Source organism: Protopterus annectens, chromosome 1.part2 (genome assembly GCF_019279795.1).
Source record: "Protopterus annectens isolate FY-2018-M chromosome 1.part2, PAN1.0, whole genome shotgun sequence".
NCBI classification, from domain to species: Eukaryota; Metazoa; Chordata; order Ceratodontiformes; family Protopteridae; genus Protopterus; species Protopterus annectens.
Window position 1 is genome coordinate 7,659,107 of NC_056727.1, and position 72,089 is coordinate 7,731,195.

Genomic DNA, 72,089 nt, shown 5'->3' on the forward strand with positions numbered 1-72,089 from the left:
GTTAAAGTTATGTTTATTATATTTGTATAAAATTGTGCCTGGAGGTATCCATATAATGTGCTGAGTGCTTATATTACATATACTTGATTGACATATGAAAGACAGAAATGTAACAATATGATTTGTTTCTATGGGGAAAAGCATAAGCTTCTCTTGATTGAAACTGTTTACTTATATGAATTTGTGACTTGGTGTACTCTAAATTATTTAGTAATTGTATATATTCTATAATACCTGGTTGTTTATCATAATTAAATGAAGAAAGTGGTAGAAAGTAAAACGGAGCATTTGCCAAGTGTGATGACATCATTGCGCATGCGCAAAGGTGCTGCAATGATGACGAGCACACTTCTCTCACTTTTAACATTTCTAATTTTTGGAAATGGAATATAACATAACGAGGGTGCAGTATAAGTATATCTTAAGTGGATTACACTCGTTGGACAAGTTTAACAGTCGAAAATGTGATGGGAAAAAGTCGAGTTTTAAAATGGAATTTGAACACGTGGCATGGGTAATTTGTTTGCATTTTAAACTGCAGCTTTCGCAGCTTTATTTGCACTGTTAGAAGCCATAGGAATATATAAAAAGTTAGACCTAGATTTGTTATCGTAATAATTTTTAAATCAGTAATAATTTTTAAGTAACAGCATTTATCTGAGCAAAGCAGACAACATAGTGCAATATGACTTTAGCAAAGAATATATAATGAACAGAGAATTTAATATCATTGTTGTTTAAATAATGATGTTTAGCATAATATATAGCATTTGACATGCTGCAGATGGAAGCAATGTTCTGAAATGTTCTTAAATATGAAATGCTTGTAGATGCCTATGAATGTTTTGATTGCTGAATAAGATTTTTAAATGTGTTATAAAAATTGTATTTTAAAAGTAATACTATGCAATATAGATGAAGGGACTAATGTTTTTAAAAGTGGGTATGTCTAAAGCAACTTGATTGACTGGGAGTGGTCTTTCATGTTAATGAGGTATACAGGGACAGCTTTAAAAACCTCTCTGTGTGTTTTTAAATTTGTGTATAGTCAGAAGAAGCCACGGACAGTGGTGAAAGCGCATACCAGTTCTTGGTTTATTTTATGTGGTCTGGAGCTATACTTCATACAACTGCTACCATATTCTTCTTTGCTGCTATCTTTGCATGTTTGGTGGAACAGTTTACGTTTACGAGCTGGTTGTTTGCCTGTTTCTCATTTTAAATTATAGCTTTCTGCTTCTGTTATGTATATGAGCCTTAACTCTATATCTTCAAAATATCCTTTCAAATATGGAATCCTAAACAACTTTGTTCTGTTGGAAGGATCAACTTATCCCACTTGACCATTACCTCATTCCCCTCCCAAATAAATTCTTTCATCTCTTTATTAACAACTTCTCTGATTGATAAAAATATGACTCACCTGTATATAAAACTAAAGGGACTACAAAAATTTTCAATGCTTGTATCTTGCTATCCATATCCATAAACAAGAGCTTCCAATTCCTCAGTTTTTGTATTATCTTTTGTTTAGTCTCTTCCCACATATCTTTTACTGTCATAACTAGCCTTTTTAATCCATACTCCTAAATACATCATTTTATCGTACACTGATAAATATGGGTATTGCTAAGCCAATTAATGTGTGGATACATAATTTAGATTTGTAGCCTTTGTTTTATCTTCACTAATTTTATATCCTAAAAAGACTTGGAAACTGTTTCAAAATATTCCATAGCACTGTGATATCCTTTTCTGGTTTTATCAGGTTCAAAATAATATCATCTGCAAATAAAGCCATCTTTCTTGATTACCATACCAATTATATCCTTGAATTTCTGAATGTAATATAATGTAATGTAATATTATTTAATATAATATAATATAATATAATATAATATAATATAATATAATATAAAACAAATAACAAAGGGGAAAGAGGACACCCCTGCCTGGTTCCCCTGTTTAGATACAACTTATCAGAGAGGAACCCTCCCACTTTAATTCTTGCCTCTGACCCTCACATGTCATCCTAATTAATCTTACTATTGTATCAAGGAATGCAAATGCTTCCATTGCCCTACTCATCTCAGCTTACTCTGTTGAATGGTTTCTGTGCATCAATATCTACCAACAACAGCAGTATTTTCTTACATTCTACTTCTCTCTGGATCATCATTACTCTATTAATGTCAAATGTCTGCCTCCCCTCCACAAAACCACACTGATCCATATCTATCAATTTTGGCAACACCTTTGCCATTGTTTTAGCTATTAGAGACTTAAACATTATTTAATTATGATTTAAAATTGAAATGGGTGTATATGAACCTGCATCTGATGGATCTGTATTTTGTTATTACACCTATCACAGCTTTCTTCCACTCCTTTTAAAAGGGTTCCTATTACCTGATCGAACATTTAAGTTAGTGAATACCTAAACATCGATCTGGTGATAGCGAAAGCAAAAAAACGCGAATGGCTGATTTAATGCAGAGAAAGAATTCCCTTGGCCGTTATACAGATTTTGTCCCTTTCTTCCACTGTAGAGCAATCTCAGAATTGGTATATTTAGTTAGGGGTAGTGTGGGGGGCACAGCTCCCCACATCAAGGAGTGGGGGAGGTGAAGCTCCCACTTCATTTTAGTTTAATTTTTTATTTTTTTTTTTGCGGCAGAGGGAATTCATTCCCTACATTATATCGGCCGTTCACTGTTTTAATTTTTTGATATTACCAGATCAACATTTAGGTATTCGCTAACCTAAACATTCGATCGGGTAATATAGACGCTTTTAAAATACTGTTAAAATCTTTCAGATCTTTGTCACAGTGTTCCTTCCTAGCTTCCAAACTTTCATAGGAACACCATCTGTTCATAGAGACTTTCCACAGATTGATTATACGCCACAGTTTTAGCTCATCTTTTCCTATTTTAATTAATTGTTGAGCCTTATCTCCCTACCCTTTTTCATACTTGTCTTCCATAAATATTTCCATTTGTACTCATTTTTTATTTCCACATTTCTCTTCTGTATACACGTTCATAAAATTTCCAAAGTATCTGTAATACCTCTACAGGATTTGTGGTTATTTTCTTGTTATAGGTATACTGCGGTGGTGGTGCTGCGGTAGCATTGTCGCCTCACAGTTAGACGTTGCCTGTTCGATTCTCAGTTAGAGCATCTTCTGTGTGGCGACATGGGCGTTCCTTCATTGAAGGTTGTGCGTTAGGCCCGGCAAGCCAGCATGTAAAACTCAACTGCCAATCATAAGCAGACTGGAGTTCCGCTGCGGCGACCCCTATCCGAGAAAAGCCGAAAGATACAAACAAGGTTCCCTAAATTTAGCAATAACCCTTTTTGTTTTCTGTTGCCTAAGTCATTGTGCTACAAGTTTTCATGCTCTGGAGTTACTATCTAAACAGCTCCTTAACACCATTTTTTCTAAATTCATGCATATTATTCAGATACTCCCTTATTTTTTCTTTAGCACTCTGCAGTTGCACCTCTACTTATTCTGTGAGATTCTCCTTATTAAGCAATACTTTAACCTTTGGCACCCCTTTAAATAATTTCTGTTACTTCTTAATCACTTCTTAATCATATCTTAATTTTTATTTATTTATTTTATTTATTTAACATTTGTTGACCGGGCTAGTCTAGCTGGATATATGTCCATTTTCAGTAGAGGCCCAGGGAGAAAAGCTCCACAAAGAACAGACAAAATTAAAAACAAATTACAGTTATAAAGCATTTAACATCAGTGACAGATCCATTAAAGTTTAGATAAAATAAAATACAGATAAAATACCAAATCCCTTATTTTCGAGTATGAATCATTTTTTTTTCCATAGAAGGAGAATAACAAGAAGGAAGAAGGAAATTATTAAAATAGAGTTTTAGTAAGGAGTTGGGAAAGAGGCAAGTAATAGAGGAGAATATAAAGAGGAATAGGAGAGAGAAGTAAAGTGAAGTTCATAGGTTCATAGGTTCATACTAGGCTATCTGCCCGAGGGCATTTACAAGCCTAGCCCATCGTTTTGTGGCTTACGCCACCCCTTTAGTATGGGGAACTATACCCATTATTTTGCTGTGCCTCTGTCGAGCAGTGACACTGAGGTAATCCCTGGGGTATATCTGCAATCTCCCATCCATTGGTCAAGATTTCTCTTGAACAAGGCCAGCGAGGTGCTCTGCCTCACATGTACCGGGATTTTGTTCCACAGCATAGGGAGTCTTTGGGTGATGAATCTATCCCTCCAGCACGTCCTATTAATAGCCGTGTCAAGGTTTAAGTCTCCCGCCCTTGTGGCTCTGATGGATCTAGATTTTTTGAGGTGAAGCATATTCATCAAATCTGGGTTTGACATGGCCTTGTATGTTAGGCACAGGTCACCTCTGAGCAAGCGGTAAGCGACTGAATAGAGCTGGAGTTCTTTCAGTCGGGCAGCATAGGACAGATTTTTGAGACCCTTTATCCTTTTGGTGAGGAACTTTTGTGGCCTCTCCAGCTGCTGCAAGTGTCGGGTCAGATACATTCCGAATGGGGCATTGTACTCAATCATTGGTCTGATGAGTGATGAGTAAAGGGAGACTATGACCTCCCTTGATCTAGATGAGAATCCCTTCATGATAAGGTGGGCAATGTAGAAGGTCTTCCTAACTACTTTAGCTACATGGGTGTCGAATGACAGACTACTATCAACCTGGGTCCCCAGGTCCCTGATAACTTCTTCTGTGCTCAGTGGATTGCCACCTATTTGGTAGCTAGGGGTAACCTTGTTTTTCCCGAAGGGTATGACTATGCATTTTTGGCATTTAACTTTAGGCCGTGGCTCTGGCACCAGTTATCCGTTTCTGTGAGACCCTTCTGAAGGATATCTGTGTCAGATGTGTTTTCTACTATGGCGCCCAGTTTGCAGTCATCTGCAAACTTTGTCAGCCATAACCCTCCTGTGTTTGCTTGTACTTCGGAAAAGTAGATGCCAAACAAGAGTGGGCCCAGGACTGAGCCCTGTGGGACACCACTTGTGACAGGCTTTGAGTCTGACATGGCGCCAGCAGCTCTGACCCTGTGGGTTCTGTCACTCAGCCAGTTTGCAACCCATCTTGTGATGTATGGGTTGACATTTAAGCTGATGAGTTTTTCAATGATACCCGAATGGGGTATTGTATCGAAGGCCTTAGCCAGACCGAGGTAGGCTGTATGGACTGCCTTTCCCTCATCAATGGCTTTGGTGACTGTTTCGAAAAAGTCAACCAAGTTTAAAAGGCATGATCTGCCTTTGACAAAGCCAAGTTGAGCTTCAAGTAGAGCAGGAAGCAGGAGGTGTATCTATTAAGTCTAGCTGGATAAACTAAGTCAACTTTCAGGTAAAGTGACCTTTAAAATATGAAGAATATAAGGTGGAATAGCTAAGGAAAAGTTATGTGGTGATGTAACAGGAGGAGAGAGTTTTAGTCAGGGTTGCTGCAGGAACAGAGCCAGCGGCTAGTAAGATGAAGTTTAAGTTTCTTTTTGAAAAGTGAAGTAGAGGAGATATTAGTGAGGTCACCAGGAAGTAGGTTCCAGCTTTTCCCAACTGTGTAAGAGAAAAGGGAGTCAGCTGCTTTATTGTTGGATTTATGCATAGATACTAATAGTTTATTAGATGAACGATAATCATATATCTCTTTCTTTTATTTCTACCCTAGCTTTTAAACTGCACTTTCATTTTATCCCACTCACTTGCTATAACTTCTGAAGACATTTCTAGCTTCACTAGTTACAATTGAATAATTTCCACTACCCATTCCTTTATTTTTTTTAACAGGTAGGTGGGAAAATGCTAGTGTCTCATTTTTACTTCATTATTCTGAATTTTAACTTACTTTTTAGTGGTTTAAGATTTGAAATAGTTATTGGATATGTGTATCAAAGCTTTCAATTAAATGCACATGTTCCTGTGAAATACAATTTCTGTCTAGTCTAGTCCATTTATTGTACCTTGGGAAATAATATGTAAATATTTTCTGTGTTTCTACTACTGAAATCATATCGTCCATACCAATCATGAATTTCTTCAGAAATCTACCCAATTTTATATATTTTCCCTTCTAGGTTCACAAGATAAATCGACCCACTTTTTATTTTTTCCCTTCTAGGTTCACAATATATATCTTTACTGTTGTAAATCAAGTTCCAGTCCCCACCAATAAGAAATATTCCCTGCTGAAAACTGACTATTTCTCCTAGAATTGTCTTAAGCTCCATAATAGCAGTTATAGGTGGAATGTAAATACATGCCATCATAATGCTACTCCCTTGCTAGTAACCCCCTACTGCCACAAATCTACCATTATTATATTTTTTCCTCTTGTACCACTATTGGAGCTTCTGTAGCAATTAGTATAATTACCTCCCTTTTCCTTTGTCCTTGACATTAAGCTGAATATTCATCATGAAATAGTTTCTTTACCAAATCCACATGCTCATCTCTTACCAGATGTCTCCTGCAGTGTTGCTATTTACACTCTACATTTCTTAATATAATTCAATACTCTTAACTTTTTGCCTGTACCTGTGAGGCCATTTACATTCCAAAATAGTATGGAAAGTGTAGCCATTATGATAAGAAGTTATTATTCCCACCTACTATACATGGCAGCTTTTTAAATGTCTATTTCTAACTTTTGTGTTACATGTACACACTAATGTTTGGTAAGTTGATCTTTTATACAGTTGTTTCTTAGGTTTATGGATTCATAGGTAGGTACTAGGCTATCGACTCAAGGGCCTAAGTAAGCCCAGCCAACAAGGTTCCCTGGCTTACGCCACCCAAGAAAGTTATTTTCCTGTGTCCCTGTTGAGCAGAGCCACAGAAGTGATTCCCGGGGTGTATTTCCTATGTCCCATCCACTCATCAAGATTTTTCTTGAAGAGTGCTAATGAGGAACTTTGCTTGACATAGATGGGTAGCTTGTTCCAGAGTATGGGAAGTCTCCTGGACAGGAATCTATCCCTCCAGCATGTCCTATTTATTGTGGTGACAAGGTTTATGTCCTTAGAGTGTGTAGCTTGGAGGGACTGGGATTTCTTTAGTTGTAGCATGTCCAACAGCTCTGAGTTTTACATAGCTTTATATGTAAGGCAGAGATCACCTCAGAGTAGGCGATATGCTATGGAGTAAAGCAGGAGTTTTTTGAGATAGTCAGTGTAGGGCATCTGTTTGAGGCCAGTAATCCTCTTTGTGAGGTGCTTTTGTGGCCTTTCCAGCTGCTGGAGATGTCTTGTGAGGTACATTCCAAAAGGGGCATTGTACTCTATAATGGATCTAATGAGTGTTGAGTAGAGGGGAACAAGGACCTCTTTTTTCCTGGTGAGGTGTGCCATGTAGAAAGATTTCCTGGCTACTTTCCACCTGGGTCCCAAGGTCTCTTATCACACATTCGGTGTTAAGTAGACTGCCGCCTATGTGGCAGTTCATGGGTACAGAATTTTTACCAAAGAGGATGACAATGTACTTTTTGGCATTGAGCTTGAGGCCATGGCTCTGACACCAGGCATCTGTCTCAGTGAGGCCCTTCTTTAGGATGTCTCGACTATGGCTCCTAGTTTGCAGTCATCTGCAAACTTCGTTAACCAAAGGCCTTCTGTGTTAGCCTGTACTTCAGAGAAGTAGATACCAAACAGGAGAGGTCCCAGGATGGAACCCTGTGGTACTCTACTTGTCACTGGTTTGAAGTCAAATTTGGAGTCTGCAACTTTTACAGTGTGGGTTCTGTCAGTGAGCCAGTTGGTAACTCATCTTGTGACATAGGAATCTGTACCTAGTTTAGTGAGTTTAGCTATAATTCCAAAATGGGGGATGGTGTCGAAAGCCTTGGCGAGGTCAAGATAGGCTGTGTGAACCACCTTACCCTCATCTATGGCTTTGGTGACTGCCTCAAAGAAGTCAATCAGGTTCAGGAGGAATGACCTGCCTTTCACAAACCCGAACTGGGTGGGGCCCAAAGTTTGGAGGTTACCAATGTCTTTATTTATGAGTTCCATGGTGATACATTCCATGGCCTTACAGACCAGGCTCATCAGGCTAATAGGGTGATAGTTCCCAGGATTAGTGGTGGCTCCCCCTTTGTGGATTGGGATAACTGTTGCTGTGCGCCATTCAGTGGGCACAAAGCCTGACATGAGGCTATGATTGAACATGATGCTTAGGTGGGGAGCCAGTTCATTATGAAGTTCATGTAAAATGCACCCGGGGATGTTGTCCGGTCCCATGGATGCTGTGTTTTTGGCTTTAGAGAGTGCAACTTTTACCTGCATAGCTGTGATAACAGGGACTCTGCATTCTTCCTGTATAGATATTGGCCCATTAGGGGGTGAGAGGGGGGTAAAGTTAACACTGAACCTATCTGCCATGATGTTGGCAATATCAGTTGGTTCTGTAATTTTTGTGCCGTTGTGCTGTAACTCAGAGCAGATCTGGGTGTTGCCGTTGAGATTTTTGACATAGCTATAGAATGCTTTGTGGTTGTCCCAAGAATCAGTGACGATTTTGTTTTCGTAGCTAGATTTGGAGGATCTTATAATGGATCTCAGCTTTTTACTGAGGCTGACCAGGGAGCTCCACCACTCATGGGATTTCACTCTCTTTTGCAACAGTTTCTTCCTTCTGTTGTACTGTTTGTTTATGGCAGGGGACCTCCAGATTGGCTTCCTTTTTTTGGAGGATAGCATCTTGGTTCTGTTTGGGAAAGCATGATCCATGCACTCGTGTAAGTGCTTATAGAGTGCATTTGTGTAGGATTCAGCAGTCATAACTGTTTTGTCCATCTGCATGGGTGTCATGAAGTTTGCCACTTCTGTCTTAAGAGGCATGAAGTTGGCTTTGGAGAATTGTTTTACCGTGGTTTCCTTAATTGGAGGTGGGGGCAGGTTGTGGATATCTATGGTGATTGGCTTATGGTCTGATCTGACCAACGAGGAGTTAACTTCAGGTGTGGAACACCGGTCACTCATGTTGGTAATGACTAGGTATAGGATATTGTTTCCCCTGGTGGGGGTGTGGATAAGTTGATCCAGGGCATTGGAATTTATGATTTCCAGAAAGCATTGAGCGAAGGTGTTGGTACATGAGTAGTTTTCCCGGTTAATGGTGGGGTAGTTGAAATCACCCATTATTAGGGTGTTTGGTTAAACCCTAATATTTTCCAGTATATCAAGAAATGAGGAGTGGGAATCCTGGGCCATGGTGGGGGATCTGTAGCAAGCTACAATTTGGATTGCAGTTTTGCCCAGAGTTAGTTGCACTTGGATAACCTCGGATGCATTATGCTGAGTAACTAGCCTGGAAGTATGGATATCCTTAATGAATATAGACACACCTCTGCCTTTGGTGTTCTGGTCCAGGTTAGATGGCCGAAAAGTGTGGTTTGAGTTATAGCCTGGTAATGCAGGGGTGATCTCTGGAGCCTTGAACCAGGTCTCAGTCACTGCACAGATATCAATTTTCTCCATTTTAAGGAGTGACTCGAGGGAGTGCATTTTGAGATTTAGACTTCTAGCATTGAGTAGCATTACCCTCAGTTTTTGCTTGCCTGTTCCTGTTATAGTAGTGACTTTGTTATTTGAACCTTGCCTAAAAAGGCACTATAGAGGTGGCAAGAGGCTTAGCCAGTATCTGGAATCCCAGGGGTGACAGGTGCACGCCATCTCTGCAAAGCATTGTGGTCTGTCGACCATGTCATCCCAGGCAGACATATACTGGATCCCCTTAGAATGACAACAGAAGCTTAGCCAATTGTTGAAGTCAATAATTTTGTCCTTGTACTGCAGTATCATTCTGGGCGATGGCAGGATGCTACTCAGGGCTAGGGTCATACCAGCCTGGGCTACAAGATCAGGGAACTCTTCCATGTCTCTTTTCATGTAGTCCAGGGAGGTACATCTCAGGTCATTCACACCAACATGGACAATGACAGAGTCATATTTGTACTTGTTGTGGAGTGACCCAAGTGCGTTGGTTATGTGGCGGATCCTGGCCCCCGACAGGCAACTGACAATAACCTTCTCCTTGTTTAGCCTGGTGAGTGGAACATCAGTGTGCCTGACTATAGAGTCACCTATGACTGGTGTGTTGGGTATGTTGTTTTGCTTTATGGGCTGTGGTAGAGTGGCACACTGAGTCTGTGAGCTATGTGTCATTTGGGTTGTGTTTGGGGGTGGACGTTGCTTGCGTTTCTGCTTTGGAGGTCTCTGTTGCTTGAGCAGATTATTATTGAGAGCCTCTGTGAATGTTTTTGTGTTTCTATGTGTGGATTTTGGTGGTGAAGGTTTAGTGGGACTATGTGATGAGTGTGGTGTGGAGCAAGTGTTTACCTTCTCCTCTTGACTGTCAAGTTCAGTCTTGGTTGGAGAGAGCTTTACCTCCAGTTTGGCTAGATAAGTGCATCTCACACAGGTTGTAGTGTTGGGTGGTAGGAGGAGAGGGTTGTCTGTGTACATGAGCCAATTGCTACATTGCCCCAAGATGCCCAGATTCATCAGATAGACATGAGAGAACACTGTGTGCTTACCCTTGGACATGCCTGAATAAAAACTATTTTCCTCTAGGCAAGTGAGGAAAGTGAGTACAAGAGTTGTTTTTCTCTAAGCAAGTGAGGAAAGTAGGTACAAAACTGTTTTCCTCTAGGTAATGAGGAAGGTTGAGTGCTGTAGTAATTTGTAGCTTATTTAGAGCTTACAACAAGTTCTGAACAAGTGCTGAGCATGAATAAGCAAATTCAAGTGCTAAAACTAAGAATCTGTATCTGAACTAGACAAGTTACAGGAAAGAAACAAGTGAAAATGTGGGCTTTTAAATCAGAAAGTTGAGAGAGATGGAAAAATTGCCTAAACTGCCAATACCTACAATTTGTGGGCCAGAAACCACTCCTTATGTGGTAGATAGGTTACCTAGTTCTTACCACTCCCACTGATAAGCTAGAAGACTTCCCTCCAACACAGAAAGGCTTGGGGGGCTCAGGAGCTTACAAACAGTCCTGGATACAGCAAATCTGTATCTGGCCTAGACTAGTTACAGGAAGGGGGGAAACAAGTATAAATGTGGACTTTTAAATCAGGAAGTTGAGAGAGATGGAAAAACTGCCGAGACGGCCAATAACTACAATGCTCATTTGAACCCATGTCACATTTTTAAAGATTTTTTGTTAATGAAAACCCTCAAATGAAAAACCAAACACAACCCCAGAATACCCCATAACTTATTAACTTAAAACAAACACACAAACCTATGTGCATCTTCAAATAATGAAGTTTAACTCTCCTGATAGGAACAATTGCTGCAAATACATGGCTGCACCCGTAGGCATTACCTAACCTAGTGTTAAGTTCATCCAAGCTAAAGCCCCATTCCCCTCTTTTTATATTTAGCCAAGGATTTTTTTTTAATTTATTCTTTGTTGACTGGTTAGTCCCACTAGAGTAGTAGCTTCTTTTCAGGGGAGAAGTGGCAATGTTATCAGACATGGAGCTATTAGTAAAAGCAAGAGCACTGCTATAATTAAAATGTCTCCATTACACCAAGGCCTGGTGATGATTTCTGCGTGAAAGTGTTAAACAACCTCACCTCACACTTTACCTTCACTTCCATAAAACAGTCTGGTGTCACCACTGGGAAAAATTTGTCTGTTTCTGAAAATGAGAAAATATGCTGATTGAGTAACAGAACCTTCATTTTAATCAATTCTTATGGGTGAGGGAGTAATAGCTTTGCAAAGACTGCACAGCTGACAGAATTGCCACCAATACCAAAAGCACTTTTCCCATCTGTTTCTACTCACTTACACAGGCAATAAAGTGCCTTCAGATAACATTGCTAAATTACAACAGCAGAAATGTTCTCACTTTATCCATTCCATCCTTAGTAAAGACTTATTGATAGTATCATAGTAGAATACTAGGCTATTGATCCAAAGGGCCTTTTTAAACCTAGCCATGCTCCTCAATAAATTTTGATAAGTAGTGGCTCCCAAGGGTTTTGAGGTGGTATATATAATTTGCCAACGATGGTGAAGTGTTTGCAAGTTTCCTCTCTTTAACAGAGGCATAGGTGCCAGACCATTGGTATATTTATGGCACCCCATTCACTGATCCAAGTTTCTCTTGAACAAGTACAGGGATGAACTCTGCTTTCCATGTTCTGTAGGCTAGGCACAGGTAGGAGTCTAAATATAAGGACAAGGCTTTTTAGGCAGTCTGCATTTAACTTGTTTCCTCACCATGTATTCCTTTTTGTGAGGATTCTCTGAGGGCACCTCTATTGTTGCATATGCCTTACTAAGTACATTGTGAAGAGGGCATTGCATTCAATGACTGGTCTTTTGAGATCAGAGTACAACGGAATCATATGTTTAAAATTAGATGTCACAGTCCAGCTGGTAAGTTGTGCAAAATAGAATAATTTCCTCACTACAGTAGACACATAATGTTCAAATGTCAAATGACTGCCTACCCCTAAAAGTTGATTAACTAGTCAGGGATCTGGGAACTCATGTAGATAGTAACCTAGCCTTTGACCAACATGTGTTCAAGGTAGTATGAAAATCATTCTATGTTACTCAACTTATAAGTAAGCGTAAGGCATCTAGGTCCAGAAAGGTCATTGTAACACTGTACTTGACCCTCATCAGACCCATCATAGAGTATACTGCCCCTTTGGCATGTACTTAACCAGTCACATACAGCAACTGGAAAATCTTCAAAGGTTCCTTATAAAAAGAATACAATGAGTAAACAAAATGTCTTACACTGATCACCATAAAACCCTGTCAATTACTCTGGATCATACAGACTACTGATGGGTGATATTTGCCTGGCATACAAGGCATCCCTGGATCCTGCTTCAATGAACATTTTTGCACATCTGCAAAACAAACTGCATCAGAACTACTAGATCAAAAGACCTAAACTTTACTTGCAACATAAATAGGACATGTTGCGGAGACAGATATGTTTCTCTGAGAATTCGCATTCTCTGGAGCAGGCTTCCTATCCATGTGAAACTGAGTTCCTCCCTAACCTTATTTAATCAGAAATTCATCCCTGGATTAGTGGCTATGTCTATGGTGGATAGAGGCAGTCAGTAAATTACCCCTATATAAATGGAATATGTGGGTCACTTTTGGGTTGCACGGCTAAGTTTATAAGGACCCTAGTGGCCATTAGCCTAGTATACACCTATAAACCTATGAAAATGCATTCCCAAATCACTGACTTCAGTGTTTCCTCTTTGGGGTGTATTGCCAATGTAGTAAGTTTCTGGGATGGCCATCTTTCTGAAAGATACAATGATGCACTTTTTGGCATTGAGTTTTAGACCATGAATCTGGCACCATTTATTTGTCTGTGTCAGGTCTTTTGAGGGGTTATTTTTGTCAGAGGAAATTCAGTGGCTGCACCCAATTTGCAATCATCTGCAAAACTGGTCAGCCAGAGGCCTTTGATGTTAGCCGTGACCTCAGAACAGTAGAAGACAAACAGGAGTGGCCTCAGCAGAGAACCCTGATAACTGGATAACTGTTGCAGTCCTCCATTTGTTTGGCATGAAGGCTATTAGGTGGCTGTTGTTCAATAATGGTTCTAGTGGGTCCAATAGTTCATGTTTCATGCTATTAAAGAGGAATTCTGAGATGTTTTTGGAACCCTTTGATGCAGTGTTCTTGGCCTTGATGAGTCCTTGAGTACCTGCTCTCTAGTAATAGTTGGGGGAGTTATGGATATAGGTACTTCCTGGGGGGCATATGGCAGGGAGACAAGGAAAAACTGGAGTGAAATTTATCAGCCAGGAGGTTTTGCTATATCTTCTAGCTCCAAATAGGTGGCATCATTTACAATTAATTCAGTACATTGCTGTGTATTGCCTTTGAGGTTATTGACATAGCTGAAGAAAGCTATGTGGTCGTTCTTGTCCTGGGAGGCTAATTTTACCTCAAATGTGGCTTTGGTAGACTTGATTATCTTCCTTGCTCACTCGTTTAGGTTGATGAGGAATTTTTTATGTTGCTGGGCATTGCACTGCATAATTTGCTATGGACTTCTTCCTTTTGTTATACAATCTATTGATCTTGGAATTTCATCACAGTGGCTTGTTTTTTTAAGTTGATTCTATGCTTAATCTTGGTAGGTGCAGCTATTATTATGCTTGCACAAGGTTTCTGTAAATGATTCCGCATAAACAGATGTATTCTGAGGGTGTGGTGGGGCTTGACATTTTGCCAGGGTCTCACTTAGTAGTTAGAGGTTTGAAATAATTCCTAAAAGTTCCTGGGTTAGCCAGTGTCCCTGGTTTTATCATTACTTCAGAAGAGAAAGTTTTATGGTCAGACCTGACCATGAAGGAGGATGCAATATTCTGCCATATTTGCACCTCTAGAAGGCATACAGACTGGCTGATCCAAGGTGTTTGGATTTTCAAGGCCCAGGAATGTCTGAGTTTTCGTGTATGATTTCCAGTTTATAGTGGGGCTGTTTAAGTTGCCCATGGTTATGATGTTAGTTTGAATGGGGAATATCTTCAAAACATTTAAGTATGCATCATGGTTTTCCTGGCTCATAGAGGGGGCACCTATAGCTTGCAGTGATATGGCATGGGACTTTGCCTAATGTAACGAGGATATGGCACGGGACTTTGCCTAACGTAATATGGAAGTAGAGAAGCTCAAGCTCATCACACTGATGGATCAGCTTTGAGGTGTGTTTCTTTTTAATGTAAATACAGACACCTCCACCTTTTGTCCCTTCCTGTGATGTACTTGGTCTTAATGTGTGGAAGGCATTGAGGCCCTGCACTGCAAGGGCACTCTTCATGGCCTTAAAACATGTCATAGTAACTGTACAGATGTTTACATTCTCCAGGGCAAGGAGAGTTTGCAGGAAGAAGAGTTTTTTGTTTACATTCTTGGAACAGAAGAGTAACACCTTTAGATTTTCCTGGGCTGGTTTAGCTATGCTGATAGGTTTTTCAGGTTGGCAGTGCCTAAAAAGGGAAGTATGAGGGTGGACAAGATTTTAGCTAATATTTAAAATCCAAGAGGGGACAGATGCTGATCGTCCCTGGCAAAGCAGTGTGGTCAGTCAACCGTATTATTCTAGGCTGACAAATATTGTACTCCATTGAATGACACCATTCTCTAACCAGTTGTTAAAGTCAATCATTTTCTGTTCATATTGTGTCATCTTCCTTGGAGAAGGTAGAATGCTGCTCAACACTAGGCTCATACTGACCTGGGACACATAGTGGGAACTCTGTCATGTTCCTCTTCATATAGTCCAGGGAGGTATGCCTCATGTCATTTATGCCCACATGGACTATGACTCAGTCATACCAGTAGTTGTGGTTCAACAATCTAAGCATGTGGATGATCTGATGGAGCCTGGAATTTGTCAAACAACTGACCGTGACCCTCTATTTATTTAGCCCGGTGAGGGGGGCATCCATGTGTCTCACAATACAGTCTCCTATGATCAAAATATTGGTTTATGTGGTGGTGTGCCTTATGGGCTTAGAGGCTGACATGGATGTGGCTGTATGTTTTGTGTTGGGTGTTGATTTTGTGGAATGCTTTTGAGTAAGCTGAGTATACTTTTTGTTTATGCAGTGTGTGGGAAGTCGTTATGGTTTCGTGAGATGACATTTAAAAGCCTCAGCATATGATGGGCTATGTTTCTGGTCTCTACTGTGCAAGCTGGGTGTAGTGTGTGTTTTTGTGTGTGTGTGTGTGTGTGTGTGTGTGTGTGTGTGTGTGTGTGTGTGTGTGTGTGTGTGTGTGTGTGTGTGTGTGTGTGTGTTGGGGGTTATCATCAGTGCTCAAACTAGTTGCCCTTTGCACAAGTAAGTACCATGGAATTTTCAGAGGTAGTTTTATATGGAAAATGTCAGTTATATGTACTGGCATATATACAGGGCATTGCTAACAGCCAGTGTATAATAAGCAGCATTATCCAAATGCACAGAATTATATAGGATAAGAAAACTGAGTAAACAAATAGCTCTCTTCCAATTCAAACAGTCTCACTTAAATCCTCCCTGTATGATTCCCAGCTCAGACAGACTAGGCCACCTCTTATTGCCACTAGAAAAGCTGTCCTAGACATTCGTAATGTAAAACCACACTAGAGGTATCCCAAAGTGACCGCAAACAAAACAATCAATCAAAATAGCTGGAAATACATACTATCAATACATAAAGAAACCATTAGCAAGTTTAATGAAAAGCAATAGCACTGTTCAGTGATTAAGAATGAAAACTACAATTAATAATTTGAAAATACAGCAGCAGTACTCCTAAATACCTTACAAATGTTCAAAAAATCAATTTAAAATACTTATGGCACTGAATACACACCAGTTGTTTTGTGAGCTCTGTGGAAATGACATATTGTACACTGCAAATTTCCCATTACACTTGATCTGATCTTGTCTTCTCACCAGGACAGACAGCAGAATTGCACTGTGTCACTTTGGTCAGTCTACTGTATAACCTACCCAGATCCCATGTAGTTTAGGTGCTGAGATGTGAAGCCTGAGGAAAAGTGGCTGATTATCAGTGTTGTCTATTGAAGCCGAGATCAGTTGAAGTGAAGATGTAGCATGTAAAAATGAATTTAGAGCTGTCACATCAATGCAGGACATATAAAACTGGTGAGTCATAAGCTTCCTTGAGCTACTAGAAGTAATACTTTGCACCTTGACACCCAAAGTGCATGAGACTCCCATAAAAAGTCCAGTACTAACTTCTGTAGTGATTGTGTAACCTTGTGCTAACCAATAATGTGTTTTGTGAACAGAAATATACATATAGACGAAAGTTTAGCTAGGAAGTGAAGCTTGTACTACTCCCTAGACTTGATGTCTGTTTTAAAAGAAGTGTTTAAGGTTTGTAAATTTACAATCACAATGTCATTGTACTGTTTGCAAACTGCTATTCCCAAATGTTTCTGTCATTCCACCACTGAAACTCAAGGTCAGAAACACTTGTGGATAGCTTCCAATGCAGCTGTCTGAAAGGAAGGACAGCCAACTTGCTTCCATTAACATTGATACATTACACCCTACTAAAGTAGCCCTATATATCTAATATTTCAGAGAGATTATGAATAGTTTTCTCCACCCATGATATACTGTTATCAGTAAACCAATCTCACTGCAACATTTGGCCATTTGCTAAAAGAATGGACCAATGCCTACATTGCTGCTTCAGATATAAATTCAGGATTCACACAAATAAGACAAATAAAAAGATTATTGCGATAGAGAGAGAGTGAGAGAGTAAGAGAGAGAGAGAGAGAGAGAGAGAGCATCCCTGTTCCATCTACCTGGTAAGGAGAACTGGAGAGGAAATGTCATTTTTTGTGATTACTTGAGCCTGGGGTAGGTTTCAAATGAACTTACACCACTATAAGAAATTGCTCCTAATACCATATTTCTCCAGGGGCTTCTATATGTACCTTATTGTAGGGAGTTAAAGTTTGAAATAGGGCTGCACTATCTTTCTTCATTTCCCTAAATAATTTCTGCATAATAAGTAACAGATGGAGAAGGTATAGACTGCCTAGATAACTTCATATGAATTCTTTTTGATTAGGCATAATTAACTGTGGAAAGTCTTTCTCTATCTAACTTGCCAGAATCTTTGTAAACATCATATTCTCTGCAGGCAGCAGTAAATGTGGTGATAACTTTCAAGGGTGCTCAGTCTTTACCTATTTTCAATAAAGGTATCACCTCTTCAACAAATATACAACTTGTTTTCAACAAAGATACCACATTTAGGGGTCCATAAAGATAGAGGAAATATGCCATCCTAGCAGACATCACTATATAAAGTCAATAGGGATTCTTCCAAAGTTGTCTTAAAGGCTTTATAAAAATCAGTGAGTACCCCATTATGACCAGGAGGTTTGAAAAGCTGTAATGTGACTATGGCTTAGTAAACATCTCCCTAATTAGCTTACAATGTGCTACCACTTCTTACAGAGCTCCACTCTTCTTCACTCAAAGGCTACAGACATCTAGTGGTATCTAGAAACTCAGCTATAGCCTCTTGATGAGGAGCTGTTTATACAAAATCTCTGAAAAGCTGGTGTATCCCCTCCAGCATCTGATGCAAACATCCCAGTATATTTTTCATTGCTGTAATGGCCTGGTCCATTTATCTCTTTCTGTGATGGTATGCCAGTTGCTTAAGTGACTGAAGATGTCTCACTAAAAATACTTTTTTAACCTTACGCATCTTTACTGAACACATAATCCATACAAGCCTTAATCTGACTCTTTTGTGTTTTAATTTGTGAACATAGGATTGAATCACTGCAGCCTACCCTGACAGACCACCTCTTCATTTCTGCCACTCAGTAGCATAACTAGGGTGGGGCAAAGGGGCAAAGTGTTAGAAGGAGTGATCAGGAGAGACTAATTGATCATTACTGCATCGCTAGCATTCATTTCTGTATAGGCATTTCTGAATGCTGGAGAGATGCTGGTATAGAAATGAATTTTGATACTGCTTTTCAGCAGTACTGAAGCACTTTACCAAGTGGCTTGCTACAGCTCGAACAGCTTGCAATGAAGGAAAAGGGAACAATGGGAGGCTGACTGGCTCCTCTGAAGAGTTAATTTCATTCTTAATTCAATATATCAGTTCTGATATGCTTGTCTTATCCTGTTATTTCTTCCTGCAGTATCAAAGTATTTAGGTACCACATCAGACAGGGTAGTAATTCTTATCAGAAATGAAACCTGATAATGATATGAGAGATTACTGTAAATATGCACACTATTCGTAACAGACGGAAGCAAACCAGAACTCAGTAATAAATATTCAATATGGCTGGCAACATCCATAGAGCAAGGGTGATAAGTAAAGTCCTGTATGTCTGGATATATAGAATGTCATGTATCTGCCAGCTAAAATTCTTTAATAAGGCTCACCATTTTGTTCCTTTTTGGGGAGGCACATGTTGCCCTGTGTTAGCATCAGTAGCTGTTAAAATATTACCATGCTAACGCCTTCCAGTGACAGTAGGGTAGAGATGACAACTTTATTACAGAGTAACTGCAAACCAATCAAAATGTCCCTTAAAAAGAACACATGCACTGAAGCCACACAGAAGGATACTCCACACCTCCTTTGGAAATCCAAAGCAAACAGCTTGTATGGGAGCAAAGCATCATTAAGAATCCAGTCCTTCCCATACCGTAGTGACCAATATAACCCATAAAGCACTGTACCACACAAGTTAATTTCAGTCCCATGATCCTTCAAATTATGGCCCATTCATTGATTAATCTCTGACATATTAATAGATATTGGCAGGACATCAATGAGAAGGAAACTATGAAACATGCTTGATACTTTTAAATGACATAGCCAACATTTGCTGTTTATGAGATTGTTGTCATGTTATTCTAAATAACTGTTAGAACAGGAGACAAGCTGCCAGAATCGCAACAAAAAGCAAGACTGCACTGCAGTATAATATATGCATTTTTAGGTAACGCAACATAGCATTCAGCTGAAAACCACACCTAAGACTGCAATTTTAACCACAGAGCTTCAAGTGCAGCACACTACTGAGTCTGACCCCACAGCTTTGGATGCTTAAAAGCATGTCATTGCAGCTGAAAACAATATTTTGTAATTGTGAAATTAATAGGACTTGTAATGCAATAAAACTTAGTATGCACATTTTTGACATTAGTTTTCCCTGTCTTTTTTACAGAGTTCAAATGGCCACAAGTAGAAACCAAGCACAGTGCCAGACTGTGACAACAAAAGCCCTTTAAAATGCTGGAATTACTAACTGTATAAATGAGGCCATATGTTAGTTCCCCGAAGGCAGTTCTCACAAAAATAATCAAGGACATTCAATATTATACTTGTGGACATCCAGTAAGATACTTGGGCGAAATATGCCCCCTCTGAGAAAGCACATTTCCTTTTACTGAGAAGGAATCACATAAGCATAATGACCATGCTAACCCTGACACATATTGCCCTCCAAGAACTATATCAATAATCATTCAGAATTGATCATGTAATTGTCAGTTGGTTTCCTACATATCCTGCCCATTATCTACAGTATAAAAACCAGCATCCACTTCTGACAATTACCTCTCTTCTGTGACTGCAAAAAGTGGTGCAATAATAATCACAGTAATACATTTTCAGTTGTTACCATAGGTCACCCAATTCTAATTCCCATATCATGTGTCATACAAAATACATTAAAATAGTGCAAAATTTGTAGACAGTGTTTACTTTTATCACTACCCAATATGCATTTAGGTTCATAGGTTCATAGGTTCATAGGTTCATACTAGGCTATCTGCCCTAGGGCATTTATAAGCCTAGCCAGAGTGTGTTTGGCTTTCGCCACTCATTTTAAATTAATTTTGCTATGCCCTTTTTCGAGGTTAGTATACTGTGCCTCTGTCTAACAGTGACACAGAAGTGATACCTGGGGTAAACCTACGATCCCCCATCCACTCATCAAGATTCCTCTTGAAGAGAGTCAATGAGGGACTCTGCCTAACCTGGACTGGGATTTTATTCCAGAGTGAAGGGAGCCTCTGGGTTATGAATCTGTCCTTCCAGCATGTCCTATTTATTTCAGCGCTGAGGTTCAAGTCTCTTGAGTGCATAGCTCAATGGGATTTGGATTTTCTGAGGTGCAGCATGTCCATTAATTCCGGGTTGGACATGGATTTATACGTCAGGCACAGATCACCTCTGAGCAGGCGGTATGCCACTGAGTAGAGCTGGAGTTTCTTTAACCGGGCAGCATATGGCATCTGTTTGAGCCCTTTAATCCTCTTGGTGAGGTACTTTTGGGGTCTTTCCAGTTGCTGCAGGTGTCTGGTAAGTTACATCCCAAAAGGGGCATTGTACTCAATTATGGGCCTGATGAGGGAAGAGTAAAGAGGCATGATGACCTCCCCTGATCTAGATGTGAATCCCTGCATGATTAGGTGGGCTATATAAAATGTTTTTCTAACCACTTTGGCCACGTGGTTGTCAAATGAGAGATTGCTATCAACTTGGGTCTCCAGGTCCCTAATTACTTCTTCTGTACTTAATGGATTACCACTTATGTGGTAATTTGTGGGCATTTTGTTTTTGCCAAAGGGGATGACTATACACTTTTTGGCGTTTAGCTTGAGGCCATGGCTCTGGCACCAGTTGTCTGTTTCTATGAGGCCCTTTTGGAGGATGCTTGTGTCGGCTGGAAAGTTGATTATAGCTCCCAGTTTGCAGTCATCTGTGAACTTGGTCAGCCACAGTCCTTCCGTGTTGGCCTGTACCTCCAAGAAATATATACCGAACAGGAGAGGTCCCAGGACTGAGCCTTGTGGGACGCCACTTGTAACTGGTTTGGAGTCTGACATGGCTCCAGCAATTCTAACCATGTGGGTTCTGTCCTTGAGCCAGTTTGCAACCCATCTAGTGACATAGGGGTTTATATTTAAGCTGGTGAGCTTATCTGTAATGCCCGAGTGGGGTATTGCATCGAAGGCTTTTGCGAGGTCCAGGTAGACTGTGTGGACCACCTTCCCCTCGTCAATGGCCTTGGTGACTGTTTCAAAGAAATCGACCAGGTTTAAGAGGCAGGATCTGCCCTTAACAAAGTCGAACTGGGTAGGATCCAGTGTCTGTAGGTCCCCAATATCTTTATTTATGAGGTCCATGATGATCCTTTCCATAGCTTTGCAGACCAAGCTAGTCAGGCTTATGGGGCGATTGTTTCCATGATCCGTTGAAGCACCACCTTTGTGGAGAGGGACCACTGTTGCTGTACGCCACTCTTTGGGTACATATCCTGTGGTAAGGCTGAGACTGAACAGTAGTTTTATGTTTGGGTTTAGCTCTTCTTGGAGTTCATGTAGGACGCAGCCCGGGACACCGTCTGGTCCCATTGATGCTGTGTTTTTTGCTTTGGAGAGGGCGGCTCTTACCTGAGCATCTGAGATGTCAGGGGGGCAGCACTCTGCTGGGATAGATATTTGCCCTTTTGGTGGGGAGGGGGGGTAAAGTTTGTGCTGAACCTGTCAGCTAGGATGTTGGCAATGTCTGTGGGTTCGGTGTATTTTTTGTCATTTTGGACTAATTCTGAGCATATATGGGAATTCCCACCCAAGTTCCTAACATAACTAAAGAAAGCCTTGTGATTATCCTTAGTGTCCTGTGCAATTTTTCTCTCGAAGCTGGCCTTAGACGATTTTATGAGTGCCCGTAGTTTTTTGCTAACAGTGATCAGAGATGCCTTCCCTTTTTGGGATTTTGCTCTATCATGTAGTAGCTTCCTCCTTCTATTGTATAGTTTGTTTATGGCTGGGGTCCACCAGACAGGACGTCTGCCTTTGGAGGATTGGGTTTTGGTTTTATTTGGGATTGCATGATCCATGCATTCCTGAAGGTGTTCATAGAATGCGTTTATAAAGGATTCTGCGGTCTGGGCAGTATTTTCCACAGGCCCGGGGGCTTTGAAGGATTCCACCTCGGTTTTGAGGAGTGTGAAATTTGCTTTAGAGAAGATTTCCACTGTGGTTTTCTGGGCAGGGGGTGGGGTCGGGATGTGAATATCCAGTGAGATTAGTTTATGGTCTGATCTTACCAGTGAGGGATACACTTCTGGTCTGGAGCATAGAGTCCCCATGTTGGTGATGATCAGGTCCAGTATGTTTCCCCTCTTGTGGAAGTGGTAACAAGTTGTTCCATAGCATTTGAGTTTATAAATTCTAGGAACCTTTGAGCTAGGGTGTTGGAGCTAGAGTAATGCTCCCAGTCTATGTTTGTGTAGTTGAAGTCGCCCAATATAATGGTGTTTGGAGAGACCTTCATATTTTCCAGTGTTCTCAGGAAGGCCGAGTGGGGTTCCTGGGTTTGGGAGGGTGGTCTGTAGCAGGCTATAAACTGGAAGGCAGTTTTACCCACTGTTAGTTGCACATGGATAGTCTCTGATGCTTCGTGCTGTGCCACCAACCTGGAGGTGTGGGTATCTTTGACGAATATTGATACTCCCCCTCCTTTTCTGGTTTGGTCCAAGTTTTGGGGCCGGAAAGCATGGTATGAGGTATAACCTGGTAGTGCTGGGGTGCTCTTGGGAGACTTGAACCAGGTTTCTGTTACTGCACAGATATCGATGTTCCCCATGCTAAGGAGAGTTTCTATCGATTTTATTTCCTGATAGAAAAAGAAAATAGTCACGATGATCACAGCAAATGGGCACAGAAGCTTTCAGACAAATTTCTCTGTCCCATGCCTACCTCACAGCAAGCCATAGCAATGATCACTTTATTATACTCACCCTAAATGTCCTTTACTTTCATCCACTGGTTATCCCCAAAACAGAAAACCATTTTTGGTGACCCCCTTTGAGTGTCATACTGCTTCTTAACCTTCATGTAAAGGGTTACATAACAGGATGTATAAGGGAAATAATTGTGATTGTGACTCTTGTGTTGAATCTGAGTCATTGACTGATGACTCCACAGAGATATTACCTATCAAGCAAACCTTTAAAACCTGAAGACCTGAGAGACATCTGAACAAGCCTTCTTATTTAAATGATTACTTTTGATAATCTTTCTGATTATATTGAATGCTTATAATATTTTTACAGATAAACTAAAAGTAATACATTATTGCATTTATTTTAAAACTGTTTTTCCTTAACAAACACCATTTATTTGCAAATGTGTTAGATTATTGACTCTGGTCAAAAAACTTCCATATTTAACAATATAAATATGTTTTATATATTGAAAAATGTTTAGAGCAATTTTAATTAAAACATAGATAGTGATAATATTGCCATGAATGTACAACCATAATATGTACTTTTTAGTTGATGAATCTGTTTTTGGTTAAAAGACAGCATATAATCTGTGTAAGCTAGAAGAATCACAAAGGAGTGATGACATTTTTTGTGTAAATTCACTTTTTCCTTCATCTCCTATTAAGTGCAATGTTGAAGTTAGTACACTTAAAGAGTGTGGTGTAGTTGCAATGTTCTCTATTCCTGGGCTGCAAGGGAATATGTCTTCTGAAAAAGAACCCGTGTGTGTGTGTGTGTGTGTGTGTGTGTGTGTGTGTGTGTGTGTGTGTGTGTGTGTGTGTAGAGAGAGAGAGAGTACACACCAGAGTTTATGGGTGGCATGGAAAAAGGTATCAATAATATACAAGGATGGATACACACACAAAAAAAATCTGGTTATTAGAAGGGGTAAATACTGTTAATAGACCCATGATGCACTATGGTGACTACTGATATTGCCAAACCCTATAAAATGGCTTTTAATTTTACACTGAAGGAGATGTGTCTTACCTTATATTTTCACACATTCTAACAATGTGGATATCAACAGGACTAGCATCTGTGGAGGGTGGGGGAAGACTTTACTCATGGCAGACATAACTATGCAAGCAGTGTGAGCATGATATTATCTGCTCTACATACATACTGACTGCAGAATTTTGCAGGTATTTCACAGTGGCAGTTTGCAAAGCTCTGTAAACTCTATTTTTATTGATGTGGATATATGACTGCAGTTCATGTTGTAGAATGCAATACATTTCCAGAATATATCTGTGCTGATCTGGTATTATATTAAAGTAAAATTTATATATGTCCATAATGATAACCTTTTCTGTCACTGGAGTTATGCTAGTCTACCCTACCCAATATAGTCTCATATGTGTCACTCACACTACATGAAAATGAAACTATGTATATGTTTTGTACCTCAAGATACCAACTAAGTGTACTCTGTAGCTGAAAGTCATGACATATTTTCCTGGGAAATTTAATAGAGCATTTAAAATTTTCAGAGACATGGTTTTATTATGGTAGATACTATCTTCAGGCCTAGAAGGTCAATAAGATGCTTAGGTGATGTTTTTAGTTCTTTATGCTTCTTTTCATGTTTTTATTTTTTACCAGTTTGTGTTTATTATTATTACTGCTTTTACATTTTGTTTACAGAAAACTAATACATATGATATGTTGTAGCAGACAAATTTAGGGACTGCAATATGTTTTGTAAGTATGAATATTCAAGTGTCTTGTCCAGAAAATGTTATGAAAATATCTGAAAGCAATACAGTCATGTTTTGTTAGTAGATGAAGTCAAATTATAGTCATAATGTCCAATAGAACTGTCAAGGTGCAACATTTTCAAAACTTCTCAATAAAATATGTGTAGCTATCAATTCTCATCAATGTAAAATTCAAAAGCTGCTAAAACATAAATATATAGTGTGATCATTATTACATATTTCTGTGTAAAATGTTAATTTCATTCTTTTCAAGTGATATGGTATAATACATGGTACTTTTAATTAAATTTCAAGATGCCACTACTTCCTCAGTTATGAAGATAGAGGCACCATTAAAGGATATTTTATATTTTAATTGCAGTAGCATAATTCCATAATTTCATATGGACATGCCACAATATATACAGAGACCAAACATTGCCAGAAACATTCCTTGACAGGGACACATCTTTGTTGAAAATGGTCAGTACTAAAGAGCGCAATATTCAAGCTGCAATCAACTGAGTTATAAAACATTGGGCTGGATTCACAAAACCTCCATGTAAGACTTAATATGTCTTACTCGGAGGCTGCAGTTGAATGGTATGACATCAGCATGTCATGCATATTCATGAGGGCATGCTGAATCATACCCTAGTCTAACACGGTGCATGTAGGAAAGTAGGGGGCATGTCCAAATGCCGAGTACTGCAAAGGGATATGCCCCCAGAGGAGTCAGAGTCCTGGAAGTAAACACCCACAAGTGAGTCCGCTGAAATGTCAAGAACACAACACCACACATCCCCACAGACTAAACCCTACTGAAAATGTGTAAAATGTAAAAAATAGCAGTTTCATTTTTTTTTTTATAATTTCCAAAATGTTTGCTTGCATTTGCGCTCATTTGCACAGGTGTGCCCTTTGCTCAGCCACAGTTAGCAGACATTAAAAAGTATATAAGATCTACATATGCAAATTAAGCCAAGTAGCAATAGCGTAGCGGTAGAGACGTCGGCCAAAGAGGAGGTAGTCACGGTTCAAGCCCCCACAACATCATTCTCCATTTTTATTTAAATAAGTATGAAACAATCCCGACATATATATATATATATATATATATATATATATATATAAAATTATAATTTAAGTAAAATGTAAGGAAATGGCCCATGTATTTGTGAACAAAACCGACATAATATATAAAAAAAGGATCATAATTGCCCATAGCTTAGCAACATTTTAACAAGCTTAATATGAGTGCCCGTGGCTGAGCAGCGCTTTGACAAGCTTAATATGAGTGCCCGTAGGTGAGCAGCGCTTTAACAAGCTTAATATGAGTGCCCATAGCTGAGCAGCACTTTAACAAGCTTAATATGAGTGCCCGTAACTCAGCAGCACTTCACCCAGCTCAATATGAGTGCTTATAGGTAAATAATGCATTACCCAGTGTAAGCCATTTGTGCGGAGCTGCACAGCGCACCAACCAGCTCACCGTCGGGCAACGTTGCGCAAGCTGTAGCAAAGTTGCCTTTACACAGACACACCTCCTAGCCTGACTAGACAGTAGTAAAATAAAAAAGCAATGCCAAGGGTCGAACCTGGGATACTGTGCACCATAGTCAAAGTACTGAACCACTAAGCCATGACAGTTGTACTTTGAAATACAGCATTAGCATACATATAGGAATGAATGCAAATAGAACCATGACAAAGCAGGTTTGCTGTAAGCTGATAAATATCCAAAATGGCCAATCACAGATAAGTGCGGGAAAACCGGCATATATAAGCCCCATAGGCAGGAATACACACCATAACTGATTGTGGTATCCATTTGCAGTCAGGGTGGCAGGTGCAGGAGAGGGAAATCACTTTAGAGCACAAAGGTGGGGTGTTGAGGAGTCAAAATATATGGTTTGGCTCCTAGTCCATGATCATGAAGCACAACTCATGCAGGGCCAGGTTCAATGGGGAGCGTACAAGGCAGAGGTGTGGAACCGGTTGGCACATGATCTCACCAGTGCCACAGGCATTCCGAGGACTGGTGAACAGGTCCGTCACCACCATGCGGACCTGAAGTGACGAAAGGAGGACCAACTGAACTGATGGATCCAGGAGGCCCGTCAAATGCCCAATGCCCCACTACTGAGTAAGTATCCATGTAATTAATATGTAAGAAATGCTACCCTAGACTATAGCATGGATAGGTATGTTACAATATTCTTTCATTTATATTACAGCTGCAGGTGTTCGTTCTGCGAATCGGCAAGCCTATGCTGATAGGCTGTCGAGGTTGCGCCACTAGGCAGGTTAGTAATTATTCTGCTGGTATTGTTATAGAATATATGTGGGACAGCTTGTAAAAGAGTTCAGTGTTGTAACCCAGTAATAAAGGTCAAATAAGCCTAGAAGAAAGATTCTCTAGTATTGTAAGATTAGATAAGTGATGCAGCCTGGAAAAAGTATTGCAATCCAGTAATAAAGATTAAACAAGTCTCAAATAGAGTTTCCACCTGTATTGTAATATCAGATAACTGCTTCAGCCTGAAAATGAGTGTTGTAATCAAACAACAAAGGATAGACAAGTGTTGAATACATCCCTGTAAATTCTGCCATATGAAATAAGTGAGTCAACTGGAAAGGATTGTTGTAACCCAGTAATAAATGTTAATAAAGCCTAGAATTAAGTACCATCCTGATATGTAAATATACAGTAAGTGAGAGAGTGTGAAAAAGAGAGTTTGTAGCTACCAAGAAAGCTGTAATAAGTCTGGAATAAAGGTATACTGCATTCACTACATAATGAAATGAATGAGACAGCCACAACCAAAGAGTGAAATGTCTTTAATAAAGTACAGAACCTGAACTGTGTCCATCCCACAATTTGGATATGTTGTTGTACCCTTGCATTATGGAGATAGTATGGTTGTATGAAATGCTGAACATCCACAGTTGTCTAGACCCATATAAATCAAATGTAGCAGGATGCTTTACCTGAACACAGCCAGATATGAACATATATGAATAAAAATGGAATGTATATTAATGTAGCAGTAACATCCCCATCACCAGCATTCCTAAGGTTACATACAGGAAACTGTACTAATACATGTAGGGGATATATATCTGCATCTACTAGGAATGTACAGTATATGTATAGGTAGTTTAAGTTGTTAATGTAATATTTCTCCACCCTACCCTATTTTCACAAATTATGCCATTCCACACCAAACTGGGTATGTGTATTCACAATTAATTCCCATGGATATTTGTCCTGTTGGTTTATACATATCTGCATGTACGTTGATGCATGTGCCCTGTTCACATATCCAAACCTGATGGCCTGTTGCCACCAATCAACCCTGCATGCTGTTGGAATGTCCACTGTTGTTCTAAATATGCATGTGTTATGCTTGCTGCTCAATGTTCGGAATTCATGTGTGTTTGGTTAATGGGAATACTGATGCATGCTGTTACAACTAATGTTGAATGGTGTTGTTTGTTACTAACCCAAAATACCATAAAATACTGCTAAACATAGGACAACAGGGAAGGCAGGTTCCAGCGGACCCACCTCTCCCACCTCAGCTAGCGAGTGCATCTGGCACCAGTGCCCAGGCCGGGACCTCCTCCTCCGGTGGCCCTGTGCCACCTTCAGGTGGAAGCGCTGCAGGGGATGGGGCTCGTCCCCCCTCTGCAGGCTTGGCTGGAGGAGAGCCTCCACTCACCCTCCATAGGGTCCGGTCTGTGGTGCGTAGTGAGATCAGGAGTTCCGTGACTGATCCCCTATGCCAGCTTGAGGCGAGAGTGGCACAACTCCCAAGTGTGCCTGCCCATCCTATCCAGCCCCCAGCACAGCCCCGGCCTGGGCTGTGAAGGCGCAGTGGTAACTGCCCATGGGTGGGGATCTCAGTTCCACTGTTGCCATCTGTGGGCTCATGGGCTTGCGATATCCAAACATCCGTCCCCGTCAATTGTGTTTACCCCCCACATGTGTCATACTCCGCCCCTGTATGTGTCTTGTTTGTCTTGTCTGTTAACCTCCCCAACCTACCTCCCCAAATATACCTACTTCCTGTACCTCACATTCCACTCTCACCTGAAAAAATAAAAAAGGGCACTCTGTTCCCACAAAAAAATTATGCCCCATACATAGCTGCCCATTTCGCATACATGTCTGCTGGACATGTAAACTGATAATTACAATTGACTGTACAACATATTTTGTTGTCCCCACCCCTCTCTCAGGGGTGGAAGATGTCAAATGTCACTCTAAATTTCTAACATATGCACAGCTGTTGCTGGTAAAGAATTGGGCAGATATGGGCCTTCCCTACATCCTTCCTGCACATCCCGAGCTTGTTTTCCTACTGTCCTACCCTCTTTGTGCCCCCTTTTTCACCACTTTCCTATTTCCCCATTTTCTTTTCTTTAAAAGAAAATAGTGCGGGTGTTAGCGGGAGTAAGCACTTTTAAGCAGTAGTCAGCGGGTGTGTGCTTGTGTGCGCTTAGCTAAGCGTAGATAAGCATAGCTAAGCATCACGCAAACTCACGCAAACCCACTTACAGCTGCTTAAAAGTGCCTTAGTCACTCTGTATGACAAGGCCTGTAGTCTGCTCATCAGCAAAATAAAATACCCCTGTCAGACTCGAACCCAGGACCTTGGAAACACTAGACTGCATGAATTACCACTGAGCCACAGCAGATATACAAGAACTTGGTGCTGAAAGAAATATATCATGAACTACAAGGAGTGAATGTAAAGGGAAAATAGGAAGGCCATTACACAAAGCTTGTTCTGTGTATCTTTACTGGCAATGCTTCTGGAATTGCATTACATTAGTGTGATAAGAGAAACAGCCATGCTACTAGGTAATAATGTTACAGTAGCACCTTACAAACCCCTCACAGTATCAGAGCAGGATAAACACCACCATATTTGAATAGATAAGAGGCCAGACCTCCCAACTGTGACTGATTTACAGGGATGTCCCTGATTTGCAAACAAATGTTACCTGTGCCCCACTGACCCCCTGTGAAATGTACTCACAGTAGGCAGAAAGGTGGGGAATCCCACGTAATGGTAACTGTCAATAAGTTACAGTAGACACTACTTGCATGTCAGAAATGGTGTAGTAATACATATGCTCAAAATACCCCACAGTCACAACTGCAGAATATCTGAAATATATCACGGGTGCATCCCACTGATATGTACCTTTCCCTGAGGCTGGTCAAATATATACCTGAGAGGATCTGAGGCCTGGAAGTGTCAGAAACACACAGGCATATCAGCCTGTCTGCTGTTACACACTCTGCGAATAGCTGTAGAATTACTTCCACATGCATGCCCTTATGTAGGAGTACAACACAGAAATATCAAAGGATGTAGCCATCTAACATACTAATGACAGTATAGCAGTTCACAAGCACTGCATGTGCCTGATATTCATAATTGTTAGTACAATATACTTAGTTGTCCTCACCCCTCTCTCAGGGGTGGAAGGTTTCAAATGTCACAGCAAATGTCAAACATATGTACAGCTATAGCAGTTAAAGAAATGTGCAGCTATGGACCTTCCCTACACCCAGCCTGTACATCCCTAGCTGGTGTCCCCACTGATGTCCTGCTTCCCGCTTACAACTGTTTAAAAGTGCCTTATTCACTTTGTATGACAAGGCCCTAGTACTGCTCAGCAGCAAAATAAAATACCTTTGTAAGTGTCAAACCCCAGACCTTGGGCTCACCAGACTGCATGAAGTACCACCAGGCCACAGCAAACATATAAGAACTTAGTGCTGAAAGAAATATATCATGCATTACAAGGAGTGAATGTAAATGGAAAATAGGAAAGCCATAGCAACACATTCCAGTAAAGACAAATATCAGGCATTCAAGGAGTGAATGTAAAGGGAAAATAGAAAAGCCATAGCAACACATTGCAAGAACTACTGTTGTATGCCAGTTAATCCACAAATCCCACAGGAAAGTACATACTCCCATGTAAACAGTGTTAACATTAGCAGGTGTGAGTTAACATACACACTGAGAAGAGTGCAATGGAAGAAGCAACAGTCGGGCTTCAGTACAACATGCATTTCAGTGGCTACAACACAGCCTCAGATATGAGAGATATACCAACCTTCTGACTGACACAACAGTATCCACAGCAAACCAGCATGGTCCCCACCTTGCAAAATTGAAAGGCCTACGCCTACCTAACCTATCATTTTATAGCAGTGTCCTGAAATCACAGTGAGAGCTGCAATTACCATACAGCAGGCTGCATGCAATTACTAAATGCTGGCCACCAACTGGTGCAGAGGCCATCACATACACATGTGCAGATACCTACAAAAGCAGCCTGCACTGCCAGTCCACACATGCAATAATATCATTGCAGCAACTGGAGGGAGAGAGAGAGAGAGAGAGATAGATAGATAGATAGATAGATAGATAGATAGATAGATAGATAGAGATAGAGACAGAGACACAGACCAAAAACAAAAAAAGACAGCAAGCAAGCCAGCAGGTAAGCCAGTAGGCAAGTAAGCCAGCAAGCAGGCCAGCAAGTAAGCCAGCAAGCAAGCCAGCAAGCAGGCCAGCAAGGCAGCAAGCAAGCCAGCCAGCAAGCCAAAAGAAAAAAGCTGTCAGAGACAAAGGTAATGTAAACTACATAATCTAATAATCTACATACTGTGAACCCTCCATATGTGTTAGCAGTCTGTATCTATATGTATATGCAGATGTGCATAGGGCAAGGGACATACTGCAACTGTTGGTGAAGGCTGGACATACATATGTAGTTGAAGGTTGCTATGTGAACATATTAATGTAGGTTGTAGTGTGTGGCATTGAAAACAGCATGCAGTGCAGGTATATGTCATGTGGTGGTGAACTTCTGTGGGATTGAGCCAGTGAGGCCTGCTACAGCTATACGGTCTGAGGACAGCATAATGCATTCTGCACAACACTGTGCAATATCATTACAGAATGGTATGTCTCACAACTGTTTCAGAAGTGATATTCCCACCATGAAAGGTGGGCAGTCTGTGTGCCTACATGTGCATGTACATGCACAGCAATGGATGTTTAGAAGTGTGTGTGTGTGTGTATATATATATATATATATATATATATATATATATATATATATACATACATATATCTATATCTATCTATCTATATATATATATATATATATATATATATATATATATATATATATATATATATGTCTACTTCATTCACTGAATCCCATTTCGCTGAACTTTCACTTCACTGAAAGTTCATTACATCGACAAGCATTTGCCCCCTTCCCCAATGTTGTGCGACCCTGGAGTTGATATATATAGTAGGGGGGGTGTGGGGGGCACAGCCCCCCACATCGGGGGGTGTGGGGGGTGAAGCCCCCCACCTAAAATGCTTGTCGATGTAATGAACTTTCAGTGAAGTGAAAGTTCAGTGAAATGGGATTCAGTGAAATGAAGTAGACCCATATATATATATATATATATATATATATATATATATATCTATATATCTACATATCTATATCTATATATATATATCTATATATATATATATATATATATATATATATATATATATATGTACATAGATAGAGAGGTATGTATAGATAGATAGAGATATATAGATAGATAGAATATGTATATACATATAGATATAATAGATACATACATTTATAGATATATATGTAGATACATACATATATACAGATAGATATGAATGTCTATAGATATGTATATATATATATATATATATATATATATATATATATATATATATATATATATATATGGTTATATAGAGCGGTGTGTGTGTGTGTGTGTATATATATATATATATATACATATATGTAGATATGTATATATATATATATATATATATATATATATATATATATATATATATATATATATATGGATATGTATATATTGATATATATATTTATATGTATATGTGTATATATATATATATATATATATATATATATATATATATATATATATATATATATATATATATATAAAGAGAGAGTGAGAGGGGGACATGGGGGCAGATGTACTGCAACAGGTGCCTGGTGACCAAGGCATGGACTGAACATCAGTGTTGATACTGCAGTACCATACCCCATTCCAAAACATGTTACCGACTAACTACCACATAGGTGGTTGCCTGACTACCACTGGAGGTGTCAGAAGGGAACATGGGACACAGGTGTAAAATAGCCTCCCCTTTGATATCCACAGTGGCACACTAGTCTTGTAATCCCTGTACATGGTACGTGTCATCACAAAAGGTGTGTCAGCTAGGGAAATGTAAGTCCGTGTGCCCCTCTACACCTCACAATGTCCTATGCAGTATGTACCTCCCATGAGAACTACAGAAAGTGGAAAGGCCACAGACATACCTAACAAAGACTGATAATGCCCTCAAACACATTCCCTATGCAGACTGACTCACAAAACCACAGCTAGAGTGCCTTGCATGCTTCCTACACAGAGGTTACCACTGCTGGACATACAGAGTTATGTCACACCCATACCAGTCGGCCAACCACCATGGCAACACCTCACAATCCGTCCAGCCTACATGACCTAGGGCCCTAATCCTTGTCACCGCACTAAACAGCACATGCTGGAGGTACAGGTTTCTATACACAAATATGCCGTACCCTGGACTAAACCACACAGCATTAACAAACAAGACTCCTTATTAGTAGATGTCATACATATCCCTGATGAATGTTATGGAGATAGGTTATATGCCCTGTGAGTCACCTCTGTGTAACCATTTCACAGGAGCAAGTAAACTCACATTACATGTGTCCCAAAGGGCAGGGTAGCATATGGCTAGGCTGCCCTAGGCCCAGGGCCAATAGCGTAGTACCTACCTATGACACAATGCACACACACACATGTACTCAGTGCAATACCAGCTATGTGAGGTTGAATGAGTGTGAAACTGACTGTGTGCAAGGTCTGTAAAGGTGTGATAGCTTAGCGTGAGTTTGTCTGTCATGGTAGTTTGTGTCGTAGGTGTGAGGCCAGAGAAAGATGTGTCAGTTATCGGAATGCAAACATAGTAGATTGACATATGTTGTGTTGTAGTTCCCTGTGTATGACTGCGGTGTCCCATCGTAGGCAGAAGCAATAAAGGGGGAAATTCAACTGACCCAGGTAACTACCGCCCCATAAGTTTAACCAGCCTGATCTGTAAGGCTATGGAAAGGATCATCATGGAACTCATAAATGGCGACATTGGTGATCTGCAGACCCTTGATCCCACACAGTTCGGTTTTGTAAAAGGCAGATCCTGCCTCTTAAACCTGGTTGACTTCTTTGAGACAGTCACTAGTGCCATCGATGAGGGCAAGGCTGTCCACACTGCCTATTTGGACTTGGCTAAGGCCTTTGACACAATACCACACTCTGGCATCATCGACAAGCTCAGCAGCCTAAATGTAAATCCATATGTCACAAGATGGGTAGCAAATTGGCTAAAAACAGAACCCATAAGGTTAAAATTGCTGGAGCCATGTCAGACTCAAAACCCGTCACAAGTGGTGTCCCACAGGCTCAGTCTTGGGTCCACTCCTATTCGGCATTTATTTTCAGATGTGAATACAAACATGCAAGGGTTATGGCTGACAAAGTTTGCAGATGGCTGCAAACTGCGAGGCATAGTGGATTCACCTGCTGACACACACATCCTACAGAAAGGTCTCACTGAAACGGACAACTGGTGCCGGAATCATGGCCTCAAACTTAACGCCAAAAATGTATAGTCATCCCTTTGGGAAAACAAAGTACCCACAAACTATCACGTAGACAATAACCCACTGAATACAGAAGATGTAATCAGAGACCTGGGGACTCAAGTCGATAGTGACCTCTCCTTTGACAACCATGTTGCCAAAGTGGTCAGAAAGACTTTCTACCTAGCCCATCTCATCATGAAGGGATTCTCATCCAGATCAAAGGAGGTCATTGTACCTCTGTATTCCTCCCTCATCAGGCCCATGATCGAATATAATGCTCCATTTGGGATGTATCTCACCCCGCACATGCAGCAACTGGAAAGACCCCAGAAGTACCTCACCAAGAGGATCATAGGTCTAAAACATGTGCCTTATCCAGCTAGATTAAAGAAACTCCAGCTCTATACAGTAGCATACCGCCTGCTCAGAGGTGATTTGTGCCTAACATACAGGGCCATGTCCAACCAGGAATTGATGGACATCCTCCATCTCAAAAATCCAAATCCACCAGAACCACACGAGCTAAAGATTTCAACCTCTGCACAAATATGAATAGGACATGCTGGAGGGATAGATTCATAACACAGAGGTTACCCATACTCTGGAACAAAATCCCAGTTCACGTGAGACAGAGCCCTTCATTGGCACTGTTCAAGAAAAATCTCGATGCATGGATGGGAGATCGCAAGTTTACCCCGGGAGTGACCTCAGTGTCACTACTAGACAGAGGTATAGTTTACTAAATAATGGGGTTCCACATGTGTCACTACTAGAGAGGCGCAACTACATAGTATGGGGTGGCGTAAAGCCACATCACTGTTGGCTAGGCTTGTAAATGCCCCCGGGCAGATAGCCTAGTACACTACTATGAAACTATGAAACTATGAAACATGTATTCTCAGTAAGTGGTACTGCTGTTGAATCCAGCTCACATATGAACTGTTGTACTACCTGAAGTTGTAGGCCTAAACACTACAGTATGGTGTATGTTCACATTCCCTAGTAACACTGTCTGGTGTGTTTCCTGTAGTCTGCACAGATTACATACCTCATGCATAGGTATCTGTAAGTAGGGGCACACAGTACTATAAGGTACACAGTTAATGCTCATCTGTGTTGTCATACATTTGTGTGTTGTATGTATGTGTAATGTGTGTGTAATGATGCCTGTACCATGGCCACAATCACATGTGTGTTACAGGGTATGTGTGTGTACCTGGCAGAATGTATACTCTGTGACAGCAGTATGCTGGCTATATTAACAACTGTGCACATATGTCAGGTAGGGGTATGGCATCAAAGACTAGGGTGGATTACCATTGAAACTGTAAATGTGCATTGCATTCATTGCATGGGATGACAATATTCTTCATCCATTAACTTGATACATACCCCCAGTGTGAGGTTGTGCATTGTATCCCAAACAGTGTGCTGAGTGCTGGTGTATACTAGTTTGTTGTATGGAGTGTGGCAGGCAGTGTCAGACAGTTGTGGGCTGAGCACTGATATGTGGTATTGAACATGTCTATCCCCTGATAGACAGACAGATGCTATATATGGCAGTTAAGTGATATCAGTACATTAGAATATTAAGTGTGCCACATGACTTGCTCACATATTTTTCTTTTCCTTCCAGGGTGATGGTGCATCAGCGTAACCCACCTTATACAGCAGCAGAGGATCAGGAGATCCACCAGAGCCTGGTGCAGAATTTCTCTGTGCTGTTTTCTAGGACCAGCCAGAACCAGCATGAGAGGGCTGCACTGTGGCAAGATCTTGTCCGTCGGGTAAATGACATAGGCATGCATAACCGGACATATGAGCAGGTACGCCATCACTGCAGTGATTTCATTAGACATGTCCGGCAGCATGCGTCTGATATCCACAGACAACAGCTTGCCACAGCTGGTGGGGTACCTATCCACCCCCCCTCACCAGTGTGGAGGAGCACCTCCTAAGTGTTGTGGCTCCAGGCCAACAACAACAACATCCACAAGCATGTGTCATCATGGAGGCCGGAGCCACCCAGCATGTTGAAATGGAGTGTGCAGGTAACATGCCATATCTGTAGTTGACTGTTCTCTGTAATGATAGTTTATGCATGTGTGAGATATGTACTGTGTGTGCAGCTGTTAACCTGCCTATTCTTCTGCAAGATTGATATTCAGAGCATAATCTGTACACCTGTGAAAGCCACCTGTTGTACTACTGTACTTTATCATACTCACAGTATCAATGGCACAGTTGTGGCCACTGGCAATCACTGTCATATTTTTGCAGGTCCCTCTGGAGTGACAGCAAGGCAGCCAATCCATGCTGGTGAGTGTGCAATAACAATACTATTGCTAATGACATGTACATGTCATATGGAGGTGTAGTGTGTGCACTTGTAACACCTACGCATAATGCATGCTGTGCATGTTTGCTGTGAGACTATGCATATCCCATTATTCTCAGTAGCTGCCTCACTCACATGCAATACACAGCGCATGACACACATGTGTGGCAACACAGTACTGGACATTGTATAGGCATACCTGATACACATGTACACAACATACACATGTTTGGCATAGACACTACACCTTAGCCTGCTACACATGTCCAATTATGACACCTGCTGTATGGCCACCCTTCAGTATCCCACTTATGCAGCACACATAATATACCTGAAGGGTAAAGGCCTATCATGTCTTTGTGCAACAGTCTTGAACAAATAATACATTCATGTTACGCAATGCTCACTATTGGCCACCTTACACACCCATGTAACAAGTGGCTGTGTAATTGTGGATGTAGTCATGTTACTGCACTTCAGGTACAGCATGCTAGCTGCCTGTTTGGCACACATTATTATTGTTGACTGACCACAAGAAGCATGTTGATCATGGCTCACATTACTACACCACATCCAGTTCCACTGACCACAAAAGTACACATAGCAGTTATTGCATAGCACCGTCATGTGTTGTGTGTGTGTGCAGATATATGCACCCACAGCTTGTAACACTTGCACAACATTGTTATGTCCTTGTACACATTGTGTCCCAGGGTGGAGACAATCACTGAACAACTACACACAAGCATCAAGTACACGGATACTGTTATTAACAAGGGCTGTCTACTCTTGCATTGCATGTTCCTGTGCAACACATAATTTGCATGCTGACACGTGTGCAGTGATGTTTTTCCTTGTGATACTGTCACCCACCCTCAAATAGTATTGTGTATGTGTTGGATTGCAGGTGTGTCTGTGTTTGTATTTGCTGTACTGAGGAGTGTGCCTGCATGCCTGTGTGCCTGTGTGCATGTGCGCCTATGTGCATGTGCACCTGTGTGCATGTGCGCCTGTGTGCATGTGTGCATGTGCACCTGTGTGCCTGTGTGCCTGTGTGCATGTGTGCCTGTGTGCATGTGCACCTGTGTGCTAACATTGTGTACACATTTGTAAACTGTGTTTCCTATCTTCCTCTCACAGGTTCTGATGTTGCTCTGGTGGAGTGCAGCAGGGAACCTGAAGCCACTGCTGGGGATAGTGATAATGATGATACATGTGTAATGGCACAGGGAGGTGTGACTGGGTCTGTCGTTGGTCAGCCAATCAACACTGCACAGCAGTCAACCCCATCAATGCGCACAGTCATCCTGCCGATACATCCATTGTCACCAGTGTCCTTAGCTGAGGGACAGCATACAGTGGGCATTGACTAGGGTAGTGTGGTATCATTGGCACATGCATCCCCTCACAGCAGCCATGGCCAGATTCCTGACATGATACCACACAGGCAGATGTCCAGGGGTTCTAGTGGGAGCGTCCGTGGTTGTACTGCCCCAGACGTGCCCACAGAGGTCTTTCAACCTCAGCTATGTTCCAGGTTGCAATGCAGGCACAGGCACGTATGGAACGGTACACCAGACAGAGTCTGAGGGAGCTTAGAGCACATCGCACCGCTATGAATGACACTATGCGTGACATTGCGGCTGCCATCCATAATATCAATGAGTTCATTGATAAGACATTGGGGGGACACATTAGATCTCTTCCACAACTACATGTCCAGGAGCCAGGACAGTGCAGAACGGTTGAGGCGTCGACGTGGACATATGCCAGCAACATCATCAGCTGGCAGTCATCGCAGATGACAACAAACCCGCAGCCGCTCCCATAGTGCCAGTACCAGTCCCAGCAATGCTGGGTCTGTGCTGTCATTAGACCGTCCTAGAAGACCACGTGCACGTGGCTCTGGACAGTCCCAGCAGGGACATGTGTCCAGTCAACAACCCACTGCCTCTGATTACAGTACCCAGTCTGGCTTAGTACCTGATACTGTCCGTAGCACCCCTGCCAGGCACAGGTACTGTGTCCGTGGCCAGAGACAGTGATCTGCATGACCTGGCAGGTACAGTCTGTGGCTGTCCACAAACACCCGTATATGGCAGCCACATGGTGAAACTGTGTGCATGCCTACACACACACATAATGCTAACACCTAGGGCTAACACATACACACACACATCGTATCAACGTTTCCCCATGTTGTACTGTTGTCCCTCACTAACACACACACACATACATGTCGATTGGATGTGTCAATGGCAGACTCTGGCAAACCAAGTATACACCCTGTGCATATGATGAAACTGTGCCACCTCCTGCCATCTGTAACATTGATGCAGGAACAGGATAGCATGGTGCTGATGCACAGGGTGACTACATAGCACTGTAGTACTAATATGTTGTTAACAGTACAGTGTAATGATATTGTGGGTATATTCGAGCATGCATGATGCATTAACTATAATTGTTATTGTAGTTTTGTATACACCAGTGTTAATTCCCAAAGTGTACTCTCTGCACATGTGCCACATGACTGTTGTGTGTACCTGTGCCTGCATGTGTTGGGGTGTGGACAGTACATGTGTGATGTTTGCAGCACAGAGTTGCAGGTGTACACTTGTGAACATGGTTAGCACGGAACATGACATGGTTTGACAGTATATGCTGTGGGTGATACGGTTTCCAAATGTCAATGGTCTGCATTCTGGTACTGTACACAGCCTACATAGCCTGACATTCAGTGGTCATTACATGGTGTCTCCTCAACTGATACACAGATGTAGGAACCTGGTGTCAGTGATATCCCTGCAGTACTGCACTATACCAGTAGCCATTCTTACTGAGCCCCACACATCCCTGGGAACAATACTCTTTGGCATATAGCAGTCTCACGTACATGTCAACACACTACGGATATGCCCATCCATGACTGCAAATGCATACAGTGGCCTACAATGCATTCTACACATGACACACCTAACCACCACAAGGGTATCATACAGACAGATACCTGTTGTCCAAGCCATGCTGTATTGCTGTAACGCAACTGTAGCATTGTCATCGGCATGTAGTTAACATAGTATTCCAACAGTACCATGTAGGTGGTAGCACCCATCATGTAGAACGGGTAATGTGTGTACATGTGGACAACTGTTATCTTGTCTATCCTGTGCTATTCACATTTCCAAAGGTATTCTGCAGTCCCTCAGTGTATCACCTAAGCAAGAAGGTGTCTGTATGCATATCGGCAACAGTTGCCATACACCTACACTGGATGTCCATCACTCACAGACTTTGCTGTGTTTTAACATGTCTGACATATACTCCAGACATGAACCCTCAACCACATTAATCTATCAAAGCTTTCATGGGTGTGTGTCACATAGTTGGCCTAGGACACAGATCACTGCAGTAGCCTGCATTGTCACCAACATACATGTATGGCCTAAGGTCTGGTAAGCTGCAGCACATGCTGGCAAAGGTAACAACTGTATTCATATGAGGCAGGCTTCACACATAGGAACTATTAAAGGTCACAGGTACATATCTGTATGTGGCACACACATACCTGATGTGTGCATTGAAATTACTGTTATAATAATATGTCATACAATAATAAAAGCAAAATACACAACACATTGACAAACTGTGTGACAAACACACGCATGGCATTTGTAGGATTCAAACCCCTACCTAACTATGTTATTACTGTTATAATAATATGTCATACAATAATAAAAGCAAAACACACACCACATTGACAAATTGTGTGACAAACACACGCATGGCATTTGTAGGATTCAAACCCCTACCTAACTATGTTATGATAATTGAGAGGGACGCATTAGCACAGCGCGCTATTCACATTACTGGATAATTTCCCTTCTCCTGCTGTATTTATAGGGTGCTGACATCATCATTATTTCCAAAGAGGAATGTACATCTTTTAGTGTGTTATCCCAGTCTTCAAAAAGGCCATTCCTTTCCCAGAGAATTACATACATACACCACCACCCCCCCCACACACACACACACACAGCGTTTGCAGGATTTAAACCCCTACCTAATTATGCTATGATACTTGAGAGAGAAGCATTAACACAGCGCGCTATTTGCATTACTGGATGATTTCCCTTCTCCTGCTGTATTTATAGGGTGCTGACATCATCAGTCTTTCCAAAGAGGAATGTACATCTTTTACTATCCCTCAGTATGGGGGATAACAATATCTGTGCATTAACAGACACCTAGTTCAGGGTCACATATGCACACTGGCACTGCCAGGTTATGTTCTATACCATGCTTTGTGACCACAGGACTTGTAACACACAACACAAGTAGGGGGTGTATCCATATACATCACAGATACACACACCTCTGGGTTGGTACCACTGCACTAAGCATGACAGGCCATACATATACAACTACCATTGTGCAAAACTGCCTTTTGGTTTGGTGTGTAGTTCAGAGCCCCCCCCCCACCCAATACCCAGGAACCGCACTCGGCTTTCCTGGGAACAGTGTAGGATATGAAGGTCTTCACACACACCATTATAGTGGTTGACTTCATGTACACAAATATTGACTGGGGATACTACTCAGGCCCTCAACAACATCACCCTACAGCCACTACAATTTGTGAATCCATGTGCTATGGCACAACCAGTCACCACACCCACAAGGGGGAATGCATATTGGACCTGATCATCACCAACATGGGGACTCTATGTTCCACACCAGAGGAAGTACCCTCATTGTTAAGATCAGACCATAAACAACTTTCCCTGGGACATCCATATCCCGTACACACCCCCAGCCAAGGAAATCACTGTAAAGAATTTCTCAAAAGCAGACTTTGCACTTGTGAAGACTGGGATGGAATACTTCAAAGGCCCCGTGCTGGAGGATAATACAGCCCAATCTGCAGAATCATTTACAAACGCATTGTATGAGCACCTGCAGGTATGCATTAATCATGCTATCCCAAATAAAACCATGACTCCTCCAAAACAGGAGACCTGTCTGGTTGACCCCGGCCATATATAAGCTGTACAACAGAAGGAGGAAGCTTCTACATAACAGAGCAATATCCCACAGAGGGAGGACATCTCTGAACAGTATTGGCAAGACACTTCAATCCCTCATATAATCATCACTTGCACGTTTTGACAGTGAAATTTACCAGACACTACAGATAATCACAAGGCCTTCTTTAGTTATGTCAGGAATATGTGTGGAAACAACTCAGATATGCTCAGAATTGTTGCATAACAGCACAAAATATGCCAAACCTACGGACATAGCCTACACCCTGGCAGACAGAGTCTACACAAACGCCCCCCCCCTTACCCCCTAAGGGTACAGATGCCCAGCCCAAATGAATGTAACCCCCCTGACATCACAGATGCACAGGTGAAAGGTGCCCTCTCCACAGCAAATAACACAGCATATGTATGGGACCGGACGGTGTCCCAGGCTGTGTCCTACACGAGCTCTGAGTAGAACTGAACACTCACATTACGTCACTGTTCCAACTTAGCCTTACTACAGGATATGTACCCTGAGAATGGCATACAGATACAGTGCTCCCACTCCACAAAGGTGGTGCCACAACGGACCACAGGAACTATCACCCCATAAGCCTGACTAGTGTGGTAGAAAAAGCTATGGAGCGTATTATCATGGAAGTCATAATCAAAAACATTGTGAGCCTCCAGACAGTGGATCATACACAATTTGGCTTTGTTATGGGCAGATCTTGCCTCTTACACATAGTTCATATCTTTGAAATGGTTACTGAATCCATGGATGAGGGCAAGGTAGTTCACACAGTCTACCTGTACCTTGCAGAAGCCTGCAACACAATACCCCACTCAGGCATCATACATATGCTTACCAGCTTAAATATCAACCCCTATATCACTAGATGTGTTGCTATCTGCCTCAGGGATGGAACCCACATGGTCAGAATTGCAGGTGCCATGTCCAATTCCAGACCAGTTACAACTGATGTCTCACTGGGCTCAGTTGTGAGACCTGTCCTGTTCGGTATGTACTTCCCTGAGGTTCAGACTAACACGGGGGGATTATGTCTAACAAACGTCACAGATGACTGCTAACCAGGGGCCATAAGCAACACTGTAGCTGAAACATGCTTCCTCCATAAGGGTCCCACAGAGATGGATGCTTGTTGCCAGAGCCATGGCCTTGTGCTAAATGCTAAGACATGCATAGTCATCCCCTTTGGGGAAAACAAGGTGCACACAAATCACCACATAAGTGGTAATCCATTACGTACAGAAGATGTATTTACAGATTTGGGGACCAACATAGATCGTAACCTCTCCTTTGCTAATCACATTGACAGAGTCATTGCAAAGACCTTTATATAGCCCTCCTTATCACATGGGGGTTTGCATGTAGATCATGGGAGGTCATTGTGGCCCTCTACTAGTCACTCATCAGGCCCATGTTTGACTACAATGCCCCTTTTGGGGTGTACCTTACCCAACACCTGCAGCAACTACAGTGTCTACAACAGTACCTCCCCAAGAGGATCATGGGCTACACACAGATGTCCTATGCAGCTCAACTAAAGGATCTCCAGCTCTACTCAGTTGCTTAATGCCTACTCAGAGGTAATCTATGCCTGATGTACACAGCCATGTCAAACGCAGAAATAATGGACATGCTCCACCTCATAACATCCAAGACCCTTAGAGCTACACACTCCAGGGACTTAAACCTCAACACAAAACTAAATAGGACATGCTGCAGGGACAGATTCATTACCCAGAGGCTCCGCTCACTCTGGAATTGAATCCCAATTAAAGTTAGACATAGCCCCTCGCCAACCCTCTTCCAGCAAAATCCAGCCGCATGGATGGGACATTGCAAATTCACCCCTGGGATCTCCACTGTGTCCCTGCTTGACAGAGGCACAGCAAACTAGCCTTAAAGGGTGCCTTCTGTGACCTACTTTACAGAGGCACAGTAGGCTACTCTACTGGGGAGGCGGACGCCAATTACACTCTGCCTAGGCTTATGAATTCCCTAGGGCAGACAGCCTAGTATCGACCTCTGCACCTATGTTTATGTTGGGGATGCACAATATCTGTTGCTGATACTGTTTGCAGGTTTTTATTGCCATAGCTTTCACAGTTTCTGTGAACAACGTGCAGTAACATGTTTGATCATGACAGGGTTCCAGTATATTAATATATGTGTCTGTTGTCATTTAACTGTGTGCACAGGGCAGATTGCTGGATCGTGGGAGGTTCCTGGCTTAACACATACAACTGCCAGATATGTGTGGCCGACTGCTATACTCAGACATGGCCTAAGTGTGTGAGCATGCCCAGTTCAGGCTTTCCATGGTTTGTTGCCTGACATATGTCTCATTTATCCAAGTGTGTGAGCATGCCCAGTGTGACCTTTCCATATGTTGTGATCTAAGTCCACTACATTTGTGGCTGTGTGTGAACATGACCACTATTGACATTTATACTGTTGTGTGTTGGACGTCATGTTGTGTTCTTACTGCCAGACTCCTTTGTGTCATAACTCAACAGGGATTGTGCTGTGCCTGCAGGGTTTCCATGGGATAGTTTGCAAAGACTTGTCAACATTCTTTCATACTGGCTGAGCACTGCAATACTGTCATGGTGTATTGGTTCAGTACTTTCACTATGGTGCACAGTATCATGGGTTTGAGTCCCATCACTGCTTTAAATGTTCATACTGAGCAGACCAGACTGGTTAAGGGCCAGTTGGGCAACTATGAGCATGTTGCATTTTGTTCAGCTATGGCCTACTTAAACCAGGCTTGTCCAACATTGCTGTGTATTCTCCAACTTGGGTGGACATTGCCAGACATTACTCCACATTGACCGCAGTTGTACTAATTGGTGTGTGTGATTCGGTTCATAGGTTCATACTAGGCTATCTGCCCTAGGGCATTTATAATCCTAGCCAGAGTGTGCTTGGCTTTCAACACACATTTTAAATGGAGTTTGCCATGACATTTTTCAAGGTTAGTATACTGTGCCTCTGTCTAACAGTGACATAGAAGTGATGCCCAGGGTAAACCTACAATCTCCCATCCACTCATCAAGATTCCTCTTGAAGAGAGTCAATGAGGGACTCTGGCTAACCTGGAGTGGGAGTTTACTCAAGAGTGGAGGGAGCCTCTGGGTTATGAATCTGTCACTCCAGCATGTCCTATTTATTTCAGTCCTGAGGTTCAGGTCTCTTGAGCACATAGCTTGACGGGATTCTGATTTTCCAAGGTGCAGCATGTCCACTGATTCCAGGTTGGACATGGCTTTATACATCAGGCACAGATCACCTCTGGGCAGGCAGTATGCCACTGAGTGGAGCTGCAGTTTCTTTAACCGGGCAGCAAATGGCATGTGTTTGAGCCCTTTGATCCTCCTGGTGAGGTACTTTTGTGGTCTTTCCAGCTGCTGCAGGTGTCTGATAAGGTACATCCCACAAGGGGCATTGTACTCAATTATGGGCCTGATGAGGGATGAGTAAAGAGGCACGATGACCTCCCTGATCTAGATGTGAATACCTTCATGATTAGGTGGGCTATATGAAATGTTTTTCTAAACACTTTGGCCACGTGGTTGTCAAATGAGAGATTTGTCTCAACTTGGGTCCCCAGGTCCCTTATCACTTCTTCCATACTTAATGGGTTACCACCTATGTGGTAATTTGTGGGCACTTAGTTTTTGCCAAATGGAATGACTATACACTGTTTTGCGTTTAGCTTGAGGACATGGCTCTGGCACCAGTTGTCTGTTTCTATGAAGCCCTTTTGTAGGATGCTTGTGTCAGCTGGAGGGCCGATTATGGCGCCCAGTTTGCAGTCATCTGCAAACTTGTTCAACCACAATCCTTCTGTGTTGGCCTGTACCTCCAAGAAATATATACCAAACAAGGGAGGTCCCAGGACTGAGCCTTGTGGGATGCCACTTGTAGCTGATTTGGGGTCTGACATGGCTCCAGCATTTTTGACCATGTGGGTTCTGTCCTTGAGCCAGTTTGCAACCCATCTAGTGACATAGGGGTTTATATTGAAGCTGGTGAGCTTATCTATAATGACCAAGTGGGGTATTGTATGGAAGGCTTTTGCGAGGTCCAGGTAGGCTGTGTGGACAACTTCCCCTCATCAATGGCCTTGGCGACTGTTTCAAATGACTCAACCAGGTTTAAGAGGCAGGATCTGCCCTTAACAAAGCCAAACTGGGTAGGATCCAGTGTCTGTAGGTCCCCAATATCTTTATTTCTGAGGTCCATGATGATCCTTTCCATAGCTTTGCAGACCAAGCTAGTCAGGCTTCTGGGGCAATAGTTTGCAGTATCCATTGAGGCACCACCTTTGTGGAGAGGGACCACTGTTGCTGTACACTGCTCTTTGGGTACATATCCTGTGGTAAGGCTGAGATTGAACAGTGGTTTTATGTTTGTGTTCAATTCTTCTTGGGGTTCATGTTGGACACAGCCCAGGACACCGTCTGGTCCCATTGATGCTGTGTGTTTTGCTTTGGAGAGGCTGGCTGTTACCTGAGCATCTGAGATGTCAGGGGGCCAGCACTCTGCTGGGATAGATATTTGCCCTTTTGGTGGGGAGGGGGGGTTTGCACTGAACCTGTCAGCTCGGATGTTGGCAATGTCTGTGGGTTTGGTGTATTGATTGTCATTTTGGACTAATTCTGAGCATATCTGGGAATTCCCACCCAGGTTCCTACCATAACTAAAGAAAGCCTTGTCATTATCCTTAGTGTCCTGTACAGTTTTTATCTCAAAGATGGCCTTAGACGATTTTATGTGTGGCCGTAGTTTTTCAATAATACTGATCAGAGATGCCTTCCCTTTTTGGGATTTTGCTCTATCATATAGTAGCTTCCTCCTTGTATTGTATGTTTTTTTATGGCTGGGGTCCACCAGACAGGATGCCTGCCTTTGGAGGATTGGATCTTGGTTTTATTTGGGATTGCATGATCCATGCATTCCTGAAGGTGTTCATAGAATGCGTTTATAAAGGGTTCTGAGGTCTGGGCCATATTTTCCACAGGCACAGGGGCTGTGAAGGATTCCACCTCGTTTTTGAGGAGTGTGACATTTGCTTTAGTGAAAATTTTTCACTGTGGTTTTCTGGCCATGGGCTGGGGTCGGGATGTGAATATCCAGTGAAATTACTCTATGGTCTGATCTTACCAGTGAGGGATGCACTTCTGGTCTTGGGCATAGAGTCCTCATGTTGGTGATGATCAGGTCCAGTATGTTTTCCCCTCTTGTGGGAGTGGTAGCAAGTTGTTCCATAGCATTTGAATTTATACATTCTAGGAACCTTTGGGCTAGGGTGTTGCAGCTAGGGTAATGCTCCCAGTCTATGTTTGGGTAGTTGAATTCACCCAATATAATGGTGTTTGGGGAGACCTTCATATTTTCATGTGTTCTCCAGTCAGCCAAGTGTGGTTCCTGGGTTTAGGGGGGTGGTCTGTAGCAGTCTATGAACTGGAAGGCAGTTTTACCCACTGTTAATTGCACATGGATAGTCTCTGATGCTTCATGCTGTGCCACCAACCTGGGGGTGTGGGTATCTTTGACAAATATTGATACTCACCCTCCTTTTGTAGTTTGCTCCATGTTTTGCAGCTGTAAAGCATGGCATGAGGTGTAACCTGTGCTAGGGTGCTCTTGGGAGCCTTGAACCAGGTTTCTGTTACTGCACAGATATCAACATTCTCCATGCTGAGTAGAGTTTGGAGTGCATGCATCTTGCAGTTTAGACTTCTGGCATTGAGTAGCATTACTTCTAGTTTCTTATCCCTTGTGATACCTATGGAGGTGGGTTTGTCTTTTGAGCCTTACCTAAAAAAGGCACTATGGGGGTGACAAGAGCCTTTGGCAATATCCAAAAGGCCACAGGTGACAGGTGAAAGCCATCCCTAGCGAAGCATCATGTCTTGTCGAGCATGTCATCCCAGGCTGACAGGCATTGGATCCCCTTTCACTGACACCAATACTTAAGCCAATTGTTGTAATTGATCATCTTGTCTTCATATTGTGGCATCATGTTTGGTGAGGGTAGGATGATACTCAAGGTCATCAGGTTTGCATATACTACATGGTGGTAAATGCTGTTTAGCACTACCTTACATTGCTTAACACATGGCAATCATGCCTCAGGTGCTGCTGCAGGGCTGCCTATGTCGGATGCACATACTACACTCCCTGCACATGTTTGAAAGCAGGTTGTGTCAACTTAGGCATCCCTTTCACTATATGTGGGAGTCAGAGAGAGGTATCATTTCCAGGGTTCCTACTGAGCCAGTGTATGTGCTATGCGTTGCCTCTTTGCCAAGGCCAAGGCATACTGGGCACGCCTCCTTCTGCCTACTGGGGCAGGCTCAGGTTGTTCCTCCTCTGAGTCACGCTCTGCCTGTGATGGCCTTGGCAATGGTGGGGGGTTGTTTGGCCCAGGCCTATGCTGGTCCTGCTGCAGCTGTTTTCACAGAATCATATTATGTAGCATAGCACATACCATGACAATTTGGGTACATGTAGTTGGTGAGTATTGCAAGGCTCCACCAGATGTGTCCAGGCACCGGAACCATGACTTGAGCAACCCAAACACACTCTCAATTACATTTCGTGTTTGTGCGTGTGCCTCATTATGGCGTTCCTGTTCAGGTGTGTGTGCGTTTCTGATGGGTGTCATCAGCCATGGCTCCAGTGCATAGCCAGCATCCCCCACTAAGTGACCATGTGGGATGTCCTCATTGGCAAATGTCTGGTACAGCTGCGTCAGATGCCAGATATGGGAATCATGGTAGCTTCCAGGGCAGCCAGCACACACATTCATTATTATGCCCTGGGCATCACACACAACCTGGCAGTTGATGGAGGGGAAGCCCTTGTGGTTAATGTAGGCCTTACCCCACTCACCGGCTGGTGCTTTAATGCGTATATGCGTGCAGTCTATTGCACCCACTACTTCAGGGTATTCTGCTATTTGCTGGAAGAGACGCATATTGCTGGCCAATATCTCACGGGAATTAGGGAAATATACATGATCACCGACATGTGCTGACATGGCATCCAGGAACTGGTGCAGTACCCTGGATGCTGATGCCTGTGATATCCCCATCATATCACCAGTTGGTCTATGGAAGGTACCTGTTGCTAGTATTCTTAGGCCAACACATACCTTGGTTTCCACTGGGATGGGTTCCCCTCTGTTGGTTCTGTGTGTGAGGCGTGGCCTGCACAGCTCAACAATTTGCTGCAGGAGGTCTCTGTCCACTCTATAGCACTCCGCTATCTCCAGCTCATGTAACCCCTGGTAGGTGACCCTGGGCCTGTACACTCTTCTCCGTCTCCTCACTGTGAGTTGTCTGGCAGCATTTGCATTGTCACCACCCTCAGCATGTTGCATATGTTGCCTTATAACAGCAATGGCAGCCCCTAGCATTTTTTGTCTGAGTGAAGCTTTTTCAGTTTTCACTTCTAGTAGCTTACTCCAGTGTTGCAGTGTCTCTTGAGAGAAACAAACTGCACTGTTGTTCTATGAACCTATCTATGCACTGTTGTTTGCAGAGTTTTAAGTGCTGGTCTGGGCTAGTGTTCTGCCTGTGTAATTGCCTGATTCTGATTGTTTTCACCTGCTAGCTCTACTAGTATTCCCTGGTAGCTTCCTACTATTTCTTGTGCTTCCTTTTTCCTTTCTGTTTCCTCAGGGAGGAGTGACACGCATACAAGCGCAAACACGCTCACAGCAGCTCACACGCGCGCACACATGCTTAGATGGACTAAAACTTGCTTATTTGGGTTAAAACGCGTGCACACCAGCACAAACATGCTCACAGGTCTTTACACAGCCTTATACATGCTTACTCCGGCTTAAACGTGCGCACTCACGCTTTCACACGCGCACTCTGTCTTACTTGGGTTTACAGGCACACACACACGTGCATACCCGCTCAGCAAGAAACTTTGGTGTTAACCACAGTATACACCTTCCATTTCTTGGCTTTCCCTGGCCCACCTGTTGACACACCTCTTTCCATGATGTCTAACTGACAGCTGACACATGCCACTCTGCTCCTATGAGCTTCACTACTTTCATACATACCCCCCTTGTGATGTCACCTATCTCCTACTCTGTTCCTCCTCATATCCTACTCCTACACTCCACTGACTGTGCTCATTTGCTATGTAAAAGTGTGATTCACTATCCTAACACTCATTTACATAGGATTGCCTACTAATGCTTGGCTACATGTCTTAGACTGGGCTTCTCCCCTTAGCAACCCCTACTCGGTGGCCATATTGTCTTCAGCCTACTATTTCCTTACATTGTAATTTAACAATTTTCATAGATTCCATGTTTGTGGCTTTTATTTTCTTATTTTATGATTTTTTTAAGCGCACCCCATTTGCGCGGTGCTGCGCTACACTTAAACATCAGAAATCGCCGAAAAAAAAAAAAATTAAATTTTGCATCTGGGAACATTTCCAATGGCCGTATATTTGGCCATTGGCATGCTTCCTCAACCATATGCAACCTTTATTTGGAGCTGACAAGGCTCCATTCTGCTATTTGCAGAATGGTACTCAGTTGTCAACTGAGTACATTTCTACAGCTAACATGGCTCCTACTCGGACAGGCTTGCGCTTCCTGGATCGCAAATTTACCTCATTTGCATGCCTTTCGGCTGCAAGTGAGGTAATTTGCCCTGTCCGTTAGGAGTCATTTTAGGAGCTCTCTTACACGCCCCTACAAGCTGTTCCTGGATCGCTCGTCGGACATGATGGCTGCATGGAGTCTTACTCTACTTGTACACTCCGTGCAAGCCATCATGAATCTGGCCCATTGTTTTATAGAATCATATAATTTCCAGAAGACTGTGACAGGAACATTATTAAAATAATCATTTTGCAACATGGTTTACATTTTTAATTAGAGACATTTCTACCTGACCTGAAAGCATTATTATATTTTAATATGCATGCACTGATCTTCTTTACTTACTAAAATCTTTGGATTATCACATACTTTAAATAAAAATATCCTCAGATACATACAACATGGTATTACATTTCTACAATGCTATTAACGTTCTGAGATGACAGTACTGCTAATCCACTTTTGGAGATGCTCCTAAGATTTGTATAACTACTTTTTCATCACTTTCAACTCTGATATCCAAAGCAAGTAAACAAACATTTACATCAAAATAAAATCAGTGCTCATTAGCTCAATCAGAGCCCTTAAGTACATACTGCACTGATGATTAATATCAGTTTTCAGAAAAATCATATGCTGGATTTCAGCTGTTCTTCCCTTTTAGAAGGCAGTAAGAATAGTTACTACAATAATGATTCATAATAGAAGTTATAAACACTTAATCTTGGTCAAGGAAATGAGGTTTACTGGGTGACATATACAGTCTGAAGCATGTGTACAGAAGTGTGCATGTATTTGCTGACCTAACAGCAACACATACACCTATAAAGAGTAGGACCGAAGATTTCACATTTCCTCTAAATCTTCTAGCATCCACGTCAAGCTCATAGATGCATATTCACTGCAAAAGCACCAAAGTGCAAGAAAGTCCTGATTTTAGTGTCTACTTGAACCATACACTCTTGGGAATGTGGGTTGAACTTGGCTAGGCTTGTAAGGGCCCCGGGGCCGTTAGCCTAGTAACCTCCTATGATCTTATGAAGTGTATGGCAGATAAAAGGACACTGATGGTAGAGACTAATTTCTGGGGGCAATTAGCAATAAGTGTGGAATGAGGACCCAAGTGTCTGAATCCCTGGTTCAAAGTAGGAAGGTAAAGGTATGACTAAAATGAAAATAATACATACAAAGTAGTCTAATTTAAATTATGTTTTTAGCTGTGCTAATCACATTAGTGTGAAATGTAGTATTGCAACATAAGCTTCACTTCAGAATGAGTAGCTTGTTCTCTTTCTACATAATAAACAAGCAAATTCTAGAACTATTCAGTAATTAAAATGCCAAATGCCTCTAAAGGATCTTGTCTACAGTTTCCAAACTAAAAGATGAATAAGTAACAAGTGGATTATTTAAGAAAAACACTTTATTGTAACATTTTCATCCATTTGTTCTGTGTGCAGAATTCTTCAGAAATTGTATATGCTATGTGTACCACATATATAGAAAATTTGCAGTCATGCATTTAAAACTGGCTAATAAACAGTTGTCATAAAATGTATTATTTCCTGTAAAACATGTGCTATTTTTAAACTGTATAAGAAAATCAAATTAAAAAGTGTATATTACAACCAAAACAAAAGTTCCTATGCCAGCAAGTGTACTTTTTGTTTACAATTTTATTTTATTCTTTTTTTTTTTTGGTTTTAGTACTATTGTTATAGATAAATATTAATTTGACCCCAGTGCTGAGCTTGCATTTAAAATCAGCCTGTATAATTCCTTTTGGTCTACCGGACTATCCAGGTCATGTCCTTTTGGTAAAGAATTAGACATTCTGAAACAAAAAGATTTTTTAACACATCACAGGTTAATAAATGTTTGTACAATGCAATTTAACATTCTTGGTACAGATAGTTTAAACATGCAAGTAAATCTTCAGTTACAACTTCCTTATAGTTTTGTCTATGTATAAGTTGTCACAAGAGGTACATATATCTAAATATATTGTTGCTTGACTGTTACAGCCAAAACATTTATTAATGCAAAGTGATAACCTGCTATACGATAAATGTCAGATGATCCAATGTTAATAACATGACACTGTTTACAAAACCTAATTTAAAAAGCTCCACTTGGTTGGCAGCACTTATAGCTTTCCTTGGGTTCTTGTCACTTTCTAGTATTTTTTTATCTGTACACCCTGGATTCTTTCTGGTCTTTCCTAAAACATCAGGGTGCTGTAAAATACTTTATAATCCATGTGAATTATTGTCTTCATTATCTTGAACTCTATTCTATAAGCTAAAGGAAAAACATATGTATAATCTGTTAAAGGAAAAAGATGTACATTATCTGCTTTGTCCTTTGCAATGTTTCAATTTCTTGGCATGCTTCTTAGTTATTTGTAACCTCTCACCTACAAAATAAGCATATGATGTACAAATCTATTGCTTTTCAGTTCATTTACTAAGCTACGCAGAAATGTTTCACTGCATCACCTTTCCAAAAACAGCCAATACATTCTTCTACACCTATAAAATAAATGAACTGTTTATTATGAATGTATCTACTGTCTTTTTCCCTCCATGTCATTAAAATTGCTGTATGTGTACTAACACCTAACCAGATTGTATAAAACTTTCTATTGTGTACTACTACTACTAATCCCTAGGAAATTGTATAACATTTTGTGCACACTATTTATTATTGTAAATATTATCTTGCTGTAAAAATCTTTATCTGTAATTGGAGCTTTTCTCCCCAGGCCTCCACTGAAAATGGGTTTCTGATTCAGTGGACTTTCCTTGTCAATAAATGTTCAATAATAAGTAAATAAATAAATAAAGTCATCTGTGGTTAGTGTTTAAATATGAATAAATTGATGTATCAATTCATTCTTTTTACATATCGTGAATGGTTACTTTTACTATAAACATTGTTGTTTCCACGTTAGCTTTTTAAAACACTACACATGTGAAATGTTTAGTCTTTGCATCATAGATCACCTTCATATCAAGGAAAGGTGTATCATTTTTGTGATAGTATGTAATAAAGCATTTAGTAGTACGAGTCAATTCCTTCAAGTTGTGAGATGACAGAATAGCAGGAATCCATTCTATAGTTAGCAAATATATACCATCAATATCACTTAAACCATGAGCTTTTATCTAGTTTAAAAACTCCAAAGAGTCCTTAATGTAAGGGAAGGTGCCTGTTTAATGATATTGAGATTAACAGAGTATAAGGACAGGTCTGAAAAGAGGGTTTTCAGCACTTTTGCTGATTTTGGGCATTATGCACAAGACCTAGTATTTGGATGCTCTACTAGTAAGAATTTCCATGTATTAACATTCATTATACAACGACCCCCCCATTAATATTCAAAAACATATATGCTGATTGGTCAGCGTGCACGTTGTAAATCAGAGTTATAGTAATGGAAAAAGGTCCGGTCGCCCGGACTTTTTCCATTACTATAACTCTTTTTTTACAGCAACGGAGAACGCAAGATCGCCGTTGCTTCACAATGTCTCGCTATGTTAAACTCCTTTAACATAGCGAGACTGTTTGTAAAAAGCAATGGAGATCTTGCTTTCTCCGTTGCTTTTTTTCAAAACTGTCTCGCTATGTTAAATGGGTTTAACACAGCGAGACAGCTTTAAAAAAAAGCAATGGAGATTCTCCGTTGCTTTTTTTAAAGCTGTCTCGCTATGTTAAACCTGTTTAACATAGCAAAACAGTTTGTAAAAAGCAACAGAGATCTTGCTTTCTCTGTTGCTTTTGCCACAGCTCTGATGTACTGTGTAGGCATACGCATGCGCAGTACATCAGAACTGCCGCAGAATACCAGACAGCTGTGGAAGGGCAGCAAAGAGGCATTATACAATGCCATTATTTAAGAAAAGTAATTATTTTTTTTCTTAAATAATGTCATTGTATAATAGCAATAACTCACTTCTGGGTGTGGGTAATGCTGGATTTACCCACGGTTGGTTTTGTCTGGCCACTCGGGCTTCGCCCTCGTGACTAAACCACACCAACCGTGGGTAAATCCAGCATTACCCACACCCAGGCATGGGTTATTGCTATACTCTGTGATAGTGAAACAAGTCTAACCATATTGTCAATGTATTGACTAGGTAAATTAACATATTTGTGTTACTTTAAAACAGAAGTCATTGTCTGCAAAAATAATATTAACTTTTTTCTATGTACTGAGCATTTTCCACCTTTATTTATTTATTTATCTATATAATGTTTTGTTAATAGCATAAGTGAACTGGTCCACTGTCCCATTTCACATATAATAAGAGCCAGAAGGCAAACGACACTAGAATAAAAATGTTACACTCCAATTAATAATATAGTATATTAATTTGTTATCAGAACATTAGACTATTAAAATAACATTCAGAATCATAAAGACGTCATTACATACAATCAATGAAAACTTAAATTCAGTAGTTGTCAAAGCATTCAGAGATATATTAAATTCTCATTGTAACAATCAGGCCAGTGCAATGATATTTAGAACAGTATAACTGTAGTACAATCAGCGAAAGAGTACAGTCAGTACAGTCAGTGAAACTGTACAGTCAGTACAATCAGTGAAAGTGTATAGTCAGCACTATCAGTGAAAGAGTACAGTCAGTGCAGTCAGTGAAAGAGTACAGTCAGTACAATTAGTGAAAGTGTACAGTCAGCACAATCCGTGAAAGAGTACAGTCAATACAGTCAGTGAAAGAGTACAGTCAGTACAATCAGTGAAAGTGTACAGTCAGTACAATCAGTGTAAGAGTACAATCAGTACAGTCAGTGAAAGAATACAGTCGGTACAATCAGTGAAAGAGTATAGTCAGCTGTCATCAGTAATTTTAAGTATGTTATCATACATGTGATCCTGGCAAAAGACATAAAAAATCCCTCCACCCCTCATGTACACCAAGAAAAGTGATAGCTTCAATCTAGCAGGAGCTACGCTGATTGGTAGTACACTAGTTTAACAGATTGGTAGTGTACTGGGCTAACAGATTGGTAGTACACTTGTTTAAGAGATTGGTAGTGTGCTGGGTTAACAGATTGGTAGTACACTAGTTTAACAGACTGGTAGTGTGCTAGGTTAACAGATTGGTAGTACACTAGTTTAAGAGACTGGTAGTGTACTGGCTTAACAGATTGGTAGTACACTAGTTTAACAGATTGGTAGTGTACTGGGTTAACAGACTGGTAGTACACTAGTTTAACATTTAACAGCAATATGAACACTATCTGGAGTTATAATCAGCTAACCTGAATCCTTCACATATTTCTACTTATATTCTTGAAGCAAAGAGTGGTTTCCAAAATTCAACTAAAATTATATTACTAATAGTTGCAGGACATCCATTCCAGTGGGTCAGTATTAGTTTTGTAAAAGCTTTTCTTTTGAATCAGTGTTAGTTTGAATGGTGGTTTCACCTAGTGCATACTCTGCTGGCATAATAAATTATATCACTGATCTCTAACTATAATTGTATGCATGAATGGTGAACAATACCTTTCGTTAAGTAATCTGTATGTAAGAGTGTTAGGTAGCAGGGAGGTTCTGGCTGTTACTAACAACCATTACGTTCTAGTTAGGGTAATACAAGTATGTTCACTATTGCTGACAAGAACATTGAAGCAGATTATCTGAATCAGTCAGGCCAAATCACCTTTTCTGCCTATTTTAATAAAACAAAGAGACTGGTGTTTACCTTCACCTCTTTTAACACAGACCTTTCTTCTGCTAACACATTATATTTTATATAATTAGGTGGATTAGACAGTGTTGCTGTGATATTGTGTAAACATATAGTTTTAACATAACCTTTAAGAACTGCAGACAAAGAAGCCATTAATATATTACAGATGATTTTCTATGTTCTGAAACATTAACAGCAACAGCAGCAACACAATACCAATATTTTCTTCAAACACATTTATTGAATTATCATTTGTGACATAAGCAAATTTACATTCATATAAAAGTAATAAAACTATATTAACATGCCAAACATTATACTTCACATATATTGCTATATATCATATAAACTAAGCAATATTACATACATTATTCAGCTCCTGCCTTTTTGTAAATAAGAGACATCTTTATTAAACCATCACTTACTACATAGGCAATCATACATTTATATAAATGAAAAAAAAACATGCCAACACAATCCTAGTCATAAGCATTTTACATCACAAACCATTCTCACACACTCCCAGTTGCAAACATTATACATCACTTATAATCTATCCAATCTTTCTCACTCAAACACTGCATAGCTCATTTACATCCTGCTGCCTTTTAAACCTCATTCCTCCCTTGTGTATTGTTTCCAGAATTCCGATTTTTTCCTATGTAGTTTGCTCCTACCCTTTTCTAAATATCTCAGTTCCAGTTGTTTTAGCTCTGTTACAGTATATTCACTACTTCTAGTGTAGTTGGCTTAGATTTTGATTTCTATTTTCTAGCGACACCAATAATAGAGAAAGCAAATTTCAGATTTAGTTTGTGCTTATACAGCTTTATGTCAATATTGTTTTCCATTAAGTCTATCCTGTTTGTTTGATCACATGAAAACCTTTTCTTTATAATCCATAAGTGAACACTGATAATGTAACAGAGTTTTTTCAGTTAACTACCTAATTAGATGAAAACGTTCTTAGTGGCATCTTTCTCATCTTGGATCATTGCTTCCTCTGACTGTTCTGCTGTCAAAGCACCTTCTTGGTGAATTGTTCCTGTATCTGCCCACCTGATTCTACATCTGTAAATGCCCCAACCTGATTCTCCTGCTGCAAATGCCCCATCTGATTCTCCAGCTGTAAATGCCCAACCTGATTCTCCTGCTGTAAATGTCGCTGCTTCAGCTCTGATCGAGCAATCATAATGGACAGACTTTGCTAAAAATGATTTAACCTGTTTACTGCCAGTTGTGGAGATCTGTAGGGAAAATGAAAGTGAACAAGAGTTACTGATCTAAAAAGATTAACAAAATTTCAAACTCCTCCCATTAAGCTTTCATTGACTCCTTGCACAAGACCAACAGCAAGCGACCTACTAGAAAGCTTTTACGCATTTAGCTTTATCAGTAACACATTGTACTTCCTTTTCATGACTGCCACTTCATGCCAGTCTAGTTTTACAATAAATGCTATAATTATTTGAGTAAAGGCTTAAATTTCACCTTTTCACAATTGTATTGTTTATACCTTCAATGTCAGCTTTTGTTTATTACAAGAGTGGTCACATGCTCACAGTGAGTGCGCCTGAAAAAAAGAACACTGTTCCTTGTAGAAAGGATTTTGTTCTATAATGCTATTTGGAAATCTGACTAAACAAACCCCCTTAGTCACTTCCTTAACCTTATTGCAGTATTCCAGGTAAAGACTGCCTTTTACATTTGAATAATTTATTTTCAAAAGTTTCTAACTTCTGCTCAAATCCTCACCCTCAGTGCTTGGTGCTGATGCAGAGGCAGTAACTGTATCTCCAACTCCTAAAGGATACTTAGGATTTTAAAGAGCCATGTCTATATATTATAAAAATTATTGCTGTGTAAATGACCTCATTGCTGCACTTCTCCCCTACTGTACTGTTAATGGCTATAGCATTAGCGTTCCTCAGAAATCCAGCTGAAGTGCTCAGCTGTGAATGTAGGGTGGCTCCACTCACAAAATCCAAATCAGAAACCCATGTAGAAAATTCAATTGCATGTTTAAATTAAGAGCCTTTAAGACATGCTATGAAGAGTCTCCTTGGTGTGTAGTCATCATTGCCCCCGAACATTGCAGGATTTGCTTGTTTGTGTAGGGGATTGTGGAGGAGTAACAGTCTTCCCCCAAAAGAAATACATTCATGCATATCCACACTCAGAGACACAAAGACACACACACACCACTCACAGACATATAGACAGACGCACACACCATGTACAGACACATAGACACACACACACACACACACACACACACACACACACACACACACACACACTTACTCTACTTGTTTCCTAACCCTCCTACTGAGACTTCTCAGGCAGACATATACATATACATTCACATGTATCCCCCACATATGCATGCATGCTCACCCTAGCACTTTCTGTGCACTAGACTTCCCTGCACTTAACTGCAACATGATGGGTAAACACGAGATTTTCACCATGTAACACAAGCAGCTAGTATTGGCTGTGAGTCACTGATCTGGTGGAGTGAGCTTAAATTGGAGAAGGTAAGGCTTTACCATGGTGGATCTAATAAAAGAAAATGGAACAGCTAGCAATGTAAGACAGTCTTCCCCAACTTGACTTCCATGAAAGAAACAAATAGCTGGTCAGTTTTCCAAATATCTTTAGTTTTGCCCAAATAAAATCTGAGCTATGCACATCCAAGGAATGGGTTGTTTTACTTTTGCGCTGGGGGTCTGGAATGAAGGTGGAAAGACTGATGGTCTGGCTGAGGGGCAACTCATTGATCACTTTAGGTATAAAGGAAGGAATGACATTCAGAGAAACCCTGTCTGTATAAAAAAAATAAAGAAGGGAGGAGAAGTCATAAGTGCTTAAAGCTCAAGCACTTCTAGCAGAAATAAGGACCACTAGTAGAACGGCAACTCAGCACCATAAAAATCGACTGCCAATCATTAGCGGACTGGAGTTCCGCCGTGGCAACCCCTAACTGGGAAAAGCCAAAAAGGCAAACAAACAATTTGAGAAGCATGAGCTGCTGACGAAAAATGTGGCTGAGCAAGTTTCTCTAAGACAAAGTTTAGGTTCACAGGAGTGGGGAATAGTATTAGGTGGGTTCAAATGAAGGATACATCTGAAGAACTGTTTTACTTCAACTCTAGAAAGCAGTGGTGGGTCTACAGGCAGACAAGTAGAGATTTCAGATAAATGTGCCTTAACATCCAGAAAAAAAGAGGTCATTGTTCCCCTCTACTCATCACTCATTAGACCCATTATAGAGTACAATGCCCCTTTTGGTATGTACCTCACAAGACATCTACAACAACTGGAAAGGCCACAGAAATACCTCACAAAGAGGATTACCGGCCTCAAACAGATGCTCTACACAGACCATCTCAAAAAACTTCAGCTTTACTCCGTCGCATATCGCCTACTCAGAGGTGATCTCTGCCTAACATACAAAGCTATGTCAAACCCAGTGCTGTTGGACATGCTCCACTTAAAGAAATCCCAATCCCCCTGAGCTACACGCTCTAGGGACCTAAACCTTGTCACCACAATAAACAGAACATGCCGGAGGGATTGATTCCTGTCCCAGAGACTTCCCATACTCTGGAATAATCTACCTATCTATATCAAACAAAGCTCCTCATTAGCACTCTTCAGGAAAAATCTTGATGATTGGATGGGAAATAGGAAATTCACCTCAGGGATCACCTCTGTGGCTCTGTGCGACAGTGGCACAGGAAAATAATTTTCTTGGGTGGCAAAAGCCAGGGTACCTTTTTGGCTGGGCTTGTATAGGCCCCAGGGCCAATAGCCTAGTACCTACCTATGAACCTATGAACCTATGCTTTACACAAGTATTCTCTAAATCTCTGTGCAAAAGACTTACCTCAGAGATTTCCATGAGAGAGCACATGGCTGATTAGCATATGCCTGTCCCCTGCAGTGCCTCATTAGCATTTAATACGACTGTGTTAACAGCTCACTGTGGTGCTGAATGTCTTCATGCTAAAGCACCATGTTAGAGATGTCTCTGATTTTCACATAGTAATGGCAACCTTTCTGTATTCCTCCTATTACATTTCTGTGAGCATAAATGCAGATCTTGAAAAGAAAAAAAAAAGAAAGAAAAACTAACTAAAGTCAATTCTTGCCAAAAGTTTTTTTTTGCAACCCCACCACGTACAGTGACTAATTTAATAAATTTTCAAATTATTGCATCTTCCTCTAAGTTTATAAAGTAGAGCTATGTGTTTACATACACAGTCACAGATTTTCATTAAAAGCATTGTGACTTGTGTAGCTGTTCAACTAGCAACCTTGCCTACAGCTATACTTATGTATGTAAAACTAAAAGGATGTTTTGAGTACAAATTTCAGAACATCATAGAGGCATGCAAAGACAAAAAGTAATTGTAAATGCCTTGGCAAAACAATTATTAGAGGCCTGTAAGTGAAGGGTAAACATACTTTTAAATTACATTGTCTATAAGTGCATGTTATCAACAGAAGTGGTAGAGACTGTGACATTATTGGACTGAGGACACAATGGCAATGCCATATGCAGGCAAAGAATAACCTACGACTGCATGTTATAGTCAATGTGTGTTCTGCACTGTGTTTGAAACCGCAGCAATTAAAGGGCTTATGTATTAATTACAAGTAGAAAACCCCTGGATGAAGTGCAGTCTTGAGTGCCTTAATGAATATGTATATGGTAGATGTAATTAGCAGGGGATATGGGGGCATAGCTCCTCAAATGGAAGGTGTTGCGAGACTTGTACCCTGCAAAACATATGAGTTATTTTTTGATATTTTGTGTTTCGACCTTTTAGGATCAATTCAACATATGTGTACTTCAATGTTTTGAAGTACATCCATATGTATATAGAAAGATAGATACATATGAGTGCTATATAAGTTATCACTGCATACATTTTATGATGAGGTGAAATGTGTTTTTTTTTTCCATCTCTGATAAAGTTTATTGAATTATGTAACAGTTGGAGTTCATTATATCGACCATTACATAATTGAAGGGTTTTTGTCATTTTTCAAGTTTGTACTATCCTGGAGTTAGTATATTTAATTTCCAAGGGCGTGGGGGCGGAGCTTCCACACTGAGGGATGTGAGGGCAAACCCTGACATAAATAATGTTTTGTTTTTTGTACTTTTCATAATCAAAAATGGAACCTATTTCTTTACAGTTGTGATTACTTTTTTTGTAATGATTTTAGTGGCTATTAATGGCAGTCACAGGTGATGCTCGATGTTTTGTGTTTCAGACAAACTCACTGGTGATTATTCAGTATAAACTCATATCTATCTGTCTATATAACTGTATAATGAACAGCTGACATGTTACTTGGTTGACTGACAAAACTTCCACATAAATATTTTTAAGACATTCACTGTATTGAACACAAAACACATTGACATTCAGTACATCAGAAAAGGAAACAAATTTCCTTTTCAGATACACTGCCCATAACATGACAGCTTAAATTTGTTATGAATAGTGGTAATGTTATGGGAAGGACTTTTTAAGTTAAGATTCACATTAGGATTCATCCCCTTGTTTCGCCTTAGTAATATGGGTTAACCGTACCCATCCCTGTCCCTAACCCTGATGTATATCTTAACTTTAAAAAGCCCTTCCCATAGCAATACCACTGCACAACACAACTCAGACATTCACCTCATACCATACCTCTGAACTTCTTAAAGCAAGAAATCTGGACAAAGCCATTAATAAAAGTGTGACAAAGGCCCCAAAATGGGGACAATTTTAAATATAGCTATTACAAACTTCAAAGTTGAGAGAATAACAGGTTTTGCATTAGCATGATTTTTTTGAAGGGTATGAAGTCTGAAACAAATGTCTGTCATTATTTTCTAACTTCAGTCTTTAATGATTTGCCACTAATTTGCCAGAAAACCACAATTTCAGGAAAAATGGACCAAAAATATGAGGCAAAAATCTGGACATCTTGCAAAAATCTGAGTTAAGAGGTATGCCTCATACACATACACACACACACACACACTCTTTATCCCCTTACATAAGCCTTACTCTAACCCTAACTCTCACACACTTAGTATACATCCCACTTACCTGTTTCAACAAAACAAACATCTGATAAAACGTCTGTCTGATGCACCTGACATTTAAACAAACAACATTGCACTTCCAGATGTTGATTAAAAACACACGGCAAACACAACAGATGTATATCTATCTATCTATCTATCTATCTATCTATGTATCTATGTATCTATCTGTAGATAGATAGATAGATATCAGCATTAGTTGCAAATATGAACATTTCTGAGGGTAGCCATATTTCTTAAAGCTTGAAGAAAAAATACACTTGGCGAAAGACATCTCTCAAATAACTTTAATTTAATCTCTGTTTCTGCCAAGTCCTATTGTTGGGTTATTTTATGGATTCAATTGAGTCTGATGAAACTATTTTCATACAGATGGATTTGTTGAAATGTACTACTCCCAAAATGTGTTATCGTGTAAATGTATGCCATTGTGGGCCAAGTATATAAGGAAAAATAAACTAAAATAAATCAGAAGAGAATGGCTAAGTATGTGAAAAGACTAAGGAAGTAATGAATGTCACTTAGGCTGATGTCAGTCAGTAATCCAGTTTTGATTAAAGTTTTATGCTTCTGCAGAACAAGTGAATCTGAACAGTCAGACTGAGTAGTCTATATTAATTTAGTTTATATTCATTTGAATTTGTTCTTTGATCCATTCACTGTCAGCATGAATTACATAAAACTTTGATCTAACTCATGACTTGAATAATATTTCATTTACATTATTTGTAAACAATGAAAATAGCATCGTTAGAAACTTACTGTTTTAATTCTGAATCATTTATCAACAATAAACATGTCACAACTCACCAAGCTACTGAGCCTTAATGGAACATAAAGGATCTTATTAGTTTTGCAACAATACCTAAAAATATTGCATTTATAGCTGTATACAAAATTCAGTTATCTAAATCACTTTGTGCTCTAAGAGGGAAACGGATTTCCAAAAAACACTTCAGAATCACGACGCGTAGTAGCAAAACCAAACAGTCTGACCTGTGATATCATAAAAAACTCTGTTTTACATTCCTTCAGGAATATACCAAATAGGATAGCAGATTTATATTAAGGGGAAAGTATATCAGAAACTGTGCTTCTGCTGTGAAATATAAAAATGTTAAGTTTTCTCGACTTGTGATTTTGATTACCTTTGCTACAAATACCACGGTGGCGCAGGCTGAAATATTTCACTAGTTTACTACAGAAGTGTATATCTCCTTATTTCTCTATGTATCTACCTTCAGTTTTGCTCACCATGATCTCTGTATGTATTAGTTTCCTGTGGGGCTGTGCTATGACATAGAGGTAATCATCAAATCTCACCACTAATGATGTGGTGCAGGACCAAACCCAGACTACTGGCAGAACTAGTTGGGATGCAGGATAATACTGAAGCCGCCTGTGGTGTTTCTTTTCCTCAGGGAGTATATATGGATCATTATCACTCTGCTAACACCCGGAAGTTTCAGATAGTCAGTAGTGCAGAACCTCATAAATACAATCCCATTGTTTGCAGAGGAGAATTAAAACACGATTAAGTATAGTGATAGTCTAGACTTGTATTTATTGGTTTTGGAACATTTGCCTGTGGGAACAACTGGTTGGGGACTCATGGCTGAATTGCAATTCTGCTCCAGAAACAAGTCTGTGGCAAATTCACAGTGGCAAAGAGAAGTATGTAGTACCATGCCCACAGATGGAATAGCTGTGTGTGTGTATGTGTGTGTGTGTGTGTGTGTGTGTGTGTGTGTGTGTGTGTGTGTGTGTGTGTAGGGGAAGAAATATCTCTGTCTTGATCTTCCATGGATGACTAGAATCATGTGGTGGCCTGGCATTGGCAGCTGAACATGCTGCTAGGATGGCTTACTGTATGTCTCCTGAAATTCTTACCTTGCAGCAGCAAGAACAAAATCTGATTGATGCCTGCAGAGCTTGTTAGTCCCCATAGTAGAGCCACCATTTTAGGGAGCATGACCTAAAACACACATTGAAGCATGATGCAGCAATGTACAGAGTTTCTTCTGTAAGAGTTTCTTCTGTACTGGTGCACACATATGTAGTTACAGAAGCATATACTATACAGCAAGCACTGCAACCAGCAGTTTTCCTGGCACATTAATAAAGGCACTGTCCATTGCACACTGCATTTACTCAGCCACTGACATGCCTACCAAGCATCCTACTACGGCATACTGCCTGTTGTCCCTAGGGTCCTCGGGACATGGCAATTGTTCCTCCCCATTTTCTTGGTTATCCCAGCTGTGGGCACTACTCTCTGCACTATTCTGTGCCCAAAGAGAATTTCCAGCAGGCATGTGCCACTGCAGCTTAACTGCAATTCAGCCATGTGTCCCAGTCATTTGTCCCTACAGGGAAATATCCCACGACCTACAAGTCTGAGTCCAATATGCTCCATCATGACACCACTGCACAGGTGATATGGAAAGGCATAAAGATCAAAAGGATTACCTGCACAATCCTATTAGCAGAAGAGCAGGTACAGGATGTGTTGATATATAAACCACAAAATGACAAGAACACTAACTTTATTAGATGTAGCACTTCAACAACATGCCTTTAAAGACTCATAAGAAACATCACTTCACTCTCAAAGGCATTACCTTTGGTTAAGAATAATAGGTGTGATAATAATACAAAATTCTCATTTTTAATTGATGTGGTTGGTTTAAATGTTTGATTTTTGTTTTTATATTTGATGCTGGTTTAAATGTTTTATCACTGTTTTGATTATTTAATTGATCTTACGGTCATGTGACAAAATTTTAATTTTTAAATAGTTTCAGAAGGAATGCTGTATCTAATGAGTTTTTATAGGCATTCTGCCAAGATGGTAGACCTAATAACGATGGTATTCCAGTTGCTTTGTGGTTTATTTATATTTATGTATGTTATTCAAAGTGGTATGTATAGAGTGATGTGTTAACTCAAGTCATGCCATGGTCACTTAACATGAAAATTCTTAAGACGAGAAAGGTCCTGCCCATTAGAGTGATGGTGCCAGAAGCATCTCACAGCAGGCTGGGATAGTTCTGTGTAGGTCAGGGCAAAACAGGATGGGTCTAATAGACCAGAAGTACATGAAAAGCACACTTATAAAAAAATTAAAAAAAAAACCTTCTTGTTATTATAAATTCAAGAGGCAAAGAATTGATTTTATTATCTATCCATGATACATAGCAGTCATTCTGATGGCAGACACTGAAAGGATGTACACGGTAAGCTAAGTGTCCCACTTGCTTGTTTTTTTTTTCAGGTAATTCTTCAATATGTATTTTTGTTCTGTTTGGCACAATTGGGGGTCTAGGTGGCAATTTAACACTAAAGTATAGGCACTGCATGCAAATTTAGAAATCAAAAAGGCCTATTGTCACATGCAGTCACAATCTGTACTCCACTGAGAAAGCAGTTTGCTAACAAAATATGTCCTAATAGGAAAGACATATTTACAGTTAAAAGCCAGGTAGAAAAGCTCCAGTACTAGTTTTATACCAAATAAACTTTGTTTTTTTAATTTAATAACAGGAACCGCAGCATCTTTTCTTCATTTCTTTTACACCCTGTTCCCTGCCAGCCATTAGGTCTAGCATGACTTGAACAGCCCCTCATTACCTGTGACTGGGGGCTGGTAATGGGTGGCCATCATCCAGATACCCACTGTTTTTTTTTCTGCTAGGCCTGTAGCATGTACAAACTTGAGATGAATGGGGTATAAAGGCCCTACACAAAGATATGTGTCCCATTTCCTCACGTGACCTAACCCCTCAGGAGTCCCAATCCCATTTGCAGACCAGTGCGTTCGCATCAAGTTTAGTCACCACTGGGGATTAGAGCATGGTGATGGCACCCATGGCATGCACCCCATTTACTCAGTCACCACTGAAGATTAGAGCATGGTGACTGCACCCTTCACATGCACCCCATGTACTCTCTCACCACTAGGGATTAGAGCATGGTGAGTGCACTCTTGACATGCTCCCCATGTACTCTGTCTAAACTGAGGATTAGAGCATGGTGAGTGCACCCTTGTCATGCACCCCATGTACTCTGTCAGCACTGAGGATTAGAGCATGGTGTGTGCACCCTTGACATACACCCCATGTACTCAGTCATCACTGGGGATTAAAGCATGGTGAGTGCATCCTTAGCATGCACCCCATGTACTCAGTCACCAGTGGGAATTAAAGCATGGTGAGTGCACCCTTAACACACACCCCATATACTCTCTCATAAGAGAAGTGCTCATACGCTGCCTTGTAAGTATTCACTCTTCCATTATCTCCTCCAGCATCTGGGCCACAAACCAATATAACTGTTATATTCAGAATATATATGACATTTGTAAACATGTGTACTCCTTCTGACCAAACCAAACCAAACCATTTAAATGTACAGAAAAAGAGACTCTTGTACAAACCAGATAGAGTTGGTCATTCTAGGCTACTGAAAAGTTACAAAAATATATTTAATATAGAAAATAAAAGGTAGCTACTAAGAATAAAATATGTCTTTTTAATTGTGGGAAAATATATTGTCATATGCTATCTGAAGAGGTTTTACTAATTTCCAGTATGAAATTCCTTTGCTAAATAAATGAAACACATGTCATATCCAGACCAAAAGAAAGAATCTATCTATCTATCTATCTATCTATCTATCTATCTATCTATCTATCTATCTATCTATCTAGTACTGAATTCTGCACGAGGAGTACATAAGTGGGATTTTGCACTAAAATTAAAGTCTCATTTTGGAAACAGTAGATGTATGAAAATAGGGGACTGGTCAGTGTTGCTAGAAACTGATAGATTCCTGAGTCAGAGAGTTAGAAGTATTCTCCAGAGAGTGAGAGTGAACTGTTAGCTGGAAGGTATTTCTACAAACTGTGTTGGAGGAACTGTTATCCTGCATTTGAGAAACTGCTCTCCTGTGTGAGGAAAGTAAAACAGATGTGCAATACATTCTGCTGAAATGTGGAGAGACTTGAATGAGCTCTGTTTTCTGTATGTACTTAAAAGTGTTTTTGGCAAAGCAATATGAGAGTGTGTCCAAAAGCATTAACCTGAATTGTGAAGTTTGTGCATTCAGTAGTTGCTATTCCTCAATACATAACTACTGCTAATAAAATGAATAGGGAGCTTTTGCGTTGGGGGGAAATATCCGCCATTAATTAGTCTACACATCAAGTTATTCAGTGATATAGCTTCAACAGGCAGACGCTTAGCATTATGAATATTTAAGTAATGGTGTTATATGTGATGTAACTAAGGAATAAACCTTAGGAGTTTGTTCTCTGTTGTCTGCAGAAGGTTAATACTTCTATGTCAGTTTAGAGCAATAAGTGGCAGTGTGTATTGTGGCCTTCAGTACATTAATAGTAATTCTCTTGCTTTTGTGGGTAATAGATTTAAAACTGTATAAAGGTTTTGGCTAATTCAGAGTTTTAATAACTTGTGCTTCTATGTGCTTATTAAAGGTTAAGGTCTGATCTAATACAATTCCCAGATACTTTTGAGTGAGATGAATGGGTATACCAACTGCATCCACTATTACTATTGGGGAGGTATAGGATATCTTGGCACTCGAAATGCCGACTGCCAAAAAGCAAAAAAAAAAAATAAAAAAATACCAAAAGCACAGAGAAGAGTGAATCTCAAAAATCTGTCTTCTCCTTAAAACTGGTTTGTGTGTGTGGGGTCAGGCCCTCCTCCCCTTGAACTTAGGAACTGACTCTAACAGGTCCTGACATTCCAAATCGTTACCTTGAGGTTCCCATGGGTATGACAGAACTTTTGGAACAGTATGCCAACTTGCAGAATGTAACCTCCATGTAACCTCCTCACCTTTCATATTTATGTTCCTACTTCCTACTCTCACTCTAGACACTGCCTGTTTCTGGACAGCTTATATGCATGTTTTAAATTTAAATTGAATGCACTTCATTGTAAAAAAATATAGTTATGTACTCACCATAACTCTGCGTCTGTGTTGTCTGTTTTCATCCTTCCTGAACTGCTGGTTCTTGGATCTGACCCTTGGATCCATCCTTGGCCACTCAATAGACTTTAGGCTCCATAGCTTGAGCCCCTTCCCTTACCCATAATCCTCTGACTACTCTTGAGTTACCTCAGAATGAGTCTGCCCTCACTTTAGTCAATCACACTGCCAACATGGAAAAAGTAGTCAATAGTAATTTCTTTTTTTTTTTTTTTTTTTATGATCAGCTTCTTTAATATGCTTTTCTTTTTCAAAACAGGTTTATTGTTTTAACATATAAGAGAAATATCATAACAATTTTATACAAGTAATTAAAAATAGGTATTATTATAACATTCAACAAAACAACTAAAGTATTTACAAAGACATCCACTACAATCAGATCAATTAATTAAACTAAAATACCATGCTATTGAAATTAAAATTTTTTTAACAAATTTTGTAAATTATCCCATACAATATAATAAGACGTTTTTCTATTTGTTCTTGTCCTAATTGTGTTTATTTCCATATGGCACACTATATTCATAACATTTTTAAATTCATTGAACGAAGGAGGTGTATCTGAAATCCAATTTCTAGTTATTATTTTCCTAGCCACTGCTAGAATAGACCATAACAAGGGAAGCTTAACCTTTTTAACACTTTGAGGTACAGGTGTGTTGAATAATATAAGAGATTTAGAAATAATGAAATTATCTGTAAAAGAGCCTGCAAAATTCATTAATTGACTTCCAGTATTCTTTCAATTTTATACAGTCATAAAACATATGAGCCCAGTCAGCATTAATTTCTACATTACATCTCTTACATAAATTATCTTTATTATTTATTTTATTCATCATCAAAGGTGTATAAAAGATCTATGTAAAATTTCCATGTATAAAGTCTCCAGACAATGGAAGACGTAGTTCTATAAGCAGATTCCAATATATATTGTTTATCTTGTTGATTTGGTGGGTCTCCATTAATAGAAGTGAAATAATTCCAGTATGAATCTACACTGTAAAAAGTTTTTTGTCTGATAATTTTATGTATGTATGAAAGTTTACCTTTATCAGAAACTTTATGTTGTAAATTTAATATCAAGTAATCAATCAGTGTTGGAATATATTCTTTAACTGTTATAGACATTAGATCTATTTTATTAATGAGATGTTGTCTAAAGGTCTGAACCTCTAACCAGCAAGTTTCTCTTAGATCAAATTATTGTTTTAAACAATCTAGATTTTTAACTTTATTATCAGATATCAACTGATACCAGTACTTTAGATCATTATCTATAGCTAAATGAGTTCCTTCAGAAGTAGATAACAAAAGCATACCCTGAGTATACATTATAGGGAATACAATAAAATTCCATTCCCTATACTTAGGGTGCATGAATATAAAGTTACGATAACTAATAATAATAATATTTAATGGGTAACAAACCATATGTTTAGGTGTAATAGGTGAAGTACAAAATTCCTTTAGTAACCATAACATGGAGTTATTTACAATCATAGTTTTATGTGTTAAGGAGATTTTCATGAAGTGCATACTAATTAGCTCCCAATAATCTTTCCATTTTGCGACATATGACTGATCTATTAATAAAGTAATAACTTTTACAATAGAAGAGATAGTATATAAATTAAAGTCTGGAAAAGAAATACCCCCTTGAGACCAGCTATTAGTATGTTTCTTTAATGCAATCCTAGGTCTATTAGGTGCCCATAGGAAATTTAACATTGGTGTATTCAGTTTCTTGATAATTATTTTTGTAGGTGGAAGTATTATTGATTGTATTAAGTATAAAATCTTGGGGAATATTATCATTTTAATAATTATAAGTCTCTCCTCCATAGTAAAAAAACATATTATTCCAGGTATTAAAAAGATTTTGTATATTAAGAAAGCAGGTATTTTAATTATTATATATAATAGATTTAATATCTTTAGATAGTAATATACCTAAATAAGTTATCTGACCAGAATTGGGTACATATTTAGTAAAATCACTAATGAGAATATTTTTTCGTGTATATATAGGTAGTATTTTAGTTTTTTCTTCACTGAATATTAAACCAGAAATACTTTTAAAATTCATCATGTTATCAAATAGAGACTGCATAGAAGAATTAGATCCTGCTGATGTAATTAGAACATCATCTGCAAAAAGTTGAATTTTGGATGTTGTATTTTTATCTATTTCAAAACCCTCTATGTCAGTACTGTTTCTGATCAAATTAGCCCAAGGCTCCATTACTAAAGTGAATAATAGTGGAGAAAGTGGACATCCTTGTTTTGTACCTTTAAGAATGGGTATTTTTGTGAAACATATGTTCCTACCTTAATATAAGCCAACGTTCCTTTGTATAAATGCTCAATTAGATTTACAAATGCATCTGAGAAGTTTATGCACTTCATTAAGGTAAACAGATAGTCCCAACTTACTGAATCAAATGCTGAACTTATATCAAGACTAATAAGTGTTAAATCTTTCTTTTTCCTATTTGCAAAATCTATTAATGTTAAAGTTCTTCTTATATTATCAAAAGTATTTCTATTTACAATGAAGCCTGTCTGATCTATATCTATAATGCCGGGAATGATTGTCTTCAGTCTATCAGCAAAGATACTCATAAACATTTTATAATCAACATTAAGTAATGAGATGGGCCGATATGAAGAACATCTAGTTGGATCTTTATTAGGTTTTAAAATTGGCGAAATAAATATATATTGCCAAGATGGGGGGGTTATTAACTCAGTTTGGGCCAAAATAAAAACCTTATGTATTAATGAATATGTACTTTTAGAAAGGATTTTATATATCTCTGGTATAATACCATCATTACCCGGTGCTTTGTTTGATTTAAGCTTATTTATTTGTGTGATAACCTCTGTATATGAAATACTTTTGTCCAATAGTTTAATCTGCTGTTTATTAAGCTTTTTATTCATGTTTGTGGTTATAAACTCCTTTATTTTATCTTTAGGTTCCATGTTAATATTATTATGGTTAATTTTGTGAAAGTGATTTCTAAATTCATCTAGTATTTCTAGTATACTAGAAACATTCTTCTTTTTCCTTAGAGAAAATATTTCTTTGATATGGTTTTGTTTATTCAACCTTTTTTATTTTTAAGTCTATGTAAGTATTTGGGGCTTATTGAATAAGACAAAAACTTGTATTTCTCTAAAGTTATTTTAACTTTATGAGTTAAAATTTCTTTGTATTTCTCATTTAGTTTGTTTATTTCTTCAATAACTTTCTTGTCTATAATATTTTCTTTATTATTATGTTTATAGGAGTCTAATTTACTTTGAATATCTAACAATTCCTTATCCCAAGAT